The following is a 70019-nucleotide window of genomic DNA, read 5'->3' as shown; positions in this document are numbered from 1 at the left end:
TGCTGTTGCGCTTCGTGCGTCTGCGCAGCATGAACAACAACCAGGTGAAGCGCAGGTCCAGGGTCACGCGGTCCGTCACCATCGTGGTCCTGTCGTTCTTCGTGTGCTGGATGCCGAACCACGCCATCACCTTCTGGGGCGTGCTGGTAAAGTTCAACGTGGTCAACTGGGACAAGACCTTCTACATGGTGCATACGTACGTGCACCCGGTGACCGTGTGCCTCGCGCACACCAACAGCTGCCTGAACCCGGTGCTGTACTGCCTCATGCGCCGGGAGTTCCGGAAGAAAATGAAGGACCTCTTCTGGAGGATCTCCTCTCCCTCGGGGCCGAGCACGTGCCACCTGCGGCCGTTCTCGGGGACGGTAAGGGCGGAGCCGGATGACACGCAGGTGGCCATCCCGCTGAACAACGTGGAGACGGAGAACTGCCGCCTGTCGGTGCTCACGGACCAGTGCGCCACGGACGCGATGCGCAGGTGAAGAGATGGACGGACCGCGCCGAGCTGCAGAGGACGTGACGTGTTTTGCTCGACGGGCGGCTCGGGACTTTTGTGACTTTGCATCAAAGGGATTTATAAACGATCACAGTCTGAAGCTGTGGCGTGGACAGAGAGCGGGGCCGTGCGTAAATACGCGGCGGTGCGTAAAAGCGCACAGAACCATCTCTGTCCTGTGACGTGTTCCGGATCAGTTCTCTGTGCAGACTTGATGCTGGGGGTTGTCGGGTGAGGGTCATGCTGCTTCTGCTGCTTCACGCGTTCTTCTGTGGAGTGTTTTTGGCGCTCGTGGCTGCTGTGTGTTCTGTAACTACATGAATGTAAAAAATCTAAAGAAACCTTAAAAACATATTTCAGAATAAAAGTATTAGTGTTGGCATCAGTGTCGTTGCTGTTTGGTGACCGCGACGGGCAGGGGAGGGGTCCGGTCCACTGACTGCTTGCTCGCTCACATGACTCACAGGCGCGCGCTTGCGGTTCCTCTCTCTCCATCTCGGCAGTGTTCATGGAGAGGAACCAGGGAAACGTCGGAAACGCTGATAAATGACCGCGCTGTGGACTTTCTGTGACCCCGCATATGTTTTAGAGTGTGGATAGTTTCCTTTGCCGGTGGCGGCAGCAGTAATTAAAACCTGTGACAAGTAGAAGAATTTTCCGCGTTCATGTCTGGATCCATCAGCGCGCACAGCCTCTGCTCTCCACACGGAAAAGTACTCAGGATGTTTTCCTCTCAGAACCCACGGGAGCTGGGAGGTACTGGATCCTGAGTTTAGAAGCGTCAGATTTTCTGCTGAACCGGGGATCATGTTCTCTGTCCGTGTTTCCGCTCCGTCCGGTCCTAGAAGTCTTCGTTCGCTGTGAATGCGCGGAAGGTTTTGGACCTGAGCAGAAATCTTACTGAAGCGCATCTGTGACACATTAAAATCTGGAGCTTAATTTCAGGTAACATACACAGACGTGACATGAATTTAACTGTGCAGATCACAGCCAGCAGGGAAAGAGAAGATCCGGTCGTAAATATGGAAAATCAAATTCACATATACACATGAGTCTCAAATAAATGATTTTCATTATAATTGACCATAAAAATGAGGCGTGTGACCTAAAAAGTCCAAATGTGCTTGTTTACAATGTAACATTTGCTCGTGTTGGGCTCTTTGCTGTCTCGGCCCCTCTGCTCACTGAGATGATGCTCAGTGTTACTGACAACCTCAGCTGCCTCATTTAACCTGTTGTTAGTGAACTTCTCTTCCCGGAGAAGCAGTAAGCATGTGAAAGCTTCAGAATCAAGCGCGAGGTGTCTGCTTGGGATCATTGATGTTGCCGATCAAAACATGAGCGTTTCTAAAGCCGGGCTGAGTCTCACACTTTGTTTCAGGCATTTAACTCCCGATGTCTGAGCTCTAATACAGTGAAGCTCTCAGACTTTACTGCACACACACACACACACACTCACACACACACACACACACACACACACACCGCCTGGTTTCAGATGCGAGTCAAACCTGATATGGGGCTAACTGTGGATCTTTAGTTTAAACGTGTTTGAATGATCGCTCCTGGACTTTACCCACTCAGATGTGTTTCGGGTAGATTTCTGCTCATGTCCACACACACCTGTCCTTCAAAGGTGCTTTCTGTCACTTCCTTTAAAAGACGTTTAAAACCTTCCAGATGAACTAAAGCTGTGAACAGAACCCGAAGAAACGACTGCTGTGACTTTTGAGCTCATATCTCAGATTTGAACAGAGTTTCTCTTCAGAGCAGCGAGGTGAGCAGATCGATCCAAGTATCTATAGCACTAATACCAACGCTGGTATCAGATCAGTATTTTTTACTTTAACACTGCCCACTTGATGTTCATTTGATTTTAAATGAAAAATTATTACCAAGCCTGCGGTATGAAACACATCTGAAGCTTTCTAAAGGCCTGTTTTACTATGTGAACTCACACTGTGTTACGAATTTTCAGTTTCATGACGATCCAGCTCATAAATCATGACTCTGCCTTATAAAGGCAGCTGTAGGGAGAGCACTGAGCTACTGGGATCTGTCATACTGTGTGTCGCATCAAAGCCAGAATTTGCAGTAGCACACAGCCTGCAGGTTCCAACAGAGGAAATGTGTGAAATGTGGACGGGCGATGTGAAAATTGGGACACTGACAGGATTTCTGACGATGTCTGATTGTTCATTGTTTTGTGCTCTGAGAGCGATCTTGAGAGAAAGCTACTCTCATACTTTCTCTTTTAGTCCAGCAAACCTTCTGTTTTTTTCTTTCTTTCTCTTTTGTTCTTGTTCAAAGTACAGCTGACAGCTGTTTGGAGGTAAAGTCACAGATGTTCGTTCTTCACGTTCTGCTGACACAGTAACTGAAGCTCTTCTCAAACAGGAACCGTGACAAGTATGTCTGTGGTTTTATACGTCCTCAGCTATAAACTGAGATCAGAACACTCAGAGAGACTCAGTAGTGGGATGAAATTCATTCATTGGGACGAACAAAGAAGACCCGATGAAGCAAGCGGTCCACCACAAAGATCCAAAGCATGGAGGAGGTTTTAAAAAAGGAACACATGCATTAAATGTATTCCTACAGATAGAAGCTGGGGTGGTGTCATAATTTAAAGAAGAAAAACTCGTGCTTAAACTTCTCAGCATATTGAAACATTGCCGTCTGAGCCGCCTCCACCTGCTCTGATTTCAGGCCCGTCTCCCAGGAGGCCGGCACGTAGTGTCGCGCCGATCTGTGTTAAATATTCTTCATTTTAACATCCGAAAATGTGGATTTTTATCCAAACTGTTGGCCTTACTGAGCGGGCTCTGCTAATCATTAACAGTGGTGGTTAAACAGTGAGTAGTTTGGGTGCTGAGATCATTAAAGAAGTCGTGACTGAAGGTGATAAATTTTGCCTTTACTTGAACTCCTCCTCTGACACGGACAATTTATTTTGCCAGGAACATTTGAATCTCAAGAACAAAATGTTCTTTTGCAAGTGTCCTGACGACAATTGGCAGAGCTCCATTAGGTTAGTGATTACATAAACTAACCAGTGAGATAAATAATCTGGATGCTTTCTCATTCTGGGTCTGGTCTCGGTGGTCTCAGGCTTCACCTGTGGACAGTTCTCTGATTCCAGCCAGAAGGAGCTTTGAACTTTGAACGAACGTCTCAAAGATGATCATGAGCTTTAGTGACAGCTCGAAGAAATAAGTCTCAGAGCTGAAGAAGGTAACTTCCCACAGTTTTCTGACGGATGGAGATCAGCGTGGAGTGAGAGTAGCTTTGTAGATAAGAACACAGCAGTCTTTGCAGCCTTCAGGGTGTTAAGGTTTACGATGATCCAGCATAATGAAGACACACATGCACACAAATAACATTGCCTCAGAAGAAAGGCAGGACCTGATTCTACAGTAAAAACCAGTCTCAGCTTCGGTTCATTCATTACTTTCTGAATGTGAGTTGTAAGATCGACGGGCTCATTGATGTAGGTGTGCTGAGATGTCATAGGTTAGTAGTTTTCAAATATTTTGTATCCAAGGTCAAAAGTTTAATTATATCTGCAGAAAACTGACTTTTGTCCTCTGAACAGTTGTAAATTCTGATCATCTCATCAGACGAAGGCACGTTTGGTGCAACTTTAGCTGATTGTATTTTAACGAGTAATTTGAGTCTCACGATTGTCAGTCGTCGTCGTCCTTGCTATCAATCAGACCCTTTCATGTGTACTAACACAGCGCTTCTGTAGCACTTTTGCATAGTCCAGCTGATATAAAGCAAAGAGTGAAACAATGTGGAAGTGCCTTAAACCTGCATTCGTTCTAACGGCCAGCAGGGGGCGACTCCTTTGGTTTGCAAAATCTACCATTTAAAAAGGCTGTCAGCTCACTTTATCTTTGACGCCAGTAAACACGTCTCTGAGTCGTTTGAAGTCTTGCTGAATGCAATATTTAGTTCATTGTGTAAGTTTTGGTGATTATTAAAGACCAGGACGACCCAGGTACATTGTCATTGGCTAATGACTTGTCAATCACAAGGAGCTGGTGGCTACACCCATCTTTGAATGGATTTAAAATGACCACTTGTGTCTATGATTCTTAGCGGTCCTAGGATGGATCCCTGGGGTACGCCCAGCTGAAAGTTCTTTCTTCTGCCTGATAAATCATTTTCATTCTGAAAACCCTGTAAACAACTGTTTGCTTTAATATTGTATGATGTACTGTGTTGAAAGCCTTGGACAGATCAATAAAAGGGCTGCACAACGTTTGTTGTTGTCTCTGACATCTGTAAAAACTCGCAGACTGCTGCGGTCCTTCTGTTTCTCCGTGAATCCTGAGTGGAAATGAGTTAAAATGTCATTAAATTGATGGAAACTTCTGCAGTTCTTCGTTAACGTGGTTAACGAAGAACTGCGTCAGCGGGTGTTTGATTTCTGCACCTCATTAATGCTGATGATTATAAACAAATAAACCACATAAACAAACAAACAAGCAATTAAAAAATAAACAGACGGGGAAAAAGCTGTTTAGGTGTGGGCGAAGATCAGCACAGCAGCGGTTGAGCCATCGAGCTGGACTTTGCTCGTCGGTTTGAGCTGCGAAGGCGACTTCATCAATGTTTCATCACATGAAGCTGCAAAAGGCCAAAAGCAAGGGAGCGAGTGGTGTGTGAAAGCACAGCTGCACATTATCAGAGGCGATGAAAACACAGAGTGCAGCGCTGTGAGTTTAATGAGGTCGGCCTGTGGAGCTATCTGTGTTTGGATTGAACGCAGAGGCGAGCAGGACGTGTCAGCGCGAGTTACGCTCAGTTTACTACATTCGTTTTTCCGCCTGGTGTCATGAAACGTTTGAAGGAAAGCACAGCGAGTTATTTTAGGTCATTGCAAAACATTACTGGTGATGTTACGTAACAGCCTCGCCTCACCTGTGACCTTCCTACGCATACTTCATCCCATAATAGCAAACAGCAGACAAACACTGATCTCTCTCTCGCAAAGAGGTCATCAGAGGTCACACACCGCCCTGTGAGGCCTTAAATTTCAGCAGCAGTTATGGAAACGGCACATTAATCAGCATTTCTCCGGCAATCTGTCCCTCACTGAGTCAATTCAGATAAACTGCTCTCCATCCAGTCACTGATTTGACTGTAACCCTGAGACAAAGGTGGGTTTGTCCCATCATCAGCATTAACGAGGTGCAGACATCAAACACCCGCTGACGTCATGAGCTGACATCATTCAGCTCAATCTTGGAAAAAAAAGAGCACGTGAACAGCTGATGATAACGCAGCCAAGCGCTCGCTTCACAGGATGGATGCTAACACGGAAAACGTAAACAGGATGCCATCAAAGCAGAAAGGTGGAGGAACAGGTGGAGTCACTCTGAGGTGTCCGTGACTAAAGAGCTGAGAAGATTAGAGGACAAGAACAGAGAGACATGAGAAAAGCACTTTAATCGTGATTCACGATCTCACTTATTCCAGATGACTGAACATTCGTCTCTTTCTTGTGTTTGTGATGCCTGTGTGTAGTCGTCTCCACCTATTACCTCAAACAAAAGGCTCTTCATCTGTTGTTTGTGCGAAATGCAGGGAATCCAGACAGTTTTCACAGACCGTGATGCTCAGAAATGAGCTTTGGTGCATCCTGTTTCCACCGATCATCTGTCGGATGTTTCTAAATCTGGCTGATTGGACAGATTTAGGAAGCCACAGGCTTGTCTGTATAAGGTGCCATAGCTGCATGTTGGAGCACAAACCAGGCCATGAAGTCCAAGGAGCTGTCTGTAGACCGCCGACACAGGATTGTATCGAGCACAGATTTGGGGACGAGTACAGAAAAGGTCCCAGTGAGCACAGCGGCCTCCGTCATCCAGAATGGGGATAAGGGATAAGGGCTTTAGTCAGGGAGGTGAGCAAGAACCCAATGGCCACTCTGACCGAGCTCCAGCATCGCTCCTTAGAAAGAGGAGAACCTTCTTGAAGAACAATCATTTCTGCAGTACTCCACCAATCAGGCCTGTCTGGTAGGGTGGTCAGATGGAAGTCACTCCTCAGTAAAAAAAACGCATGACACCCCACCTGGAGCTTACCAAGAGGCACCTGAAGGACTCTCGGAGCACGAGAAACAAAATTCTGGTGTGACGAGACTGAGATTGAATGCCGAGCATCGTGTCTGAAGGAAACCAGGCAGAGCTCATCACGGCACCAACAGGGAAGCACGGTGGTGGCAGCATCAAGCTGCGGAGATGTTTTTCTGCAGCAAGAACGAAGAGACTCGTCAGGGTCAAAGGAAAGATGAACACAGTAATCTGCAGAGATGTGCTTTCACCGTTCACCTGACTTTACCTGAGTAAACTAAAGAAACTCTTAAATACTCTGGAGACAATTTCCTGCATTATCAGGTGACGCATTTGCACAGGCGAGCAGCCTAAAGTAGCGTGATAACTGTCACGGCTGAGTAGCAGGTGTGTTTGTGGTAAGGACCCGAGGGTGATGAGGGAAGTGGAAACACCTGGGAAACACAGCTGACACAAATGCACCTGAACGCCGCAGGGGAAGTACAACTAAACACACTGAACATGGACACACAAGACTTTCAAAATAAAACAGGAAATATAATGGAACGTAGACATGCTGTCCCTTCCGGGCGATCGTGGCTCAAGAGTTGGGAGTTCGCCTTGTAATCAGATGGTTGCTGGTTCGAGCCCCGGCTCGGACAGTCTCGGTCATTGTGTCCTTGGGCACGACACTTCACCAGTTGCCTACTGGTGGTGGTCAGAGGGCCCAGTGGCGCCAGTGTCCGGCAGCCTCGCCTCGGTCAGTGCGCCCCAGGGTGGCTGTGGCTACAATGTAGCTGCCATCACCAGTGTGTGAATGTGTGTGTGACTGGTTGTGTAAAGCGCTTTACAAATACAGACCATTTACATGACGACACATGACAGACTGCACAGGGAAAGACTCGTAAATCAGGAGACAAAGAAGAAACAGAAACTAGACTAAAGCTCAACTAAACTCTAACCTTACATGAGTAAGCTTCAGTACTTTCCACGTTACCCTGTGACTGCTGCTGCTCGCTCGTCTCTGTCATAATCCTACAGACTTTCTAAACAACTTGTTTGTTCTTGATGTAAATCCTCATAAATGATGGATTGGTATTTCTAAATAAAGTATAAAAATGTCGTAAAATCTCGGTGTCGGTAATAAAGTGCAGATGATGAAACAGATATTTGAATGTTTGTTTTATGGTTGAGACGTGCAGCGCTAGGATGTCAGCTGATTGACTTACTGTGCTGTTACATAATGATGGTGATGACGTTTGTGCAGCGAGCTCCAGGACGTTACTGTTTCTATTTTTCTACGTGAGCTCCGCCCACCCCGCCCAAAGTCGTTCGCTATCTTCACCCCAACACATGTCACATTTCCCTCGAGCCGTTGGGCAAACTGAATCCCGCCCCCTCTCGGCGACCTCAGCGATCCAAACCCTCCACGGGGCGTCTCAATGCTTTTTTATATTCACAACACGGCGCGAGGAGAAGCTCTTTCATCAGAGTGATTCACAAACACCAGCGCTTCGTTAACGCCGCGCTGATGCATGAAGCTCGCGCTCTCATCCATCTCCATCTGCTGAGCTTCAGCTCATCCCTCACTGCAAAGTGCTTTCAGCTGCTGGAGCCTAATCACTTCTAAAGCACCAAATGATTATTAAAACACCATGTTTCATTTCTTTGTAGCCCAGAGCAACGTCTCAGCCTTCACCAGTCATTGATGCTGCACGTCGGGTTGATGTGGTGGCTTTCCAGCTAAAGCACTTCCAGACAGACAGAAGAAGTTTTTTGAAGGAAAATGATGAAGGCGTGGGTGAAGAGGAGGCGGAGAAGGACTTCACAAAGTCAGGGTGCTGAATCAGAGACTGTGAGAGCTTCTAGCATGTTCATCGTGACAGATTCACTCCCTCTCGCCACTTTCTCGTCAAACTGAAAAATAAACGCATTGTTTTAACGATGTTATAAAAACAGGGGGAAATATCCACAAATCTGTCGCGCTGTGGCATAAAACCAGGCTTAAACAGCAGCACGCCGATTGGCTCTCCCTCTCATTGATGTGTATGTTGAGTAATATCCTCACTTACATTTTGTTGTGCTTCCCAGAGACACGTCTGTCAGTCGGCCATAAAGAAGATGTTTAGAGGCTCGTGCACGTTGTTATGTTCATATTTTGCTGCACAGACGGGTTTGTGTGGAAGAAATCCAACGTGGTCGGACACAGAGCAAGGACAACCGCCGTGTGAGCAGAGGAGGATTATTAAAAGACTCAAAGAAAATAACAAGCGAATGACGAAGGAGGTGATGCTGCGAAGGCAGGTGGGAGCAGCTCTGCATCCAGCAGCGACGCAGCACAACACCTGTCTGCAGGTGTTAGCCTGCAGCTAACAGCCAACAGTGACCCACGATGACTGTGTGACGGGCGTCTGTGTGGCGACAGGATGTAGATGCAAACACAAGTAACTCAACACGGAAACAAAATGACAAACAGGAACGGGAAAAGCAAATGCTGGAAAACATGGAAGAAGGGAACATTTAAACTTTATTAGCTTAAATGAACAGAAAACTGAGGTGATTGTGTTTGGTCCCTGTGACCACTGCAACTTTGGCCCTTTAGAAATGTATTTTCTTTAAAAAGCCTTTGTGAGGAACATAGGAGTGATCTCTGGCTCTAACGTTTGATAAACAGATTAACGCTGTAACCAAGTCCAGTTTCTTTCATCTTTGGCTACTTGCAAAGTGAAACCATGTTTCAGAGACTCTGAGAGAGCTGTTCATGCCTCGACTGCTGTCTTTACTCTGGTGTCAGCCTGCCATCAGTTAGCCATCTGCAGCTGGTCCAAAATGCTGCAGCACAGTTACTAACTGGTACACGCAAGCAAGAACACATATCTCCCACACTGGCATCATTACACTGGCTGCCAGTTAGTTTTTGATTTGATTTTAAGATTTAATTATTTGTTTTTAAGGCGTTGCACGGGTTAGCACCCTCATACCTTTCTGATGTTTTGAATTGGTACACTCCTGCAACATCGCTCAGGTCTGCGGGTCAAAGCTGTCCTGAGGTCCAGATTAAAGCACAGAGACCAGGTCTTTGCTGGGACTGATCCTAAACTGTGGAACAAACTGCTCCTTCACATCAGGCACTTTCAAAACCCGTCTGAAAACCTGCTTTTACTCCTTGGGTTGAAAACAAAATGAGTTTGTACGACTTTTATTTGTCTTACTTCTCACTGACATCTTCTCATTTTATTCTCCTTTTCCTACTTTGATCAGCAGAGAATAATTCATCATAATCCAGACCCGTGACATCACCTCTCACATCACGAGACAGCGCATTAATATTTTGTTTTTCTGATCACTGATATGTATTGATAAAGTATTATAAAATAAATGGATGAATAACTTAATAATCATATGAAAATGAGAGATCTGGAGGTAATTTGATTGACACATGCAGATTATATTATGTTTACAAGACAGGAGGGAGGAGAGGAGGAGCAGAGGTGAGCATTTCACATCCATCGATCGTCTTCAGCCCGGGCAGGTGGCCAGTCCCACAGGAGCTGAAGCTCTGAGAGCAGAAAAGGTCAAACACGCAACCGAATATTGGAAACATGCAGTCTCACATATGACTAATGCAAAAACACAAAGGTCTGAATTTTCCTCAGATTCATCATTCTGGTCAAAAACAGCCGAAAGACGCCTGATTTCACATGCAAATGATGAAAACATCAGCTCAGCGGCTGATCCATAAATCAGTGGGAGAAGATTTATTATTATGCATCGTACTGCTTTCAGGCCGGAGAGCAAACTGTGCACGACACTGTGAGAGTCCAGCGCTGATGTAAAGCCCGGCGCAGACGCCGCACGCCTAATGTTCCTGCTTCAGCACCGGCGTTTTAATGCCCTCAGAGCGCATTAACCCTCAGCTTCATCAGCACGTCAGCAGCGCTGAGTCCTGCTGCTGAGGCCGCCAAAGCTGCTGCAGGCCGATGATGGATGAACAGTCTGAGGTCAGGAACGCATCACGGCACCGGCACGCTGAGACCAATCAGAATCACCGAGCCGGAGAGTCTTCCTTCAGCCGCGTCATCAGCCTCCTGCGTCTGTAGTGAAACACTCTGTGTGTCGTTCGGATAAACCACATGTGCGCTGGTCAGATCTCGGTGACCAGCACACATGGATGATCTACGAATACTCCTGTGGTCAAAAACACGCTGGCTGCTGAGGCTCATGTATTTGAATGTATTTCCTACAACAGGCTTGTGTCAGAGAAGAGGGAAAGCTAGTGTCAACCTCAGTTTGAAGTCGTGGTGACGATCACAGATCTAAACCCATCGGATGGAGAAATCTGGACATTTATGAAACAAGTAAAAGTAAAGAAGCCCTTCAGGGCCGAGATCTGCGTGGATTTCATATCTCCAGACGTGATTTATGTGAAGGGACGATGTAGAGACGGAGCTGTCAGCGCTCTGCATGTTTGGGGAAACATTTCAGGTTTAGGAGGACGACTCGAAGCTGAGGACGAGGCGGGAGCAGAAGGGGGACGATAAGTGAAACACACAAACCTCTGACTGTGAGGCTCCACCTTCACCTCCACCACACATGGACAGCCCACAGCACGCCGACCACCAACCACAGGAGGTTGCCTGATTGTTGGGGTTTCTCAGTATCACTGCAGGGTCTTTACCTTACACATAAAGCACGTGGAGGCGACTGCTGCTGTGACGTGGTGCTATAAGAATAAAGCCAACCAGAGGAGACAGGAGGAAGTGAAGTTCTCCACTTCGCTGAACAATGAGGAGGTGAGGGAGGTGAGGGATAGCTCCGAGGGGCGCTGCTCTTGTGGCGACCTGCAGCAGGTGTTTACTGGCGTTTTCTTTTGAACTTTGTTCTCTGTTCTTAACCGTGGTTTTAACTTTTAGTGAACGAATTGTTTCCTTGACTCGTTTCTTATAAGTTCTTTGCCGAGATGGAGATCTCTTACACCTTATTTTTATTGTTGTTGGCGATATTCACCGGAGTCGTTCACTCTCACTGACAACTTACACATGCGAGGAACTACTTACAGTGGTGCTGTTTGTCTATGTATGACTCTTCTAATGCTCGGACAGATGTGATTCTTGGTGAGGATTTATTTACGCGGTCAAAGACTAATTTTGGAAAACCCCGCCGCTTGAGAAAACGCAGAAAGAAAGGCGGCGTGCGTCAGCGTGTAAGAAAACTTCGGAGGAAGAATCGTGTCTCTGCTTTCTATGATTCTGGCCAACATCCAGTCTCTTAGGAACAAAACGGATGAATTACAAGGAAATGTGCTTCATCTACAGGAATACAGGGAGGCTTGTCTGATGGCGCTTACCGAGATGTGGCTGACCGATAAGGACAGTGACACTTCACTGCGAATCAGCGGCTTTGGGACCCCTGTCAGATCGGAACTGTGGAGTAACACGCAAATCTCACGGAGGAGGGGTTTGTTTGTATATCAACCAGGGCTGATGTAAAAACTTTACTGTGCGGGAGCGGTTGTGTCTTCCTGACATCGAGCTCCTTTCAGTATCTGTCAGGCCGTTTTACTTACCGAGGGAATTCACTCAAATTTTTGTCACTGTTGTTTACATTCATCCGACGCCATTTTTAAAGGTACACAATCTGCAGACTCTCTATTAAATTTTATTCTTGGTGATTTTAACAATTGTAATCTTAAGAAATCACTGAACAATTTCTTTCATTAAGTCACTTGTCCTACAAGGAATAACAAAACGCTGGATTTGTGTTATGGACCAATTAAGGCGGCATATAAGTCTGTGGCCGGACCTGCGCTAGGTTCTTCGGATCACAATGTTATTCACCTCCTCCCTGCCTACAGATCTGTGGTTAGGAGGGAGAAGGCCTGTGTGAAGCAGACTAATGTCTGGACAAAAGACAGTTGTGTTGCCCTTCAGGGGTGTTTTGATTGCACTGATCGGTCCTTGTTTCAAGAGAGCACATCACTGATGTGGTGTGTGGCTACATCTCTTTTTGCAAAGACTCTGTGATTCCAGTCAGAGAATCTAAGACTTTCTCCAATAACAAACCGTGGCTCTCTAAAGATATTAAGGATCTGATTCTTAAAAGGAAATTTGCTTTTAACGAGGGAGACGTTCCCACTGTGAGACTATTGAGGAAGGAGGTGAGGGCTGCAATAAAGATCGCCAAGATGAGGTACAGAAATAAGATTGAGGCAGAACTCAGCAGTAACAACCTCCAAAGAGCTTGGCTTGGTATGAAAACAATGGCAGGGCTACACACGAAAGGTAAAAGTAGCATTACCTTAGAGGGGTTTACCTCTGACAAACATCTGGCATCAGTCTTAACAGTTTTTACCTTCGTTTCGAGAACTTTGACTGTTCTAGGCAGACCAGCACACTGAGGGAAAAGACTATCACTCCCCCATCTATTTGTATTGATGAGAGGGGGGTAGCTAATCTTTTTAGACACACCAAAAGCAAGAGTCCTGGACCTGACAACGTCTGTGGACTTGTGCAGATCAGCTGAGTGGGATTTCTCACCGTATCTTCTCACTTTCTTTAGAGCTACAGACGGTACCTAAGATTTGGAAACATGCTGTCATTGTTGCTGTTGCTGAGGGCAGTTCACTCCTGCATCTTGTATAAGCATCTTGAGGCCCCCCACACCCACGCAAGATTATTATTTGCTGACTTTTCATCAGCATTCAATACAATTCAACCCCTCTTACTTGCTGACAGGGTTTACAATCAACTAGTGTGTTCGGCTGGGTGACAGACTTTCAGACTAATAGGTCACAATGCGTGAGGGTGAATCATGTATTTTCTGATGTGCTCTCCTCTGCTGGATCAGCCCAGCGTGCTGCCTCTCTGCCCTTCTGTTCGTTCTGTACACGAGTGAGTGTCACAGCAACTTCACGAACAGACACATCCTGAAGAATAAGAATCGTTTGGGACTTCTGGTAAAAACTGCTAGCAAAAGTTCAGGGCGCTGGCAAGATGGACTTTTGGCAATCGACAATAAATGTGCTTAGAAAGGCTCGTTCCATTATTAATCGAACCATCCACTTCACAGTGAGTTTGAGTTGTTGCCAAGGTTATTATCGTTAACGAAAACTAACGAAATAACGAAAACTAGAAGTGAAAAAACATTTTCGTTAACGGAAATAAAAATAAAAACAAAAAAAGGAAAACTAACTAAAATTAACTGAATTTATAGCAAAAATGTGTTTAGTTTTGATTGATGTGTGCGTGTCATACAATAGTCGAGGGTGAAAATGAAGTTTAGCTTCCAGATTTTTTCTTGCTGTGTCTCATTATGCCAGCAGGTGGCAGCACATTAGTCGAGTCGTCTGTGTCGCTGCTCCGTCCACACGCAGAATCATGTCAGGAAAAGTCGGGAGAAAGCGCCAGAGTCCAATTTGGGATTACTTTGAATATGACTGTGTTTTGGATAAAGCAAGTGTCTTGTAGTGGAAAGAGACAAATTATGAGGGACATTTCTAAAGGGAAAAAAATCCCACAAACCTTAAAGTGCACTTGAAAAGCTCACGCAAGAAGGCTAACCTAGCTTACCTTTAGAAGGTAAGGGAGCACACTCAACCCTCATCCCCAGAAAACAGAAGCTAACCCCAGGCAAGGCAGCGTGATGCATCCCGAGACAACAGGACGGGGACATCTACATAACTGTGTGAGTCAGTTGCCTTCAAAAGGTTTATCAATTCACTTGAACCAAAATTATGAACACCCGGTGCTGCAAGAGTTAATAGTCTCATTGGGGCCAAGATATACATTTTATAGTTGCCTGGTATCAATGGTTGTTCTAATTTATTTATTTATTTATTTATCTAAAGAACCCACAGGTGGGAATGTGAGTTGTCTGTCTCTGCGTGTTAGCCCTGCGACAGACAGACGACCTGTCCAGGGTGCAGGGTATGGTAGCTGGAATAGCAACATACCCAAGGATGAGCAGAAGAGCATGACTGATATGATGAAACTGGGATTTTGTTGCACTTAATTATTGCAAACACAACTAAAACTATAACTGAAACTAATCAAAACTAAACTGAAACTAAGGATTTTCAAAAAAATAAAAACTAAACTAAACTAGCAAACAATTGGTAAAAACTAATTAAAACTGATATAAAATTGAAAATCTGAAGTCAAAACTAAATAAAAATAAAAACCAATGAAAGTTGCAAAACTATTAAAACCCTGGTTGTTGCCTTCCGGCCGCCGTTGTAGAGTACCTCTAAGGAAGAATAAAAGACTCCAGGTTTCTTTTATCCCCACTGCATCCTGTCACCTTAATGGCAAACAAGCGTCCTTGGACTTTCTATCACTATTATTGTCATTATTATTTAATATTATTGTTCTGTTTACTTTTATCCTGCTGCTAAACTAATTTACCCTTGTGGGACAATAAAGAATTTGAATTGAATTGAATTAAATTGAATTGGGAGGTGAGGGAGGTGAAGAGGTGAGGGAGGTGAAGAGGTGAGGGAGGGGCACTTTATCAGGAGGATTTGCTGCTTCTGGAGCAACAGAGCAGAAGATGCGATCCCCCGACTTACCTGACAGACACTTTTCAGCGCACTGACGCCGCCTGTGCCTCGTGCAAACATGCTGACAGTAACACACACAGTGAGGTTTTTGTGCAGATATTTGGAAATAGCTGCGTCACGCTGACGTCACTGGATGAAAGGCTCCGTATTGCGTTCTTCTTTGCATGTAATCTTGCAGATGAATGTAATGTGCGAGTTGTCTGTTGTTACACCGTGTTCGGACTGTTCTGTGACCACGGCAGATACAGAGCTGAGAATATTCATGAAGACAAGCTGGTGAAAGCCTGCAGACTGCTGCTGTGTGACCTCGCTGCAGAGTTAAAGGTTGTGTGAATTTATTTCACATTCTTACTTTGAATGATTTCTTTGACGTTTTCTCTTTCCAGGGTGGAATGATTGTACAGTATACATCTTTAATGAAAAACAAGAAGTGTGTATAAGAAATTGAATTGATTTCTCTGCTGGTCAAACGCAAACAGGCTCAAATATTCACAAACACTCACTTTCATCTTTAATAAATGGAGCTGAAGGTTCTACGGTGTCTGTTAACTTCTCGTAGGTGATCGTGGTTGACACTTTAAATTAAAAGCATTTGTTTGACAGCACTCGTCGGAAGGACTCGGATCTTCTCTGAGGTTCTTGGAGTCGTTCTAAGAAGATGAACTGCGCATTTCCACAAGTTGTGAAGGTCTGTGAATCATTTCTGAACAAGTTATTCAGATGTGCCACTTTATGAAAGGAAGAAGACCCAAACTGTCACACCGTCACAGTGTCGCTTCCACAGTGAAGCCAGTCTCACATCTCCATGGACTGACTGAGAAAGAAGCTCCTGCTCCAAAATCAACGAGCTCACGTGGACGAGCCAAAAGTTTGATGGTCGGACGAGACAAAGATGGAGCTGATTGGAGGAGCAAAGGTGAAGCTTTCAACCCTGAGAACACTGCAGCTGTGACGCATGGCGGTGGCAGCATCACGCTCTGGGCCGTGGTTCCGGAGTGATGAACGAGGACGGACTCCAAAATCTTCAATTACACCTCAGATCAGCAGCTGGACACAGGCGGGTGTTCCAGCAGGACAATGACCCCAAACACACATCAGAGCTGGTTTTGGATAAAGCAGCTTAGCATTAAGCTTCTGGAAGGTCTTTTCAAAAGTTTCTGGACTACACTTAAAGTCGGGTCGGTACCAGGAAACCAACTCATCTAAATGAACCCTGAAAAAGAAATCATTAAAAAAATGACATTCATGGCCACGATGAGTGACCACAGCTGTGTGCACCATGTGCTGCTGCAGTGTGACAGCTGTGCAGCTGGTGCACATCAGCAAAAATAAATGGAACTCAGTCCGAGACCAAAATAACTGAAAGTGCTGGGAAACACAGTTTTGTTCATGCATCACTCGATGCCTGTGCTGAGGGAGCAATTTCATCATTCATCAGAAAACCAAGACGTGTTTTCTTCACACTGAAACTGCGTCTCGACTCTCGCCGTGTTTGCCGAGTTCTCTGTGCAGCTGTGCAGCGGACTCTTCCAATAACATATCAGAAACCTGATGACCAGCTGCTCCTCTGGGCCTGGCTCCAGTGTGGGACCCTGATCCACAGACTAGTGTCACCTTTCGTGCGAGCTATGCTTAGGCTAGCCCCTCACCCAGGACTGATTTGGCTTTGTAGACCCAACCAGGGGCAAACGGCCCCAACAGCAAAGCTCCTGGGAAGACTCGGGCACAAACACCTGGAGCAGGTGGATGGAAGACGGACATCTGGGCAGATCTGCTGGGAAAAGTTTGTCTAATTAACTACAGTAATTTACTTAAGGACCACAAGCAAGAGAAGCCATACTGTCCCTCACCTCCATAAATAAAACTGAATTTAATCCATTCACACAAATGAAACATGTTCTCACAGCTTTGGCTTTTCAGCTCGACTCAACTGTGATTTTAAAATCCACTCGATTCTACAAACCTGCGCCCTCCGGTGACTGCAGCATGAGCCGAGGTTCGTCACACGATAGGGAGAAATGCAGCGCAGAGAGCGGCCGAGCGCCTGCACCGACTCTGCGTGGGTGAACTGTCTGATAATCAGTATTAATGATGGCAGAGACAGCAGGCCGGTGAGGCCTCGAGGTGACCGTTAGTGCTGAAAGTTATTCAGCCCCGCTGCAGACAATTTGTGGGTCAGAGTGAATAACAGCAGGCGTGCAGCACGATGCAGATCCAGCACTTCTGCAGACAGAAGAGTGGAAAGGAAAGTCGAGCGCCGTCATCCAAACATGCGTCACAAACCGGCTCCAAAGGACTCTGACAGAGCAATGCTTTTAAACCTGTGTCCTCCTCCAGCGATTATATAACGCTGTAAGAAATGTCACTGTGAATTACTAGAGGACGGTTACGCAGGTTTGTCTCGACTGCAGCCAAACCTGCCTGATGGGTTTTCCATACATAAAACTCTGCTAACAGGAAATGACAGGACGGTTTAGTGTGGAATATTCTCCTGAGGAAGAGGATTGAAGCAGTGTTTGTGGTGCAGATGTGGCGCTCGTGGAGAAAGGAAGGATCCTTGCAAAGAGCACCGAGTCTGGGACTATGTCACAGCTGAATTAGCCTTTGATTACCGAGCACCAACCTCCAGGGTGCAGAAGTAAAGCAGCAAAAGCTGCACTTTCTCTGGTGTTTGAGTTTCACTGCTTTTTTCACAGAAATCTTTCTTTGTCGGGATTTAAATCCCGAAGGACTTCCTGTTCACAAACACACTGATGTGGGAAAAAACAAGCAACAATGTGCCGAAACCTGCCGTCTGTCTGAGGTCACCGTACGACAAAACAGTTTAAATACTGTTTGGTTTATGTTGGAATACTTTCTTATCACGTCTTTATCTTTATGCCGTGTTCTTCTTATTACCATCTCGCTCAGTCCCTCACTCAGCACCTGACGTCCAATCAGCCTGCAGCCAGTCATACCTGCCCCGGCTTCTGCTCCACTTCGACCAAATAACCAATTAAAGGATCTGTTTGTCTGATTGTAACCCACTTCCTGCAGCCCTCGACCTCCTTAACACCGATCCTCAGTAATCTGCCTCGCTCATCCGTCTGCATCAGCCTGCTGGCATCTGGCAGCCAGACGACTCAGCTCAGCTACACCCTGCTCTCTGATCCAAATCGGTTTCTTCTGCCTGGCTCTGATATTCCCTGATTTCTCCCTCTGAGTTTCTTGTCTTTTTCGGCTCGTTGTGCCTGTAAAAGAACTTTATAGTGTCAAAAATATGAGTCAAGACCAATAAGCAGTTATAACATCAGGCAAGTTCACTTTGTGTGCTGGAGTTACAGAAATACTCAAACAGGCAGCCCGAGTAACACCAGCCGCTACAAACACACCTCGGTGACCCCTGCACAGACGTCCTCTCTGTCAGCTGTTTCCAGGACCTCACATTCTCACATTCAGAGCCGACTTCACGTCCCTGTTAGAGATGTTCCTCTGACTATTAAACTCTGGCTGAATCGATGCTGATTAACTGATAAAGTCTTTACAATAAAACAAAATCAGGGGCAGTCCAGGATAGAGACATCGAATGGAATAACTTCCTCTGAGCAGAATAATCTCCCAGCTTGACTCCATTTAGTTTTTCTTTTTAAAAATAAATACACGAAAAGATGAAACGGTTTTCTGTTTCGTGCATCATCATCCTCTTCATTTGATGCTGACATGAGAAATGATCACAGCTGATGTTTATCTTCTCTCTTTGATGTTGACCTATTAAACGTCTCGATATCTTTACAAAATATTAATCAAAGTCCCTCTGCTCATCAGTACTTCTCCTGACAGCCTGTTTGCAGCTTCTTGACTTTTCTGCACAAGTGTCACCTGATCACTCACTTTTACATAATCCAGCAGCAGCCGTGCTGCTCTGGTTCAGGTCTGGAGCTCTTCCTGAGTTATTCTCAGACTGAAATTTGGGGTTTGGTGGCATCTCTGCGTCGGCCAGCCTCTCCTGACAGGTGAAGGCTGCTGACATCAGCTGGTTTTTTGTTTCATTTATATTTATTTTTAGAGTGGATACAGTGACGGGTGAAGTGAATGCACCGATTATCTCTGCATCGTGGCTCCTGTTTGCAGGTGTCAGGGAGCAAGAACCTCAAAGCTGATGTTAGACGGCGGCGTCCAGATTCCCGGGTCTCAGTCCAATCGTGCATGTGTGAGACGTGCTGGACAAAAACCTCACAGCTCACAGGAGGTGAAGCATCTGTCGGTGCAGATACCACAGCACACCCTCAGCGTCCACGCCTCGACAGATCGGATCACCAAAGTGTCATCGTTTATTTTCCAGTCGTCTTGGTTTTTTTCTCCCAGGTCCTCGTGGAAAATGTGGAACACACCATCTGTAAGTTTGACGGTATCAGTCTGGCAGCGGACTCACTCTCTTTTTGTCCCCAACGAATCAACTCTTTGTTTGTTCCAATTATAAACTATTTTGAGTTTTTTTTGTTTTTTTAAACTTGTAGTTACAAAAAAATTATAATAAATTGGGAAAATTGATAAAAGTGAAATGAAATGAGTTAATGGGGATAGTCAGAGGTGTCAGTTTTTTTAGAGATGATGATGATGGTGATGGTCTCTACGATGAGACACTTGGCTGCCAGTTCATGTGAAGTTAAAGTAAAGCTTGAAGTATAGCAACAATAATCAAAGGAGGCAGCATGTTCTGAACAAAAGGTTTTATTTTTACTGTGTGTTGTACGTCAGATGGTCCCTTTGTTTTCTTTCTCTTCTAATAAAAATAAGGCGGCTGCTCTTCCAGCTGCAAATATTCCTTCTCACCAGTCAAGCCTTTTATTTGTCACATGCAAAGTTTGCAGCTGCAGTGAAAGACGGACCTGCCTCCAAACGTCTGACTTTATCTACACTCTGACTACGTGGAGACGCTTGAGCAGGTTGTTTTCGACAGCAGCGAGGATGTCAGTTGTGACGTCAGTGCTTTGTGTGGCAGCGCGTCGCCACTTTAGCGAACTGCTCGCAGTGGACCCGCCCATCTGCTCCGACACCCGCCTCCTGCAGCAGCTCGTCCACTGAAAACACAGACACAGCTGTCAATCACAGTTAACTCATTTGTTCCAGATGTAATAGAAACCTGTAGAAAGTGTGTATCCATTCTTCTCCCTGTCAGCAGCTCCAGTTTTGGAAAAGCAAACCAATCATCAGCCTTTGTCTGTGATTAGAAGGAAATTCTGATATTTAGTTTTATATTCTGTTTCAGGGCCATAAGCGTGTGCATTCATGTCACATGAATGAAGCATATTTATTCTGATCATTCAGGTTGTCCTGAATAAAATGATGTAAATTAGATGCCAATTTCTTTAAATAAAGTTCTCATTAAAACCCTTTACAGAGAATTTCACAGGTCCCACATGACGGCGGGTGACAGGGTATCAGTATAAACTCAGCCTCCTACAACATTTCCAAGAACCTCGCCACCATGCTAGCTCCCCACCAACTCTACCAACAAGGTCCAGAAACTTGCACTGGATCCAGATGAAACCATTGTGTCCTCTGATGTGGTCTCAGTCTTGTATCCCTACAACCGAGGCAGCAGAGACTGTCAGGAAACAACTGCAGGCAGAAAACAGAACCAGCTTCACCTCCACACATGTACAACGAGGGTTTTTACAGACACAAACATGGATGTGCCATGGGCTCCCTGGTGTGTCCAACCTTTAAAATGGTAAATGGCTGTATTTGTATAGCGCTTTACTAGTCCCTAAGGACCCCAAAGCTCTTTACACAACCAGTCATCCACACATTCACACACTGGTGATGGCAGCTACGTTGTAGCCACAGCCACCCTGGGGCGCACTGACAGAGGCGAGGCTGCCGGACACTGGCGCCACCGGGCCCTCTGACCACCACCAGTAGGCAACAGGTGAAGTGTCTTGCCCAAGGACACAACGACCGAGACTGTCCGAGCCGGGGCTCGAACCGGCAACCTTCCGATTACAAGACGAACTCTCAACTCTTGAGCCACAATCGCCCATCGTTTACATGCAGGAAGGGACAGCACCTAGCCGATGATACCGATACATGGACGACACCTGGGTCAAAATCAAAACCCAAGAAGTGGATAGAAACATCAAGTACACCAGGGAAGACACAAAGATAACAGTGCCATGAACACTGAGGACAATGGAAACCTCAACACTGAAGTTTACCGGAAGCCCACACACACGGACCAGTACCTCCTCTCTGACTCCCATCACCCTCTGGAACACAGACTTGGAGTAACAGGACCCAACAACACCAGGCAGAACATGTTCCCTCTAAGCCTGAAGGGAGAAAGAAGGAACGCACACGTAAAGGAAGCATGTGTAACATGTGGTTCTCGTCAAATCAGCAAAGATGCAGAAAAAAGAAGATCAGACACCAGTTATGGAGGATGAGAAGGACAAACAGAACAACACTTCATCCCTGATGTAGCAGGTTTATCAGAGAAACTCAGGAGAGTCTCGACATCCCAGTGCACTTCAGACCACGCTACACACTCAGACACAAACTAAACAGCGTAGTGTAGCAGTGCAGTGAGGAGTGCTCAGACACTGGAGACACCAAACAGCCTCTCGATAAAGCTGTGGCATTTATGAAGAAGTCTTCACAAACTAAAGGACGTCCTGTTTCCTTCTTTTTTCCAGCTCCAGGACCTGAATGACTGTGAACCTACATGGATGTAAAGACATGAAGAGTGGCTCGAGATTTTTGCAAAGTGCTACACAACATGTTTGACATTGAGTAATAGATCCTATCATTGAGTTTTCATAGAAAGTCATATCTGTTCATAAATGTTGCCTTACAGCCTGTGTTGGGGGTTTTGGCATCGCAGATGAAACTGATAACAGCCGAGTGCTTGAACACCACCACAGGAGAAACTGAAGCTGCTACGTTATGCAGCAAAAATATGGATTAATGTAATATTCTGTTAAAAAAGTAACAGCACAGCCAGGCATCAGAAATGCTGAAGTTCTCCAAATTCATCAGTTACAAAAAGTATTTGAAGGCTTTCTATGATGTCTTTTTCTTCCCTCGGTGGGATTTTGGGGCTCTTGGTGTTTCATAACCTCCATCTCTTCTTTCTGAGCCATTCCTTGGTGTATTTGTTAGCGTGCTGAGCATCATTATTACTTTCAAACTTGGACTTTTGTTTTAACTTTCGGACAGATAGCCTCACGCTAGCTTCAAGCACTCTTTGATATGAAAGAGCATTTCTTCCATCGGGCTCCACAGTTGTTTTTGGATTTTAGCGCCTTTAGTCTGCGCTAAAAACATCGATGGTCTGTGTCAGCCAAACAAGTCTATCTTTAATTAGTCGTGCAGAGCGCTTTCTTCCAAAGAGGCGGCTCTTTGAAAGCACAGTGTGCTCAGTGCAAAATAGTTTTGCAGTAATATTCTTCTAAATGAGGACAGGCTTCATTTGTTTCTTTTTATTTGAAGTATCACAAAACATGCTCTCCTCAGTCGGGTCAATGGTCCTGGACGACTCATGACTGTTCTTACAGTGGACTCATCCATTTCTAATAATTGGGAGCATTTTTAAATCTCTTTCCAGCTTCTCAACCTTCTCTTTAGAGCCTCAGAGAGCTACTTAGATCAAGACATGATGACATAAAATACTTTAATTACCAATAAGACCGACATGTTTCATGAGCTTTTTGACTGAACTTAAACTAAACCAGCCATTTCTGTAGTTTTTATATTAAACGTTTCAATAACTATTAGCATTTTTTTTAATTAAATTGCATTTTAGCGTTGCACTTTTTTGACCCGTCAGTGACTTGGTGGATGTTTTGATCAAACATGGCAGTTCTACTAACAGGCCAATCCTTTAAACAGAGATGCAGCCAGTTTGTTTCAGTAATGATGAAAGCAACAGAAAGAAAGAAGGATGGATTAGTGTAAGGTGTTCCCTCTCTCTGGAAACGACACAATCATTCGGATGGATTAGACACGTCCTCGGGGCAATGACGTGTTCTGATATGAGCTCCTTAAACGACCTTTTATCAACAGTTAAAGTGGAGAATGGGAACCAGTCAGACGAGTGCAAACCAAAACCCTGCAGGATGTGGAGAAGAACACAAAATATTATGAACCTCCTTATTGCGGCTCCTCCAACCAACGGCCGCGGCAGGCTAAACATGAGGACACAGATGACGCGCAACAGGAAACACATGAGATGCACTTCTGTACTGTTTGCTCCTTTTATTCCACATGGTAGTGTCCACTATACAAATCAGCACATGGGATCAAACTATTAAACAAATGCACAGACTGCACAAACAAAATAACTGCAACTCACAAAAAATCCCCCCAATTACTACACCAAACTACAACATCGGCCTATGGCATAAATTAGTGCATAAACCATACATCAAGTTACAGTCAAAATGCATCAAGCTGACTCAAGCTCCAGTCAACAGAAGGTTTCCCCTCATGCTCACCCTACTTTTCTGCTCATCAACATCAGGTGCGGTGAACAGGTGAGTGCAACCACATTTACCACCTAACACACCCATGAGTCACGCCCCACGCCCGTGCACCAGTACAGTGATTGCATTTAAACCAACTCACTTAATCAAAAAAGGAACAACTCATATGGCTCCTACACTCCTCGTGTTCATTCCACATGCATAACAGCACGCATTGTTCTTGCTATGTGAGGCTTCAGGTATTAAAGTCTACAGAAACAATCTCGCTCAGCCATCTGTGGGCAACAAAGAAGCAAAATGCTGAGTTGTTGGTTTGTGATGCTGCAGAGCTCTGTTTTCACTGTAACCATCTTCTGTGTAGAAATGGATTAAAAGTCTGAAATGCTGAAAACTGCAGAGCTCAATGAGCAGTAACTTTGCTGCCTGTAACAACACCGTGCACGAGGATTCACTTCCACTTGTCAAAAGCATGTCTTTGTCCTGTCTTCCTTATCTCACAGCAGATGGCCCCGCCCCTCCCTGAGCCTGGTTCTGTTGGGGGTTTCTTCCTGTTAAAAGGGAGGTTTTTCCTTCCCACTGTCGCCAAAGTGCTGCTCATAGGGGCGTCATTGTTGGGTTTTTCTCTCTATGTATTATTGTAGGGTCGACCTTACAATATAAAGCACATTGAGGCGACTGGATTAACCCTCTCAGGCTCAAATTAAGTTTTTGTTGCTAATGCACAAGAGAATACCTGCAGTGGTACTTCTGAGTAAAAAAAAACTATGTATGTGGGGTAATCAGGTTGTTAGTTTTTAACTGTTGCAAATCTGCAACGCCTGCCTCGAGAGGGTTAAATGTGAGTGGTTTTAGGAGACACTCACCCTCTTTGTCTGTCAGTTTCTCTCCCAGCCCGGTGAGTTTGGCTCGCAGCTCAGAGGCCAGGATGAAGCCTTTCTGCTCCTTGTCGGCCATCCTCATGGCCTCCAAAATCTCCTGCTCTGGCGCCTCCTGCTGGAGCTGCCGGTGCATGATGCTCAGGAAGGTGGAGAAGTCCAGCTCTCCTTCCCGGCCTGTGAGCAGAAAGAAAACAGAGATCTGCTTTTACTGGCACAAAGAAATGAGGCCACTGCAGGAGAAGGGAAGGGCGGGGGAGAGAGTACCACACAGTGTATATGAAATGAGCAAACATTAAAGCAATAAAAGCAAATGTAAAGAGTGTGGCTGTGAGGTAGCTGCTGACGATATGCAGTTAATTAACCAGAACACACACAGCTTCCTCCAGGCTGATCTCAGTGTGTATGAGAGAAACAAGGAAAAACAAATATCACCTCCTTTATGGAAACAGACACAAATATCAAAACTACAGCAAATTTAAAATTACTCCTCAAACTTTCGCAGCTTTCCAGGAAACCTAAGGTGTCTGTTCAGGGGCGCTGACATGGAAACAGGAGCTTCGTTCAGGCTTGCTGTCTTCTTACAACAATGACTGAATAACTTTTTCTTGATCTCAGGATATTAAAATCTTTATCTTCAGGTAAATCCATTAATCTGTCCACATTGGATTATTTATCTCAGCCCCTTCTGTCAAACATGATGGAAATATCAGCCCAATCTTGCATATCAGGGTCTCATTCCTCTGCCACGTCCTCCACCCGACCCAGCTGAGAGACCTGATCTCAGGGATCTGCCCCGGGGTCTCCAGTCTTTGGAAAATAAGGTGAACATTATCCAAACAGTAACACTCTCCTCCAGGACCTCCACAGCCTCTCGTGAGCATACGGGGGAAAGTGGAGGCCGAGAGAATCGATCATCTGCGTCTCCGACAACTTTTCACATGTTTTTGACTCCGTTGGTGCGGTGAGGAAGATGAAGGCAACACAGGGGACAAAGCAAGCAGGTCAGGTTTGATAAACACAAATGGAGCCATTAAGATCACATGAGGTGATAAATGCTTGGTTTGCTCACTGAAATAGCTGCGCTGCTCGTGGGCTGCGTGAGCTGAACTGTTTCATTTCAGCACTTTCCCTGATTTGAGTTATTACTGCGTCACCTCAGAAATCAGAAATAAGGAGTCGGACGGATGATTTCGGGAATACTCTACCCATGTTGTGGCTCAGGAGGTGGCGCTGGACCTCGGAGGGGGTGGGGCTCGACCCCAGGCATCGCATCACTGTTATCAGCTCCTTGGCTTCGATCTTGCCTTTCCGCTGGCGGTCGTACAGCGAGAAACACTCCTTAAACTCTGCGGACACATGAACACATTACACACATGTGCAGGAGTCCACATTGTTGCTTTGTCATGTGGACAGAGCGGGATCAGTGATGTCAGCAGGCCTCAGCCTGAGTGCGTCACCTGCTGGGAGAAGGTGGATGATGCTAACAAGGTGCAAAGGAAACTAAAGAGCAACTTCAGCCTTCACTCCTGAGACAAACGTGTTAAACTTCACTCACAGCTCCTCCAGAGGCAGCGAGACCGATCGGACACGCGTGCACGTCCCATCTGCTGCAAATGAGCCTCAAAGGCGCCTTTATCTTTCTGTACCAAGGTTACATCTGTTCACATACTACAGTGGCTTGCAAAAGTATTCGGCCCCCTTGAACTTTCCCACATTTTGTCACATTACAGCCACAAACATGAATCAATGTTATTGGAATTCCAGGTGAAAGACCAACACAAAGTGGTGCACACGTGAGAAGTGGAACGAAAATCATACATGATTCCAAACATTTGTTGCAAATAAATAACTGCAAAGTGGGGTGTGCGTAATTATTCAGCCCCTTTGGTCTGAGTGCAGTCAGTTGCCCATAGACGTCGCCTGATGAGTGCTAATAACTAAAGAGAGTGCACCTGTGTGTAATCTAATGTCAGTACAAATACAGCTGCTCTGTGACGGCCTCAGAGGTTGTCTAAGAGAATATTGGGAGCAACAACACCATGGAGTCCAAAGAACACAGCAGACAGGTCAGGGATAAAGTTATTGAGAAATTTAAAGCAGGCTTAGGCTACAAAAAGATTTCCCAAGCCTTGAACATCCCACGGAGCACTGTTCAAGCCATCATTCAGAAATGGAAGGAGTATGGCACAACTGTAAACCTACCAAGACAAGGCCGTCCACCTAAACTCACAGGCCGAACAAGGAGAGCGCTGATCAGAAATGCAGCCAAGAGGCCCATGGTGACTCTGGACGAGCTGCAGAGATCTACAGCTCAGGTGGGGGAATCTGTCCATAGGACGACTATTAGTCGTGCACTGCACAAAGTTGGCCTTTATGGAAGAGCGGCAAGAAGAAAGCCATTGTTAACAGAAAACCATAAGAAGTCCCGTTTGCAGTTTGCCACAAGCCATGTGGGGGACACAGCAAACATGTGGAAGAAGCTGCTCTGGTCAGATGAGACCAAAATGCAAAACGCTATGTGTGGAGGAAAACTAACACTGCACATCACTCTGAACCATCCCCACTGTCAGATATGGTGGTGGCAGCATCGTGCTCTGGGGGGGCTTCTCTTCAGCAGGGACAGGGAAGCTGGTCAGAGTTGATGGGAAGATGGATGGAGCCAAATACAGGACAGTCTTGGAAGAAAACCTCTTGGAGTCTGCAAAAGACTTGAGACTGGGGCGGAGCTTCACCTTCCAGCAGGACAACGACCCTGAACATAAAGCCAGGGCAACAATGGGATGGTTTAAAACAAAACATATCCATGTGTTAGAACGGCCCAGTCAAAGTCCAGATCTAAATCCAATCGAGACTCTGTGGCAAGATCTGAAAGCTGCTGTTCACAAACGCTGTCCATCTGATCTGACTGAGCTGGAGCTGTTTCAAAGAAGAATGGGCAAAGATTTCAGTCTGTAGATGTGCAAAGCTGGTAGAGACAGACCCTAAAAGACTGGCAGCTGGAACTGCAGCAAAAGCTGGTTCTACAAAGTATTGACTCAGGGGGCTGAATAATTACGCACACCCCACTTTGCAGTTATTTATTTGTAAAAAATGTTTGGAATCATGTATGATTTTTGTTCCACTTCTCACGTGTGCACCACTTTGTGTTGGTCTTTCACCTGGAATTCCAATAACATTGATTCATGTTTGTGGCTGTAATGTGACAAAATGTGGGAAAGTTCAAGGGGGCCGAATACTTTTGCAAGCCACTGTACATACTATGTAATACACAGCCGTGCTTCACAGGACTCTGCATTCACTCCAGCTGAAGAACCTGTTTTAGCACCAATAACGTGCAGTGATGTCTTTATCTGCCTCATCACTGTGGAGGAGTTTTAGTTGCGTCGCCTCATTGAGGTTTGCAACATTCGTTCATGCACAGCTCTCTGAGCTCTGCAGCAGCTCCATTCTTTCCTTCTTCAGTCGTTCTGTTGCAGATCTGCTGCTGTGCTGGGATCTTTGTCCTGTTGATGACCTGGTTTGGTCCAAGCTTCAGCTGTGGGACACACGGACTGACTCTACAGAGGAGCTCATGGTTCACTCAGATCATCGTCCCTCCTCCACCGTGCTGACGGCTTTATGAGGTCTTTGGTTTCTTCAAGCTGCTGAAGTCTTGTTCTTTGTTTACATGCAGCTTTGATTCAATTCAATTTTATTCATATAGTGCCAACAACAGTCACCTCAAGGCGAAGATCAAGATGAAGAACAACGTCACAGTGATGTGTTGTATCGGAGTTATTTCTTGTTAAATCATATTTCTCATTCAGTTCAGTTTAATTTATACAAATCACAACAACAGTCGCCTCAAGGAACTTTATACTGTAAGGTCGACCCTACAATAACACATACAGAGAAAAACCCAACAATCATATGACCCCCTATGAGCAAGCACTTTGGCGACAGTGGGAAGGAAAAACTCCCTTTTAACAGGAAGAAACCTCCAGCAGAACCAGGCTCAGGGAGGGGCGGGGCCATCTGCTGTGATTGGTTGGGGTGAGAGAAGGAAGACAGGATAAAGACATGCTGTGGAAGAGAGACAGAGGTTAATAACAGATATGATTCAATGCAGAGAGGTCTGTTAACACATAGTGAGTGAAGAAGAAACACCCAGTGCATCATGGGAATCCCCGGCAGCCTACGTCTATTGCAGCATAACTAAGGGAGGATTCAGGGTCACCTGGTCCAGCCCTAACTATATGCTTTAGCAAAAAGGAAAGTTTGAAGCCTAATCTTGAAAGTAGAGATAGTGTCTGTCTCCTGAATCCAAACTGAAGCTGGTTCCACAGAAGAGGGGCCTGAAAACTGAAGGCTCTGCCTCCCATTCTACTTTTAAATACTCTAGGAACAACAAGTAGGCCTGCAGAGCGAGAGCGAAGTGCTCTAATAGGGTGATATGGTACTACAAGGTCATTAAGATAAGATGGGGCCTGATTATTTAAGACCTTGTATGTGTGGAGCAGGATTTTAGGCTTTGAAAAACTAAAACGTGCTGCCTTATTCTTTTTAGAGAGACGAGTCTTGTTTGTTCAGTCTGTTTCCAGCTGCACCGTCACAGATTTTAACCTTTAACCTGCTAACTGAGGTCTGCAGAGTCTGAGATGGAGCTCTTGGGACTTTTGGTGTTTCACAGGCTGGATGCACATCGAGAACACATCCTGTGACCTCAGCTGAGATATTTCCAGTCCACTCTTCCATCCTGTCAAACTGTTTGACACTTAAAGACATTTTAATGATTTTAACAACTCAAACAAGAAAAGCCACTTCTTCCCTTTCCATTGTTGTGTTTGGAACATCAGGGAAATCTCACGATCTTCATCTTTTAATGACTCATCCCAGCTGATTTCGACTGTCATCCACGCAGACACTAAGTTTGCTGAAAACACTAAACTGAGCCGTGGGGAATAAACGAGTGTAAAATAAGCGAATAAAAGCTGCATCTGTGCGTGTTCGCCTGTGTCAGAATAAACTTGTGTCTCGTGGGAAGCCCTGACGGCAGTTTAACAGACTGGAAGATGAGAAACCACCAAACACAAGCAGACTGAAAATCAGTGTTTGGATGCGATAGCTCCTCATTAGCAAACACTGCGCTCGGACCCTCGCTGTCTGATCGCGTTAGCGGGTCAGGGAGGTCAGCTGAACTGGAACAAGCGCTGCTTTGTGCCGCAGCGGCCACACAAGACTCTTCTGTCTGATTAAAGTCCTGCTGCCTGTGGCTGAAATAATAACCTGTCCTTCCTGCTGCACAGAGACCATCACGGTCAACGCTTCGTCATCTGAATGCATCAGTTTAAGTTCCAGCAGTAAGCAGCTGTGTCAGGACAGCAAGGGCACACGTGACAGCATCTTACCGTTAATCTGATCCTGAGTCAGGAACTTTGCCTGGAATGAAAGCAGGAACAGCATTAACAGAAATCTGGACGACAGCGAGAAGCTTCAGCGGGGACGTTATCTCACCATTGTGTCTGCTGTTGTGACGAAGCAGCCGGCTGTCAGCGCTCAGGAAAACTGATCCACGCTCTGAAAGATGAGGAATGTAACGGGAGCGGACGGCGGATGCAGGCTGGGACAGCCAGGCTCATCCCTCTGCTGCTGAGGTGTCGCGTTTATGTTTGAAAGCATATATATTTAATATCACACATGCTGCACATACGAGCAGCTGAAAGCCTCCTACACACTCTGTTCACCTCTGACCCACGTGACCAGGGTCAGAGGTGAACAGTCAACACTGGAGGACTCCTGAACGCCTAAAAACTGCTGCAAAACAAACAATTATTTAAAACAAAATTCAGTTTTCATTAGAAGGAGCAGATACTCTCGGAGAGTCGATGGACAGGAGCAGAAAAGGATTAAAGGTTAATATTATTTCTAGAGCTACACACATTTTGTTATCTTAAATCTGTAAAATGCTGTTTAGTTGGAAACCTGTGAATTCTTCTGTCTAAAGACAGACTCAGTGAATCGCTCACTGTAGGTTATTTAAAAGTAGAATGGGAGGCAGAGCCTTCAGTTTTCAGGCCCCTCTTCTGTGGAACCAGCTTCCAGTTTGGATTCAGGAGACAGACACTATCTCTACTTTTAAGATCAGGCTTCAAACTTTCCTTTTTGCTAAAGCATATAGTTAGGGCTGGACCAGGTGACCCTGAATCCTCCCTTAGTTATGCTGCAATAGACGTAGGCTGCCGGAGGATTCCCATGATGCATTGAGTGTTTCTTCTTCAGTCACTATGTGTTAACAGACCTCTCTGCACTGAATCATACCTGTTATTAACCTCTGTCTCTCTTCCACAGCATGTCTTTATCCTGTCTTCCTTCTCTCACCCCAACCAATCACAGCAGATGGCCCCGCCCCTCCCTGAGCCTGGTTCTGCTGGAGGTTTCTTCCTGTTAAAAGGGAGTTTTTCCTTCCCGCTGTCGCCAAAGCGCTGCTCATAGGGGGTCATATGATTGTTGGGTTTTTCTCTGTATGTGTTATTGTAGGGTCGACCTTACAGTATAAAGCTCCTTGAGGCGACTGTTGTTGTGATTTGTATAAATAAAACTTTACTGAATGAGAAATATGATTTAACAAGAAATAACTCCGATACAACACATCACTGTGACGTTGTTCTTCGTCTTTATCGGAGCTCTTATCGCGGTGTGCTCGTATAAACCATACTCTGAGCCTGAAGCCTCTCTCTACATGAACTGAGGTTGTATTAGAGCACGCTGCTGAATTGAATACATTTTGAGGATGTTTTTGAGGCATAACTCCTCCAAATTAAATTAAAAAGAAGGTTAAATTAAAAGATCTGAGAACTGAGACTTTGGGTATTCGGATACATTTACTTGGTTCAGTTTTATTCACATATATATCCACACATATTTAAACAAATATTTGATTTTATATATTTCAGCTGCATTTTTCATGTTTCTTAGGGAAAATCATTGAGCGTGAGCTGAGGAGAATGAATATTTTTGGTGGTTTGTGAGCTGCTTTCAGTTGTTGTATCTCAGTAATAAACAGGTGGAAAAGTGTGGATGCTGTGAGGCTGTATTTCTAATATCCAGTGAAAACCATAAACAGTTTCATCATGGCGTTCCTGTGATTCTGCGACAGATCCTCATTCTTCTCCTTCTAACTCCGTCATATGTGGCTCATCTGGTGGAGGTGGAGCGTGTAGACGGTGCAGGGCCGTGGGATGTAGATCAGTCCGGGGACTGTCGTCCTCAGGATGCTGTCGTTCCACAGACAGGCCACCCACATCGCCACCAGGATCAGAGCTGCAGAGAAACTATCAGCACAGAGTCAAACAAAGGACGTCTTACGTAGGAGTTTGCAGGAAGGCAGCAACCACTCAACAAGCAGTTGGGAAATGCTCATTTTCCCCAGCGTGTCACCAAACAGTCGCCTGTGTGAGCGGAGCTTTGGGCCCACTGATGGAGAAGAAAAGGGTGGAGGACAGTGAAAACGAGCAGTCTGCGTTAATGATGTGAGATGTTGTTTTAACTATTATTGATCCTGAGAGTCTGAATGAGTCAGTGTATTACCAACTTAACCTTGAACCTTTAATGTTGGGCGACTAAAAACCTGAAAACATAATTATTTATGTTTCCCAGTTTGCTCATTCGCTGCGTTAAATCTTTTTTTTACCTGTAGAACATGAAAAGCCCGTCACTGTTGAGAAACAAGCCCCGCCTCCTCTGATGCATCACTGTAGTGGTCATGGCGAAGAAGGTGAAGGTGAAGAGGATGAAGGTCTGTCCTTCTGTGATTAAATACCTGTCGCCAGGGACAAAGAGAAGCATAACCAATCAGCTCAGTGGCTCCATCAGGTGGCCGGTGGGTGAAGTCGCCCTGCAAACGTCCACTGGTGTAAGCAGACCAAGCCGCTTCAGGGATCATTTCAGGGGAGGAGCCAGTCGGTTCGTTTTGAAGCCGTTTTTCTGGTAGCTGAGTGTGAGGAAACTTCCTGCCATGTTAAAAATGTGTTTTCCACTCAGTTTGAGTGTAATTCTAACTGACCGCAGTGCGACATAAGTGCACATCGGGCAGTTTTCCACCGTGAGTGTTTCAGTAGGGTGACTGTATTTTGATTTTCAAAAAAATAGGACACTTGGACCAGTCATGAAGAACTTTAATAACACTGTTTCATATTTAAACTATGCTTTCTCTGTACGGTTAATGAATGGTGACATAAAAAAGGTCATATAGGCTTTTACAAGTCAACAAGTGCAAAAAAAAGAGGACGGTTGGTCACCGTAGTTACAGTGAATCACAATCGTTTGAAACTTCCTGCATCCGCCGGCAACCTTTTGCTATCCAGCTGCAGAACGCACTTTGTCTCTGTCACACTCAGAGGTCTGAGGCTTTCACTATTTGTGTGTCAGAAAAATGATGAATTTTAGGTTTGTGTGTGAAAACAGCCATTCACCTGTTTGATGCGTTTATGTTGAAGGGAGCAGTGAACTGAAAAAGTTGCTTTCATTTAACAGCAGAGAACGAGCAACGGTTTAAAAACTGCAACCAGCAGAAGCACAAAGTAAAACACTCGTTTGGTATTTAAAGGTCTGAGTCGACCTTCACTCGCTTCTTGAATTCTGTCCTCACTGCAAAAACCAGGAAGTCAGCAACACCTGAGAAGCAGCTAATCAATTATTACTAACAGCTGGAGGTGATCACACACACACACAGCCTCAGGTGGTCGGGTATTGTTCTTCAACTATTTACAGGTGAGTTCAGCTGTTACCTGGTGGGAGGACAGCAGCAGATTAAAGCAAAACTTTCAAATGTCAGAAATTCAACATAATGAAGATTTAACTTATAAGAGTTGTAATTACTCTGATTACTGATATTTACTATTTCTTTATTAAAACTCAAAATATCCACGATTATATCTGTGACTTCAGCTGTGACCTGTGATTAAAACAAATATTTAAAAAATGATAATATTATTTTATCACTTAGCTGCAGTCCAACTCGGCCACCACAGAGGTCATTTTTGTCCATAAAGAAGCAAATATGGCGTCTTAAACTAAAAATAAAAACATGCTTTTATTTTATACTCACGCACTAGTCAAAATTCATTCTGTATATTTTTCATGTCCACGCGTCTAAACTGTATGTGTGTGCCGCTGTGATTGTATACTGGGAGAATATTTCATGCTCTGTAACTTCAAAGCTTCTCCGTTGTGTTCGTTGTTTCTGCTGCTGTCATCCCTGCTGGGAGCCACCTGACCCCTGAGCTCTGTAGATTTTCTTAATTATGAATGAATTTAATTTTGTTCTGCCTGGCTGGCTGTGTGAGTGAGTGTCTCAAAAATATGGAAATGTCCTGGAGTAAAGTCGAGAATGAGCCTCTGCACGTCTGACTCTCACACTGTACACAAACCTCTCACTGCAGACTAAATGCAGATTTATGTACCTGCTGCTGGACTTTTTTAATTACTACTTTCAGCCAACACAGGTTTCACTTGGTGCCTCCACCTGTTAGCTACTTTGGGTTTAAATCGAAAACTCTGTGGTTAATGTTCCTCTGAGATGAAAATAACAGCTTACTTGATGCTCAGTCATCCAGGTAAGGAAATCCCAGAAAGCCCACTGAAGACGCTACGTCCAGTTTTCAGTGGGAGAAACGGTCCGTCACTCATCCAGGTGACCTCTTGGTGTTGAAACATGTACCTGCAGACTCTGCAGTCTATTCACACCTACAGGCCAGTGGCCACGCCTTCAATGATGAGGATGTAACATCCTGGACAGGGAGGAACGCTGGTTTGAGGGCGGAGTCAAGGAGGCCATTTATGTGAAAAGGGAAAGACCATCTCTGAATGGAGGAGGGGCCTAAGGGTACATCTGTCACCATCTTACAATGTTGGCCTTTGATCGGTGGTCAAGACAGTTTGCACATTATTGATAATAAGCCCATCGTTCCTTCAGTGGGCTGGTTTCAGTCATTATGCAAATGTCCTGTTTCTAAGGTTGGAAAGCTGCAGTCAGCTGAGACTGAAGACGTCACCTGGATGATGACGAAGCGTTGATGAAAACATCCAGACGATGAGGTGTTTTCGATGTCTTGGCTCTCACAGGGCAGACGGACGCATTTCATCAAAACTGGCGATTATTATTCCAAGTTGTTCTTTTTCTCTAAAACTCTGGATTAACGTTGCTGCACATCTGTAAGCTGCTTTGCAACCCACCTCCAGCCCTTCACATGCTGTTTATGAGCTAAATTAGTATCAGTAAAACCTAAAAGTAAGTTTTGTTCTTCCCTCAGATATTTGCAGGGACTGAATTTTAAGCACGGACAGAGCATGTGCAGAGGATGTTGTAGTAAAGCAGACTGACCAGTAGTAGGCAGCGTTTGGAGCGAGTAGCATCCACGCTGACGGTGGCATCCTCTCCTCCTGCTCCCTGCGACTGAAACAACCATTGAAGAAGAGCACGAGGACGAGGAAGAAAGGGACGTACCTAAGGAGGAAAACGATCCTCGTTACAAGAATAAATGTCAAACATCGACATCGCCTGCTCTTTTGTTTAAAAATCGCTTTTCCTTTGAATTTAAAGCTGCATTTGTTTTTGTCTGTTTTGCAACATTTTTCTGTACTTGTGCTTAATTATAATTATACATTTTTGTCCGCATGTGGAGTCATTGCTTAACACAACACAGCAGCTTTTTCTCTTCTTACCACATCGTGTGACCAACAGTGTCATCATAGTGAAACAGCAGCTCAAAGATGTCGACCTGAAAAACACAAAAACTTTATGAACACGAATCTTTACAATTTTATTCATTTATTTGTTTTATTTCTCAAATAGCAGATGATGCATCAGTCATTCAACTGTTTCCCCAAGTTCAGATTCACATGTGTGTCCTCGGGTCTGCGGCGCTGTTCGTCCATCTGGAAGGTTTTGGTGTGAGCTGTCAGATTTCTGCTGCCTTCTGTATGAAGATCAGTGGAGGTTTCTTACATTCTACTTTCTCTGAACCACACTTCACTCACCAGCTTAGACTGAAGGATCAGAATCAATGTGTCAGAAACAGACCTGGAGTCCTTTAAATTCTCAGTGTTGTTGTGCATTCAGTTCAGATTGTAATGGGGACGAGCTGAACTCTGTATCAGGAGAACAAGTGTTCAGCTTCAGTTTCACTAAATCTGACTCACACCGAGGGAGGAGGAGGAGGAGGAGCGGTTCTTACAGAAGGATCTCAGCTCAAGGACCCCCTCCTGAGCTCAGATGTATATTTTGCCACCGTTCACGGTCCGGGGTCCTCTCACTGTTTGTTATTCGGTCTTTCGAGTGCAGCACCTACCAGGGACGAAGGTTTGAGGTTCCTCATTATTGGATTCTCTCTAACAGGCAGGTGCAGCTGGTAACCAATCAGCAGCAGGCGTCTCGTGATGGAGTCTGCCACCAAGTGAAGGGTGGTTCCCATGGAAACGGCGATGATGCCAAGGCGGACGGCGAGGCCCGGGAGCATCCAGGGGCTGCGTTCAAGCATCTGAGACGGAGCGAAGTCAATTAAAACTCAGAAAATCGACACCAAAGGAGTTCGTCGTGTGGGATAGCCTGAGGCGCGTCACAGTTACTTTGAGAAGTATGAGCGGAGCCGTGACGTTGTACAGGAAGTGGAGATAGTCTGCAACCCCAGGATGCTGCAGAGGGAGCCAATCGGCAGGGAGGACGAGCTGCCAAAAACAAGACACTTCATGGTTAGGTTTTCCCAACATTATTCCACTAATGCTTTATTATTATAATAATTATTATTATTATTCCAATGCAGATGACCGAGGTGGCGTCTTAATGAAAATATATCGACGACTGAAAGCGATCACGTTTCAGCAGCAGAACAAAACAGACGCTGAATGTCCTGTTAGGCTCCCTCTGGGTGAAAATAGAAAGTCCCGAGATTAAGCGCTAGTCATCGTTTTGTTACCATGACGACGGGACGGCCAACATCCAGGATCCAGTTCTGGAAGGTGAAGCTGAGCCAGAGGTCTAGGTGGAAGCGAGGCCTCGGCAGAACCGCCTCCACCTGCGTGGAACCGGCCGAGCGGCTGCAGGACACAGAGACGAGCGGAGGAACATAAACGCACCGTTAACACAGAAAAAACATAGAAGCAGCTGAAACGGGAAGACGGGAAAATGGGAGCTCGGTGATTGCAAAAGGTGAAAAATGTCTCCAGCCTTCACAGGTTACGGACGTCAGGAGGCCTGAAACAACAGCGCAGAGCCTGTTTGAAGGGAGGCTGCAGTGGACTCTGACTCTCAGACTTATACGAGCTTATACTGACTAGTTTAAGAGAATGGGTCATATGAATGAAAAGAGCTTGTCTTCCATTGAAGTTAAATTGATATTCAGACCTGTCTGAAATCTCACAGAGCCCTCGTCTGTGCGCAGACGCTGGATTGATCTCAGGAGCTGAGTTATGGATGTGGAGCGGGCTCCTGAGGTAAACTGGTCCTCGATGAGGGCCCAGAGGGCCACACAGAAGAAATCAAGTGCCCTGACCCTGGAGCCAGGACTGGGGAGGAGGGGCCACCTTTCTCTGGGCCAGGGGTGTCAAACAGAAGGTCTGGGGGCCAAAAGTGGCCCAGCAAAGACCCAAATCTGGTCAAATGAACAGCTCTGGATGTGTTAAAGCAGACGTAAGTGTTGGTTTTAAACATTTTTTTATAAGTTTTACAGAAACAGACAATCAACTAACAGAAGTTCCTGTTTTTTCACAATCGAAGAAGTTTATTAGTTTCATCATGAGGCACAGTTAAAAATGTAGTTAATTTCTTACACGTTTTAGAGTTGTGCTGATAGATATTTCTTTCATTTACTACAGCAGCGTTTCTTTATCATGAGGTGTTTTCAGGAAAGTCGGACTAACAGGAGGCCCTGAGCTGAATCTGGAATACTTTTATGCCCTGAGGAGAACTCAAGGACATGGACGAATAGATGGATGGAAGGATGGATGGCACAGTTTAGAGGTTAAAATTTTCCATTTAATCTCATGAATAAATTAGTAAATAAATAAATTAGATGTTTCTGTAGAGACGTCTGCAGATGTCTTTTAATCATTGGTCCAAAGCTGTGACATTAATTAAAGGTGAATAACTGATTATGGGTGGGAATTATGAGAAATTGAACTGCACAAACCTGCACATGAAAGCTGCTGCACGCAGAGCTGGGTTCTCTCTCTTCCTCGTGGACGTCTTCGTGTCTGTCTGTAAAGTCATATTCTCTGCGTTATTGTCCTTTTCATTCCCACCGAGGTGTCAGTCCCACAGCGAGCACCGGTGCTCCAGAAACGGTTTCTCTTCATCTGAAATAAATCAAAGCAAATGATTTCACCAGCACAAACACAGAGCTTCTACAGGAAGTCCATCCAGCAGGTTAATCTGTCAGCAGATTAGCATTAATCTGCACAAACCCCCCTCCCAGTTTTTATTAGATTAATCTGGTTTAGATAAGCTGATCTCAGAGCTTATGGTCCTGGAGTTCAGTGTAAAGAGATAAAAACCTCAAAAACATGTTTTCATTTTACTGAAAAGGAAAAAATGAACCTGCAGCATCTGACTGAGCAGAGCTCAGACTGAGCTTGCTCTGCTGAAAGTCAGCACTTTGTAGTTTGAACTACTTTCAGGTGACATCAGGACAGTACAGCTATAGCTCATCTTTTCACCTGCTGAGTGAAAGTAAAAAACCCAAACTTTGAAACCACATAATCACAACTACATTTTTTTAAGCAGTCAAACAATCTCAAAATGAATCTGCCTTAAATGCAGCATAAAATCAGGGAATGTACAGAACATAACACATTAATGGCCTCTCAAGAAAAACACCACACTCACACTTTAATAAGTGTTAGAGAAAAAAACTGTATGGCAATTAATAAGAAAGAAATTGAAAGCTCACAGAAAAGAAGTTGATTAATGGAACAAAAAAATAATAATAATAATAATAAAAAAAAAATTATAGGCAATTTAAAAAACAAACTGCCAAATATATGAAATATTTAGAAAAGTTTCAAAATAATCTGAAGCTTGGGAAATTAATGGCAAAAAATATCTATATATTTAATTTTTAATTTTTTATCTTAATTTAAAATTCAAGTTAAAGTCATTATTTTATACTAAACCAATTCAAATGGATATCTCGTGATTATCCTGACGGTTTTTGTTTTGATGAGCAGATGCAGTAATTGACCCGGACCAGAGGGTGGCGCTGCAGTGCGGGCCCTCTCGCGGTGAACAGCAGAAGAAGAAGCGGGAACAGAAGTTGCTGGAGAACGTTCCTGTCGGAGGTGTTTTAAAGCGGAAACTTCCGTGAACGCTGAAATCAGCTGTTTGTTTCTGAGTGTTTGACGCTGCGGGACGACGTTTTTATTTTCAGCAACAACAGGAGGTGTCATTTATCTGACCTTTGACCTCAGATACGCTTTGGACGCCGCTCGCTGACGTTAGCAGTTAGCCGTCGGAGCTAACCGGTCCACTCGCTCTGCTGCTGCCCGGAGACGCACACCCTGAGTCCAGTGCTTATAGTCAAACCAGCCGGGACCTCTGAACGTTTCCTCCGGGGCTGTAGGTAGGACAGAGCCGTTTCATGTCACCCCCGGGGCCGGTGTGGACTCTTTAATGGGAGGCGGGTCGCTCCGGGGGAGTGGACGCTGTCAGTTTGGAAGAACGCGGAGCTCCTGGCTTCCTCTCGGGCTCTCATGGAGTCTCTGGCCGGGTATGTGTACAAGGCTGCCAGCGAGGGCCGAGTCCTGACCCTGGCCGCGCTGCTGCTGAACCACTCCGAGGCGGAGACGCAGTTCCTGCTGAGCTACGTGACCCACCTGAGCGGCCAGAGGTCCACCCCGCTGATCATCGCGGCGCGGAACGGCCACGACAAGGTGGTCCGGCTCCTCCTGGACCACTACAAGGTGGACACCGAGCAGACCGGCACGGTTCGGTTTGACGGGTACGAGCTCACCCGAGGCTACCTGCGCTCCACAGCCAGGTTTATTACTCAGATATCACCAGTTTCATGAAGTCAGGCAGGACAGAGGTCACGCAAAACTCAAAGTATTTGTTAAAAGAAGAACCGAGTTTACAGAAATTCGTCTGATGTAGTTTGACTGGTCCTCACCTGCTAACCTGCTGCACCAGCTTATGTCCACAGCAGCTTTCATATAGTGCCCTAAATAAGTGTCAATCAAACTAATCTTGGGAAATGAATAAACTTAACAGAAGTTAACAGAAACACAACTGGTGCATTTCTGAAAAAAGGGTCAGAGGTTAAAAATGGAAAAAGTCTGACATGATGATGAAGAACTAATAAGACATTTTTGTTGGAAACAGTTTTAGAGGATGTTTAAAAAGGACAATTATTACATTTTACAGCTGTCAGCTGCTGTTAGTCCTCATTAGTGAAACTGTGTTTGAAATGGATCTGTCGTTGTTGGAGGAGGAGGAGAGAAGGATGATGAAGGCGTACATGTGTGAAAGTCATAGTATGGTCTGACAGCGGTTTGTGGTGTTTGGGGATAAGTCGTACTCTGTGCGGGCGTCTCTGATCACATACATAAAATGTGATCAGGTGAAAAGACGATTTCCATCTCGGCCACTGTATTCCACTTCCACACGCTGCGAACCATATATACCGTATATTTTAATGGATTAATTCTAAGTTGATGCGAAGACATCAAGAGGATATATATGGATACCATAATCTGGTTTCTATCAAATACACTAAAAAAATGAGGTACTGTATGTTTACTGTTATATAAGCGATCTGTTTCACTGCAGCGAGGTCTGCCTGTAAACGTGCTGTTAAATGTTCTTCAGTGCTTTACGTGATGAGGCTGAAGGCTCGATTAGATAATCAGAGCACCTTTGAAGTGATAAGAGAATCCGGATCACGGGGAAAGATCAGGTTTCTGTTTCATTTTAAAAGCATTGAAACCAAAAGCTTCGTTCAGCGGCTCTTTACCTCAGCAGAAGGTGTTTGCATTTTAAATTATTCCTCGTTTAATGAGCAGTTTGTCAGGAAACAGATGAGCAGCCTGAGGGGTCGACGTGCTGCAGGTCTGCTGCCGCGATCCAAACGTGACGGTTCAGAGTCTCCGTGGAACGGCACAAAGACCGCGGCGTTTTATCTCTGAGGTTCAAACATCTCGTGGAGGTCGACAGATGTATTGAAAGCATGTCTGTGTCCTCTGGTCCTCAGTCATCAACGTCACAGTCAGTCCCACTGTGTGCTCTCTGCAGTAAAGGAAGAGGGCGTGCTTGATTCATAACACCAGACAAAAGAGAGCTTGAATTTTACTGAGATTGTTCTGTTGTCATGAGTTTTGGTAAACTGACACTGAGACCTGCTCTACGTAAACGGCTTTCATTTAGAAAACACTGAATGGGTTCTGAATCCTGAAAAGTACAATCCAACCAACAGTTGAATCTGTTTTTATTGTTCTTGTAGTCGTTACTATCGTTGTTTGAATCGTGACCATTTAACCGGAGGATGATGACACGTTAACGTTTGTTGTCTCTGGCCTGCAGCTACGTCATCGACGGAGCCACGGCGCTGTGGTGTGCAGCCGGCGCAGGACACTTCGAGGTGGTGCGTCTTCTGGTGAGTCACCACGCCAACGTCAACCACACCACCATCACAAACTCCACCCCCCTGCGAGCCGCGTGCTTCGACGGGCGTCTGGACATCGTTCGCTACCTGGTGGAGCACAACGCCGACATCAGCATCACCAACAAGTTCAACAACACCTGTCTGATGATTGCCGCCTACAAAGGCCACACGGAGGTGGTGAAGTTCCTGTTGGAGAAGGGGGCGGACCCCAACGCCAAGGCCCACTGCGGGGCCACCGCGCTGCACTTTGCGGCTGAGGCAGGACATCTGGACATTGTCAAAGAGCTGATGCAATGCCAGGCGTCCATGGTGGTGAACGGGCACGGCATGACGCCGCTGAAAGTGGCGGCGGAGAGCTGCAAGGCTGACGTGGTGGAGCTGCTGCTGGCGCACGCCGACTGCGACCCTCACAGCCGCATCGAGGCCCTGGAGCTGCTGGGCGCCTCGTTCGCCAACGACAGGGAGAACTACGACATACAGAGGACGTACCACTACCTCCACGCGGCCATGATGGAGCGCTACCGCGATCCAGACAACATCATCACCAAGGAACTGTTCCCGGCCGTCGAGGCTTACGGAGGGCGCCGCGAGTGTCAAACGCTGCAGGACCTGGAGGCCATCAGGGTGGACCGCGACGCCCTGCACATGGAGGGACTGATGATCCGAGAGCGGATCCTGGGCTCGGACAATATCGACGTGTCGCATCCGATAATCTACCGTGGCGCCGTCTACGCTGACAACATGGAGTTTGAACAGTGCATCAAGCTGTGGCTGCACGCCCTCCGCCTGCGGCAGAAAGGAAACCGCAACACGCACAAGGACCTGCTGCGCTTTGCCCAGGTGTTCTCGCAGATGGTCCACCTGAAGGAGCACGTGTCAGCCGCTGCTGTCGAGCAGGTGCTGAGTTGCAGCGTTCTGGAGATTCAGCGCAGCATGGTTCGCGTGGAGGCCGCCGCTGAATCCGAGCTGCCACAGGCCATGGAGAATTACGAGTCCAACGTCTTCACCTTCCTCTACCTGGCGTGTATCTCCACTAAAACCACCTGCAGCGACGCGCAGCGCGCCGCCATCAACAAGCACATCTACGACCTGATCCAGCTAGATCCGCGGTCACGCGAGGGCGCCTCGCTGCTCCACCTCGCCATCAGCTCCACCACGCCGGTGGATGACTTCCACACCAACGATGTGTGCAGCTTCCCCAACGCGCAGGTCACCAAGCTGCTGATCGACTGCGGCGCGCAGGTCAATGCCATCGACAACGAGGGCAACACGCCGCTGCACGTCATCGTCCAGTACAACCGGCCCATCAGCGACTTCCTCACGCTGCACGCCATCATCATCAACCTAGTGGAGGCCGGCGCGCACACGGATATGACCAACAAGCAGAACAAGACGCCGCTGGACAAGAGCACGACGGGCGTGTCCGAGATCCTGCTGAAGACGCAGATGAAGATGAGCCTCAAGTGCCTGGCGGCGCGCGCCGTCCGGCAGCACCAGATCACGTATCGCAACCAGATCCCCAAAACGCTCGAAGAGTTCGTGGAGTTCCACTGACGCCGGACGATTTTTAAAAACGTTTTTCTAACAGTTCACACGGTGCTGAGGTTGACAGTTCAGATCGTTTTTTGAGCATTTTTATATTAAAAAAAATCTTTTTTTCTTTTCGGCGGCACCAGGCAGCTTCCTGTTTTGCCTTACCTCTCTGCCAGGAAGCTGCCGCCACGTCGCCGCGATTGTGTAAGAAGAAATGATCGGAACGAAGGAACGAGTGCCTGAAGAGACGCCGCCGGACGACCGAGCTCAACCACCAATCAGCCGCCGCGCAGAGGATTATTTTTTTAATTGGAGAGAAGTTTTTATCGGGGTTGTTCCTGACTGTGGCGGGTCAAGGCTGAATTCAGACGTCTGCTTCATCACGTTTGAGTTAAACTTTTTCTTCTGGCTCTAAAGAAACTGTGCGGACACTCCTGCTCTGAATCCTTCCACGCCCTTTTATTTATAGTTGTGGGTATTTATTTGGGCAGCGTTCAGCCTTTTTCTCATCAGCTGTGTCGGGTTTTGTTTTTGTTGTTTTTTTAATGAGATTTCTGATAAAATAACTGCAAATGAGCTGCTTTGACTTTCTCTCACTGTCTGAGAAATTCTAAAAAGAAACAGCATAAAAAAAGTCAAAGTTTAGTGTTAGAAAGAAAACAGCCGACCTTTACACGGAGTTTCATCAGATTTGTCTGAATGCAGATTTTGTGTCCCAATAAAGTTAAAGGTTTTTTTAGTCAATGGATAAGTACGTGCCAAAAAGCCTCCGCCGAGGGTCAAACTGAGTCTTGAAGCCCAGATTCAGTTGAAGTGTTCAAACCGACGTCTCTCCTGCTGTTGTAGAAATCATCAGGAGTTGCACTTTGATGCCATAACGTGACAAAGTTTTATTTTATTCTAACTTTTGACACCAGGATGTGAAAAGTGAGCCAACAAAAGGCTCGTCAGTCGGTCTCTTACAGTTTAGATAACGAGCACATCTCGAACTCGCCATGATGGATGTTTCTCCACGCTGACTCTTGGGAAGCTGCGAGCGTTTCGGGGGCGGAGGACTCGACTGCCGGCGGCCTTCCGACTGACACGTGGGGAGCTGGTGCGGCGTCGCCTGGGCGTTAATGACCATATCTGCGTCACCCTTGCGCACTCGCAGACTTGAAAATTGACCGAGGCGTTGGGGATCTGCAGAACCGCCCGTGGCATTTACTGTAATGTTTTGGCGTTTGTTGATAGCCTCTCGTGTTGCTGAACGCCCCGCTGCAAGAATCAAAGATTTTAAAACTTAATCTGAAACCAAACAAGGAAAAGAAACCAGTTTTGAGTGCAGGTTTCAGATTTCTGCATCGTAGGCGTCACCTCACCGGGATCAGCAGTGCCTTTAAGTAAAACGTCCGGATAATCCCGACTCGCAGCCAGTCTGATGGGCCGTTTCTGGCTTTAAGTTTTAATATGAGCGTCGTTAAAGTGAGTAGTTGAGAAATAAATGGTAATCTTACTCGGTGCTATCGTTTAGCGGTGTGAGACTGGAGTCGGCGGATTAATTTTCCAGATCTGGAGCAGGATCCTCCAGGAGGGACGTTAGAGGATGAAGGTTTTGATCGATGCTCTGCGGGCGTTTTTTGCATTCCTGCTGGATGTTGAATATCGACGCCGCCGCGTTTTATTTATCTGGGAGCAGGTCCGACTCTTCTCACATCCCTCCCGTACTGAAGCTGCCTGTCACTTTATAAACACCTTTAACCCAAACGTCACGTTCGTTAGCATTTGTGCTCAGGTCGTTGAGCTTTAGATGCTCGCTAAGGCCCAGCCTGTTTGGTCCAAAGTGAGGATGAGACGTTTGAGAGCAAAGCTGTGGATGCTCCAGCAGAGGCCCGCTCTTATTTTCCACACAGGTGCCAAATCTCACCTGCTCTCATGTTTATTGCAATAATTCGATGTTCAAATGTAGACCTGAGGTGGGAATGGTGTGAGATTTAGAAAAGTTTCCTGGTCCGAGCGCCTCCTGTGTTTAACATCAGACTTTATTGTAACACTTGGGAGGACGGCCAAGCGTTCGGGTTGTTTTACTCTGTTTGGGAGCGCTCGCACCTCAATTGACCGTTAAACATCAGGTTTAACAAGCCGATCATGGTGGAAACTTTCTCGAGGCTCTTCTTGGTCCACCGTTTGGCGTCCTGTAATCAGGTGTTGGAGAGCGTTTGCTCTCCTAATAAAACTCCAGCTTTTATTACCCATGTGCTCACAGGGCATTAGTCTGTGCCATCCACAGAGCTCGTTCTGTTTAATTCATTTTTAATTTTTTAAAACTATCATTGCAGGAGTGTTTGTGTCCTGGTGGGACCTTTTTTTTCATTAAAAGCAGGTTTCTGTGGCTGAGATGAAGCCAAAGATGCTCAGTGTGCCAGGAAAACTTAAGAGATGTCAGCTGATGGGTACTTCCTGCGGGGTGAATGCTGTTAAATTAAAGTCTTCTGTCTGAGCTCAGCTGCTGTGTCCTGTTGTTGATTTCCTTTCCATCTTTGAAATAGTTTGAGAAAAAAAACCTGCCAAAATTCAGATGAGTAAAGTGTCCGGGTTCAGGACTGCGGGGTTTCCGGCAACCACCTCAGCGTGAGGAGGAAGAGCGGCTGAACTCCGAGCTCTTCAGCCTGTCTGAGGAGGAGCCTTGTGTCTGCGATGGCCGCCTTATTTCTGCCACTGGGCGGGGAAAATGCAAACCACGAGTAAGGTAAATTTCTGAAAAAAGTAATTGGAAACGATTCTGCAATCATTCAAACGTCGGATGTTTCAAACTTTCAAGCTGCTTCTTTATAAGATTTCCAAATGTTTAAGTCAGAACTTCATTGCACATCGACGTGCGGGAGAACGTGACACAATCCCAAATTTCAAGGATCAGAACCTCCAGATGTGTGGGTGTGTTTTGTGAAAACGTATAAAAAACTGATCCTGGAGTCGAAGCTTTGGTCCGTGTTTCAGGACTCAGTCGAGCACCGAGAGGCGGGACCACACCTGAGGATGCAGACCGACCTGGAGCGGCAGCCAGCGGTGTGTCGGGCGTCACACGTGACTGTTTTACTAGTTTTATATTCAGTAGCGGCGTGCGTTTGAGCTACGAGTAAGAAAATGCAGTGATCTGATTGGTCAGATCTGAAAAACTGAGCTTGGAAAAAAAAATAAATAACTGCCATAAATGTGTCTGGTCAAGTTACACGTCCCTGTAAAGGCTGTTACTTTTCAAAGTTTGAGTTGGGCGTCTCAAAATTTCAATTTTCGTCTAAATAAGTCGAAATTTGAGATTCTGAATTTAGAATTTCAATTTATCTCAAAGTGACAAGAACACAGATGGATGGGTACAGCAAACAGAATAATAACAAAATATTTACTCAAACTTTTGAGATTTATCCAGAAAATTTAAAGAAAATTTTGAATGATCTCAGATCTTTGGATTATCTCAACATTTCAGGTTATTAAAGAGTCCAAATTTCAGACAAAGAAGGTAAACGTGAGCGAACAGAAGGACACGACTTTTATAGTTCTCGTCTTTATTCTGACATTAACTCAACAGGCAGAGCGGAAACCGCTTCGTATGAGACGGTAACGCCTCGTTCGTCATACATGTGAATATTTACACAAGTTCAAGTTTGACTTTTAAACAAAAGTGCATCAGCTACAATATATAAGAATTAATAGGATATATTTACAATTTAAGAAGATGAAATCAGACGAATGTTAGGTAGTTTTCTTTCTGCCCCGTCAGCCTCCGTTTAAATATTTACTCCATCGCTCTCCGTTGTCACAAGGCCTCCGTCACACCTGTGAAGTTCTCACATGAAAGGCCGACGTCGGCGACGCTGAAGAATCCTAAACCTTCGATGTTTCTAATGCTGACTCCGTCTTTTATATACAATCTGTGGGTAGCTTCAATCGCACATCGCGTGGACGAAGAGGCGGATTTAAGGTGAGGGTCGCAGTCCCTGAGTGACGGGTGGAGGCACGTGATGCATTCAGGTGACCCATGTGAGGTCGTCAGATTTTCTCAGTGTCTTTCAGGTTAAATTTCATCGGGAACATTAATTTAAGACTTTGCAGGCCGGCGAGGAACGATGCGGCGGTGATGTCAGCCACGTTATAGCTCCTGTGCCGTCTTCCCATTGGCCACAGGCTGCTCCTCTTCCTCCTTTCTTCTCCGTCTGTTAAAGAAGCCGAGCTGAAGAGAAAACAAGGATTTACGGTTTGTGACTGACAGTAGAGTCGTTTGATCCAGACGTCCACTGTAGAGCAGAGCTCAGAACAGAGGAGTACTCTGATGATGTTCGAGGCTCCGTGTGTGTTTTTACCTTCCACAGAGCGAGGACCAGTAAGGCCAGCAGCAGCAAACCTCCCAGTGAGCTTCCCACTATGATCCAGATGGGGATGGAGTGATCCTCCTCCTTCCTCAGGTCCAGAATGATCTGCAGTTACAGCACAAAACACCGGAGTGTGTGTGAAACCAGTGTTTGACAGATTTCTGTTTTTATGTCAGGCGGTCTAATAAAGTCCTTAAACACTGAGTATAATTTAACATAGAAATATGGAGTCAAACTTAAATAATGTTGATGACTGAAAATGACGAGTTCGGGTGTTTCTGAGGTTTTCTTCCCTTTTCCACCATTTTTAAATGTAAACTCAGAGACACGATCGTTGCTTCATGTGTAACAAAGAAAGAAATGTTTGAAGAAATGCAAAAATTAAACAAGATACAATAAAGAAAATACATTTGAAAAAATATGCAGAAATAAATAAAAGTAAAATCGCCAAATTAATAAAAATAGGAAATTAAAGAGACGTACATTATTGGAGAAATGACACAGGACGTAAATAGAGGAACCAATTAAAAGGAAATAATATCAGAAATAAGGTTTTATCTTCATATAGATTCCGACATAATTAAGGACTAGTTTCTTTTTATATTTTATTCGTTGCATTTTGGCACCTTTGGTCCTCCGTACTCCACGTGGTTCATTAATTGTTAAATATTTTTGCAGAAATGTGTTTTTAATGTGAAGCAAAAGGGTGTAATAGTTCCTGACAGCAGGTGGCAGCGCAGCTCTGATTGTGAGTCTGAAGCGCTGATGATCAGGTGATTTAAAACGTTGGCGTGAACGTTGTGGTCAGCTGATAGAAGGCCACTGGGTTCAGTCACAAAGAGTTGGGAGTTTAAACCTGTTTATCCCAGAGTGACCTCTGTCCTCCAATGGGAGAGCGATGCTGATGGTCTCACCTGTCTGACAGGTCGGTCCTCCTGGAGGAAAACGGGACTAGACGCTTCCAGCTGGATGGAGGCGGTGGTCAGCAGCTCCAGAGACCTGAACTTCACCTGAAAGAGTTAAACAGGTAGTGAGCGCCACCTGTGCTTTCTCCTACGGCTAATCTGAGTTTCACTAAACTGAGCCTGTTTCTGGTTAGTCGGGAATTTGATGGACTTCCTGTTTGTCTCGCTTTATGAAAACGGCAGATGAGAAGAACTCACGGCGAGCAGAGCAGCGAGCTGAAGGCTTCCTGTGAGCGTCACCTTCACCTCTCGGGAGGGCGGGAGGTTCAGTTGGCACCGCACCTCCATGTTCGCGCTGTTACTGTGGTTCTGCGTGCACACACACACACACTCACTCTGTGAAACACTGTTGTTTAACTCCACTGTTATCCTGACTAACAGGCTCCTTCAGCCTTACCAGCTGTGACAGGTGAGTCAGATCCTCAGGTGTGACAGGACTGCTCATTCTAACGTGAGGCAGCGTGCAGTGGGATCCCGCTGCCTGCTGGGAGGAAGAGGAGGACTCCGTTATAATGGTAACCTCTAGCTTTAATTGCTGCTTCGCCAATCTGGGCCAAAACATTAAAAAAAGCAGCTGAGCACAGTAATTTCAGAAACACGGCGACAGGACAGAAAAAGAGAAACCCCTCCGTTTGCAGTAGATAAATATGTGACAGGCAGGTGGCGCTGCTGTCACTCACGCTCCTCACAGTTTAGTGAATAAGTGATGCCTGTACAGTGAAAGCTGAGGGCTTTACAGCAACAAAGGCGGGAGTTTCATTTGAAATCGATTTAATCCTTCATTAAGGGTAAAACCTGAAAGTACGGGGAAGGCTCATTCAAGCGAGCCATCTGTTTCTGCAGCGTCGGTGAACAGAGATAACCACAGCACAAAGATTTCCAACGTCACCTGTTCGATGCTGACGTCCGTAATGTTCAGCAGCTGGTTTCCTCTCATGGTCACAGCCCAGACATCAGCCCTGAACAGGACGCCCTGCACCGAGAACAGGCCCAGGTTCTGGATCTGCACACACGAGAGAACCGCAACAGAACGTCTTTATGAGAGCTGACGTTCTGCAAACATGCACACAGTTTGTTTCACTCACGTAATAGGAGAGGTTGAAGGTGTGAGAGCTGCTGTCTGATTGGTGCCAGGACGAAGAGGAGGAGGAGTCAGCTCTGATTACAAAACGAGGAGGGTAGGGATCTCTGTCCAGAGAAGGAAGAAAGCAGACACACGTGAACTCTTCTGAATGCGCACATGCAACTTTTTAAACTTTCAAATCACAAAAAGCTCAAAAGCTTCAGCCACCTGGTGAAGAGGAGCTCGGTTTGGTATTTCAGGGGGAGGAAGATGTCATTGGTGTTGTCGTCCGGGTAACCCTCGTCCCCCTCACTGAGTAACACACAGATAAGCACGCTTAAAAGGACGAAAGCTTGAAAGTTCAACGGTAACACTTTACAATACAGCCCACGGCGAAGGGCATAATTAATCTGTGATTACAAATAATTCAAAGTATTTTATTTATATTTACCTACAAATACTCAACCAAACACTCCAGGCTGAGTTACCACCAAAATAAATGAAAGGTTTAAACTTTGTCCAAGATGAGCAGGAGAGAATCGCGCTCGTCCCACCACGTGTCCATAAATTATGACATACACCTGGCTCCATCTGACCAATCAGATGCATCCAGGTGTTTCTTTGGTCGCACCAATCATCGAGCCTTCGCCATCACAGTCAAACCTCCCACAGGAAGCGATTCTTTTATTTGGAGCAAACTTCCTCTTTCCTCCTTCAAACAAAACATTTAGAAACCAAACCAGTATGGACTGGGTTTCTTAAAATCAAGTTTTTATCGTCTTTTTTACTGTTTCCATCTTTAAATCATATCATCTGTTTTCTTGTTATTTCTTCTGCTTCATGAAGCTGAACAGCGATACCTGAGTCCCTGGATCTGGATTCATCTGTGAGTAATCACCAAAACACCATCACACACGCTCAGGTAGGAATTCACCTGGTCTCCTGTCGAAGTTTCTAATGTTCTCCTGTCTCGCAGCCATAAATGATCCTTCTGGAAATTCCTGGATCCAGATCCAGATGTTAATCGACTCCAAAAGTTAATCACTTCGCTACCTCTGGGAACACTTTCATGCAAATCCATCCATAACTTTTAGTCTAATCCTGCAGCAGTCAGGACAGAAAACTCACATAACCTCATCCTTTCCTCTTTAATAAACACGGCGCAGATTCCCAGCTGATGTTTTATGAAACTGGATCAGGGATTAAATAATTATTTGTCATTGACCACGAAGAACTAGCTAGTTACTTACATCTCTGTGCTACGGTTAAAATACGACCTAATCAGAATAGTATTAATATAATAAAATATTATATAAAATATCATATAATAAATGTTACAATAAATAAGATAAAGACTCATTACAATAACAAGTCAGTTAAAAATATACTGCTCAAACATTTCTCCTGCTATATTTAGGTTGTCAGTTTTCTGTGTCTGCCCGTCCTCATCAGGTTCAGATGTACACTCTTCATCTCACTTGTTCCCGATGAGCTTATTCCGTCAACAACTGCTTCCCTGCAGCTTTGCAGTGATTCCCAGTGTTCCACATGCTTCTCATTTGGTTCGCACATTCCTACTCAGGACCCTGATAATCATATTTTAGGCTGCTTTCACCTGCTGCTGCTGTCAGCCTCTCTGCAACCCACCTCCACTCCAGCTGTCTCATGTCATATCTATTCTTCCAACCCGTTCTCACTCCCAAAGCGTAACATTTTACGCTAGGTGACAAATCGTCACCATATTACGTTTTCGGCTACCCACCACGTTCCTAAATGACGACCTCGGAAAAAAGAGGAAATGTGAGAACCGTCTGGACTGAACCTACACATGTTCGCTCTTTTTCTTCAAATCGCTTAGAAACACGCTATTTAACATCATTAAAGTCCTGGTTAAGATCAGGAATAAGGTTATGGTCAGGGCTAGGGATAAGGTTAGGTTTAGGGCTGGAATACAGGGCTGGAACGTCTATTACCGCGGGAGCGTCATTGCACTGGATTCCAGCCATAACCCGCTGCGTACCATAAGAACGCCGAAGGTCTCCTTTCGCGTTCCCCAGGAACGCCGCGGGACGTGACAAAACGTCGACATGTTACGCCTCGGGAGTGAGAACGCTCTGATTCTTCATGATGTTCTCCCCAGCAGACGTCAAGGAGGTCCCAGAACACAGCGGTACCACTAAGTTTACCTCTCTGAGGTCAAACAGCTCATCCTACCCCAATCACCCTGATCCTACCCCGATCGCCCCGATCCTACCCCGATCACCCTGATCCAAACCCGATAACCCTGATCCTACCCCGATCGCCCTGATCCAAACCCGATAACCCTGATCCTACCCCGATCACCCTGATCCTACCCCGATCGCCCCGATCCTACCCCAATCGCCCCGATCCTACCCCGATCGCCCCGATCCTACCCCAATCGCCCCGATCCTACCCTGTGAATCACAGGATGGAGCTTTTGTTCTCCTTAATATTGTTGTATGAAATCTCGTCAGTCAGAGGACAGAAAATAATAATCCTGACTTACTTCTGTGACATCACATTACACATGTTCAGTTGTCTTACCTGGTAGTTACCATGACGACATGTACGTAATCCAGGAAGATGTAGCGGCTGAACTCAAACTCCACATTGAAAGTTACCTGGACAGGAAAGGAGCAGGTGCAAATTCATCCTCTCAGGATCAAAAGCATTTAATCGTCTCCTTCTCCTGGCCTAACATCCTTAATTAGAACATTTTAGTCAGAACGTTAAATGTCTGCTCCATCACATCATCGTGTGAAGCTTCTTTGCTTTCTGTTTTTTATTTATTTTATTTTCCACTGCAGCCTGTCGTCGTCTGCGGCTGAACCCGTTTTCCCTCCGGCTGTGTTCTCCCCCCAACCAGCAGCCGGAGCCTTTTTAAGAGGAAGCTGGAAATAATCTCCAGCACAGTCTTATTCACACAGCAGCCCTGAGGGGCCTCACAGTGAGGGGTGGGGATCACGGTCATGTTTACAGGGACACTCATTAAGGTAATGAAGGATTTTAGTCAGCAGCTATCATTGGCAGCATATTTCTGCCCGGTTTAATCACTGTTATTAGTCTGGCTGTATAACAGCGGTATGATGAGCTAATAACCTGTTTATCTGTGATGTTCAAACCTGCCCACATATTTAGGAGGAAGAAGCTCCATCACCCTAAACAAAGGGCTGTTGTATCAGGGCAACAATAATAACCAATGAGGAAACTGCAGGTGGGCGATCCTTTTTTCATCCCAAAATCATCATTTGCATGACAATAGCGCTGCCCTACCTGAGACAGCGACTTCATGAATGGCGCGCTGATGTTGCAGATCCTCTGGGTCGCCAGTCTGTCCTCAGAGGAGCACTCAATCTGGATATCTGATTGGTCCTGAGGGAAGAGGCGGCATAACATGAATCCAGCATGCACTTTGACCTTTTTAGGATGAGGAAAGAAAGTTTGAGTACCTTCACTAAGAGGCTGGAGAAGATCAGGTTGGAGGAGGTGGAGATGTGGATGGCAGCTCCGTATGCATTCTCTCCCTGGTTCTCCAGTCGGGCGAACACCACCATCCTCCTTCGCTCAGACTCCACGACAAACGGCTGCTTCTCAGGCGCCCCCTGGTGGCTGCAGATGGAGCTGGCAGCCCGTCTGTTCGACCTGCAGAACTGCCTACAGGTGAAGCAAAGAAATAATTACCAGTCTCTTAATAATTTACACGGATACACGTGAGGGATTAGTTTAGTGGAGACCGGGTTACTCACTGAGCACTCATCAGGTCCGTGTGACTATGGAGGATGAGGTCAGGAACGCAGGTGTCTTCCTGCTCACATCCGTTCCAGAAGTGAAGCTACAGAGAAAAAAAAGATGATTAACGCATTTATCCATTTGTTGGAGGACGTAAGCACTGAAGGGAGAATTCTGAGATACTTCCAGTACAGACGACACACATACAGTGGTGTGCAAAAGTATTCGCCCCCTTGAACTTTTCCACATTTTGTCACATTACAGCCACAAACATGAATCAATGTTATTGGAAATCCACGTGAAAGGCCAACACAAAGTGGTGCACACGTGAGAAGTGGAACGAAAATCAGACATGATTCCAAACATTTTTTACAACAATACTCGTATCGATATTGAACCGTTCGATACAGTGCTTTCGGTTCGGTACGCATATGTATTGAACAATACAACATTTTAATTTATTTTATCAACTTTCCTTCTGACGATGCTGTCTGTGTTGAGCGCTCAGTGGATCTGCGCTCGACAGTGCAGCCTAGGCGGAGTAGTCGAACGCAGATTCACTGAGCGCAGGGCAAGCTAGCGAGACAGAAGCTAAGCTCGTTGCAACATGGCAAATTGAACCTCCCCCACCCTCATTCAGATCTGGCGTTTGGAACTATTTTGGTTTTCATGTGACGTATGACCCTGAAGGTAAGCGCGTCATGGACTAAAGTAAAACAGTATGTTGGATGTGCCACGCAGTGCTCAATTACATGGGTGGGAACTAGTGTGTTAGCGCAGTTAGCTCGTTAACGTGTTGGCCGTCTAGCCCCACGCACGGGGCGATCCACGGTAGCTCGTTAACGGAGATTTGCCGTGTTGTGGCGTTAACGTCATTTCAGATTAACGCTGACAGCACTAGTGGGAACACAACGAATATGACTGCACATTTACTCCGACATCATCCTAGTGCAAAGACAAGTGGAAGCAGACAAAAACAACAAGCACACATGCTACAAACTTTACCCGAGTCATTTAGACAATTTAGACGTTTTGTGGTAAGCTTTTCTTTGGCTGTCACTTCTTCACCCTGACCTGTCTTATTTGGCTCAGCAGAACTAAAATATATATCCTGCTGCTTTTACACACACACACATAAGCTCAGCGATTCTCTGCGCGATCAACCTCTCACATGTTTAAGCTGCGGGAGATTTCACTTGTCATGTTTGCATAGTAAGCTAACGATTAATAAGACGATGTCAGAGGAATTGGTGCACAAATTATCATCACTCACAGATCAGTGCTGTCGCTCTCTATACACAGTTCGCACGATTGCAAAGTGAAAGCAAAAAACAAGCGCAAATTCAAACGCGATTTCAATATGTCACATATTGACAGTGGCTCACCGATGCCAATGACATAATTACCCAGCTACATTTCTGAAAGAATGCAAAAGCATTGACATATATTTTTCCTTCCTACAATAGCCCGACGGGCAGGGAAGAGAGATTTTGGTAGCCCGACGTCGGGCTAGCGATATTGCAAGCCCTGTATCTGATTGAGGAATCACTCATCTTTGGAAAAGAGAGTTTATTACAGAGAAATGGCTCTTTCCAAAATAAAAGCTATACTATCCGCTTCTTCTGGGCTATATTCTCAGCAGCATAAGGAGAATCATGTGCTAACAGCTGTCTAAATGACTCGGCTAAAGTTAGTAGCATGCTTGTTGTTTTTGTCTTTGCACTAGGATGATGTTGGCGTAAATGTGCAGTCATATTCGTTGTGTTCCCACTAGTGCTTTCAGGTTAATCTCGTTGAAATGACGTTAACGCCACAACACGGCAAATCTCCGTTAACGAGCTACCGCCGATCGCCCCGTGCATGGGGCTAGACAGCCAACACGTTAACGAGCTAACTGCGCTAACACGCTAGTTCCCACCCATGTAATTGAGCATTGCGTGGCACATCCAACATACTGTTTTACTTTAGTCCATGACGCGCTTACCTTCAGGGTCATACGTCACATGAAAACCAAAATAATTCCAAACGCCAGATCTGAATGAGAGTGGGGGAGGTCCATGTTGCAAGGAGAGCTTAACTTCTGTCTCGCTAGCTTGCCCTGCGCTCTTCCTTCTGACTATGCTGTCTGTGTTGAGCGCTCAGTGGATCTGCGCTCGACAGTGCAGCCTAGGCGGAGTAGTCGAACGCAGATTCACTGAGCGCTCAACACAGACAGCATCGTCAGAAGGAAAGTTGATAAAATAAATTACAAATGTTGTATTGTTCGATACATATGCGTACCGAACCGAAAGCACTGTATCGAACGGTTCAATATCGATACGAATATCGTTGCACCCCTAATATATATATATATATATATATAAAACAGATATCTAGCAATTCTAAGTGTACCCCGCCCTCCAGGGAAGAGCCTGATTAGTTGCCCAACGTCCCTGAACTGGCTCCTCTTGACATGAAGTTGGAGCCAACTTCGAGCTCCGTCAGGATGTCTGAACTCTTCACCTTTCAGAGGAAACTCAGAGGAGCTGACCTCATACTTCAGGCTGTTACCCAGATCGTGACCACAAGGGCGGGTTAGAGATTGACCAGTAAATCCAAAGCTTTCAGATTATCATCTTCCCATCAGAAAAATACATCTCAGAGAAGCTGACTCTGGTCTGCTCTGAACAACAACTTATTTCTTACCTTTTTTCACTTTATAAAAAGTGTTCTGTGCAAAAAATATTTCTCTGCTCTGAAGCTAATCAGGCAGTTCAAACCCGTGTTCGAAGCTCTCACCTCGGTTCTTTGGGTGCTCTGCCAGTCCGGGTCCAACACCGGCCCCTCGTCTGGGTTCTGCAATCCCGTCTCCAGGACGACAACTATGGGACGCCCGTAATCTGTCGTCTCCTGTTTGTCGTTTTACATTTGCGTGTTTAAGGACTCACACATAATGGGAATCATTTGACCGTGATTGTGCCCGGGCTGTTTCTGACCTGGACGGAGAAGCCAAGGCGTTTGCATATCTGACTTCCTGTCTGCAGAAACAAACTTCGCGGCTGCTGTCGATCCGATTCGTCCAGCACTGCCCGGGGAGGGAAACGCCTCTCATCCAACAGCAGACTGTACCAGACCGCTGAAGAGGAGGAGGAGAAGGAAAATGTGAGCTCAAACAGAGGCTTAATGTGGCACAATGAGACTGTAAATACAAAGAGAGCAGACTTTTACAGGTCCTTCAGAGGATATGAAAGGAAGTGATGTCATCTTTTGTAGTCCGAACTGCTCCATTTATGCTTCCAAAAATGTTTTAGGAGCATTTCTAGAAATAAATTAGAAACAAGTCCACCGACTATTGTTTCACAACATAATCAAGTACCAGCTTTACAGCTTCCTGTAAAGAGGGAACTGTACACTGTAATATTCATTCAGCAGTTGCCTCAAAGGTACTTTATATGAAAGTAAAGAACCTACAGTGTTAGGGAGAAAACCACAACAGTCAGATGCTTATCAATGGTCACCACTTACCAACACTGGGGAGGGAGAACTCAAGATTAGGGAGGGGCAGAAGAGAACACATAGTGACCATGAAAAATAAAAGAAATTGTGTAATATAAACACGTTGGGAGGGACAAGAGGGGGTCACCTGGTCCAGCCCTAACTATATGCTTTAGCAAAAAGGAAAGTTTGAAGCCTAATCTTGAAAGTAGAGATAGTGTCTGTCTCCTGAATCCAAACTGGAAGCTGGTTCCACAGAAGAGGGGCCTGAAAACTGAAGGCTCTGCCTCCCATTCTACTTTTAAATACTCTAGGAACAACAAGTAGGCCTGCAGAGCGAGAGCGAAGTGCTCTAATAGGGTGATATGGTACTACAAGGTCATTAAGATAAGATGGGGCCTGATTATTTAAGACCTTGTATGTGAGGAGCAGGATTTTGAATTCTGGATTTAACAGGAAGCCAAAACAGCAGAAATCTGCTCTCTCTTTCTAGTCCCTGTCAGGACTCTTGCTGCAGCATTTTGGATTAGCTGAAGGCTTTTCAGGGAGTTTTTAGGACTTCCTGATAATAATGAATTACAGTCGTCCAGCCTGGAAGTAATAAATGCATGAACTAGTTTTTCAGCGTCACTCTGAGACAGGATATTTCTAATTTTAACATTTTTGCACAAATGGAAGAAAGCAGTCTTACATATTTGTTTAATATGTGCGTTGAAGGACATGTCCTGGTCAAAAATGACTCCAAGGTTCCTCACAGCGTTACTGGAGGCCAAGGTAATGCCCATCCAGAGGAAGAATCTGGATCCTGCAAACTAGCAGGTAGCTGCCTCTCCCTGATCCCGGGTCTGATTCAGGTTCTTCATTAAGTCATCAAAACAATACCTGTGAAGGTTGAACTCAGATGTGGTTGTATTACTGAAGTTTCAGTGCTGTGCTGATGTTTGTTTTTATGTCCGGGACTCGTCGTGCTTTCAGGCTAAACTAAAGCAGATCCTAATAAATAAATATGTTGACAATGCAGCTGGTGTCAGTCCGTCATCTGGACCTTCGTGAGCTTTCACAAACTCGTTGCTGGTGTGTGTTCTTCCGTGTGCAGCTAATGTCTGAAACTGCATGCAGCCAAACTGTTCTTCAGTCTGAGAGCCTTTAGAAACTTTCATAATAGCAACGCACGCGTAAAATACAACAACTACTTCTTAGTGCTTGATCTACAGTAATGAAGTGACGCATTTCCTGCGTCCTTATTAGTTGCTGGATGCATCAGCTTACAGTGTAACAGCAGAGCTCGTGTTCATCTGTTTAACAACTGAGTTTGATTTATGAGAGCGCGGAGAGCCGAGCTAAGCTGCTGCTCAGCTGGTGTCAGAAACGCCACGTCCACACTGACAAAAAACGGGTCGATATTTAGTCCAATCAAACAGAGGTTCAGCCTGTGGATCTGTTGAGCCACGCTCCTGTTCGTGTTTCTGTAAACGTCCAATCCAGGCTGGACGCTTAGGGAGGCGGGTGGGCAATAAGGAGCTCGAGGAGAGGGAGACGTGAAGAAGGTCTGAGGTGACGGAGAGAGAAGCAGCGACACAGTTAAACAGCTGGCTGGCGTTAGCATGTTAGGGAGGTTTCCATGCAGCCGGCCCAAACATCTGGAGCTGGTTACACACAGAGACACGACAACAGCGCGGGCCTCTGCGACCACGACAAGCTTCCCTCCACACAGACAGAAAACAGCTGCGTCCACTCAGCTGCAACACTGCACAGCTGTTAGCAGAAGAAGAAGAATTCATATTTCTCTTCTTTTCCTTGAAAATAGAAGCTGGGAGCTGAATGACACGTGAACTCGGCCGGTTCAGAGAGAGACTGGATGAGCTATTCCAGGATGATCTCATACTGTGACATCACAACAGCAGATTAGCTGCTACCTTTTTCCCTCGGACACAAATTTGCCTTTTGTTAGCGGCCGACCTCATTTCCAGGAAAGTGTGAATGCTGCCAGATGTAAAAACAGAAGGAAGCGATTTGTAACTCATAACAAACACTAAAGACAGAATCACGCCAACCTCCCATTCAAAGTCATCTTCTCCTTCACCCCTGGACCTCGTCCAGCTTTGCTGCTAGGCTCAGGTCTCTAGGCACAAGTCCTAGGATGTAGGATGTACTGCGTTTCCTCTGGGCCAGGTTCCAGAGATAAGATGATGCACCATAGTTACCTCCGGTGAGGGAACTAGCGGTGTCGAGGTGTAGAGCGGGGTCATGTCAACAATCCATCCACTGAGATCTTCAAGGTCGCCTTCACGATTTGTCAGTGGAAAGTTAACAAAAATCCTCAGAACTTAGAAACTATAATTATTGCAACTGTGCTGTGTCTTGTCAACATATAGAAAGTACCATTGCACTTGAAATATGTCACATTTGACCTCTGACCTCTCCTTCAATCAGAGGGTCAAAGTGATAATAATGTTTCTGGATCTTTGAACTCTATGTGTGGATCCAGTTTTTTGATTTGATTCAAAAGCTCATTTGAGATTGATTTAAATGGCATTTCTGAGGAAAACGTGCCTGAACCTGAGGCAGGACCTTTCAGTGTGGTGATCAAATCCCACGCAGGTGAATAAGCGGACATGTTTGTGTACTCCTACCAACATCTTTCCTGGTCTTCGTCCTGGTCTTTGTCCTGAAGTCCAGACTCAGACAGACGATCACGGACATGCAGGTGACCTCCTTCCCTCCTCGCTGGCAGTCCTTGTTAAAGATGTTGACCTTCTCGGGTTCAAAGGTTAGTTTAGCCTGAATCTGCACCACACCACGAGACCTGCAGGGATGAAGCATGCTTATTATGAGTGTTTGTGCGTATCAGAGTTCCAAACTGTGGAGAGTCAGGTACCGCATAACTCGGTTTTACTGGATGTACTTAAACTAGGGTTTGGTTTCACAAAGACTCCTCAGTGAGTGCAATGCCCTCCAATCTGATAGGAAGAGTCTATCTGTCTATAGTTTCCTATGGACCACATTGATCCCTCATAGGTGGTGGTGACTCATCGTGAGTCTGGTTGCTATAACTTTGCAACAACCTCATACAGGCTCAATCTGAGGGTCTGAGGAAAAAACACCTATTGGGAGGTGACTTGTCAAACACAAGTTAGCCACGCCCTAAATTGTCCCCTGCTTTCTGACCCTTGTTTAATGAACAGACATCATGTTTTGTTGAAGATGCTTTGAACACAGTCATTAAAGCTTAAACTCATCACAAGTGTTTAGGTCAGTATTTAAGTGAGCTGGAGGCTCATTTTCTCATAAACTTCTACAGCCAGACTTCAGAGGAGTCGCCCCCTGCTGGCCTTTAGAAAGAACGCAGATTTGATTCGTTTTTCCAGCCTTACAGGATCAAATCATCTGTCAGTTTATGAATGAGGCTCTGACCAGACAATGACAGCAGCTCCCAGCGCTCCCACTGCGAGGTCGACAAGTCCGTCTGCATTGATGTCCAAGACGCCATGAAGGCTTTGGCCAAAATACTGAAGACCTGCAGAAAAACCAGCTGCAGACAGACGCTGGAGAAGCAAAACGAGAGAAGATTAAAACTCTCTGGGCTCTCTGATGCTGCATTATCTCTTCCAGCTAAGGTCCCTTAGCATCCGGACTGGTTACCTGTCTGTACTGAAGCTGGATGGTTTTGTCTTTGCCATGGAAGACGTAGACTGCCCCCTGGTGGTCATCCTCCAGTGGTGCTCCCACAACAAGCTCTTTGAACCCGTCTCCATTCATGTCAGGTACCTGAGCCAACGCTGAGCCCAGACGGGAGTTTTGGGAGTGGTCAGACACTTCCAGCACCCCCTGCAGGACAAACGACGTCTGGACAGAAACAAAACATTCTTTGGTTCAGGTTTTGTTCTTTATTAATCAAGGTTTCATTTGAAAAAGTAATTTCAATCCAGTCGTGGACAGATTACCGAACAGGCCTAACAGCACACAGCTGGGGCATGAACAAGGCTTTGTTTGAAGTCATAGTTCACATTAGTTGTTGGAAGGTCAGTCCAACAAACAATCACAAAGAGACAGATAATTCTGCAACTCTTTTTCACCGTTTTAAAACAAGTGAAAAACATTCAAAACGACACAGAAACCAATCAGGAGGAGAGAGAAACTCAAAATAATCACGAAAACCAGCAAACTGACCACCAGTTGAACCTCTGTGGCTCTCAGTCATCCAGGTCATGCTAGTTTTAAGAGCTTGAAAAAGAAGACAGCTGGACTCCTTTAGGTTTGAGCCTAAAGAAGTCTGCCTTCCTTCTTTTTTGAGAACCTGAAGACATAAAACTAGATAAAGCTCAGTCAGTGGGGGTTGAGGTACTTTTACCAATCTGTGCACAGGACCTTTTGTCTCATAATTTGTCCATGACTCTTGTGTGGGGTTATCATCTTGTGACAACTTCTTCTGCTATAATGACAGTTACAGAGAAATTGGTTGCTCCTTTGTAGCAGTACGTGGTTTTTATACCTGCGGTGTAACAGAGTAGATGTAAACCTTGCCTCTCTCCCAGCCATGGCTGTAGTACATGGGTGCTGCCACCAGGAGGACATCAGTCTGTCCGTCACTGTCAATGTCCATCGATAGCAACTCACTGCCAAAGTATGACCCAATCTAGACAAAAACACAAATAAACCATAGAAACGAAACAAGATATTACACCAAGGAACAGATACCTGAATGTCCACCAGGTTTGATTCATTCAAATATGGTCACAGTGGTTTCTAATGATTAAAACACACCTGCTCTCCCAGCAGTGCATGCCAGATGGTCAGGTCTCCACTGTTCTTCAGGGTGAATATGATCACCTTTCCAGTGTGGTTGAATCTTGGAGCTCCAGCTACATAAAGCTGAGAGCCGCGGGATGAAATGAGTGAACCCACCGAGTACCCTGAAAGAAGATGAAAAACTGATTCGTTTGACTTGCACACGTTGACCGTTCCATTTTGTTAGACCTATTTCCTCTGATTCTTCCAAGGTAAGAAAGCTTAAAGTAGACCGACTCTGCATTTTCTCATTTCCTGTCATATGTTTCCTGTTCCAAAGGGGGATGTTCCCATTAAACCTGACTAAAGTTTCTAGTAATGTGACCAGAATGGGCCAAACACACACTTCAGACTGCTCTAAACAGTCAGTTTATCATGTTTTATTTCTACTACTGAATCTGTATGACATCATAGAGGGCATAGCCTTAGAGTGATCTCATGTATCGCAGCTATACAACCCCTGTGCTCACCATTCCTTCTGAAGACCCACAGACCAGGACAATTAGTTTACTGAGTCCAGGACTACAGGCTGGTATATCACATATCATGTTGTACACTTTATATCAATATTACCCAGATAGGCTGCATGGTTCTTCAGCTCCTCTGGAAACTCATCCTGGTAGGATGATTTCGGTGGAACAACTTTCCCGTGTTTGCTTTCTTTCAGCACGGCACCATTCCAGTCATAGGCGCCCACCGCTCCGAGAAGGACACCATCCTAAAGGAGAACATGGATTTAAAGGGAAGGCACTGCTAAACCACCCACTATGTTTGAGGACTCCCAGAGGCGACCCTAGAAACTCTAGGTACCCACTCTAACCCTGACTGTATGTCCAGATATTAAAGTTGTTACTGAGTCATCGGACAGCAATGAATGACCAAACCTTTGGGAAAAGCACACAGAGTCCCATCTGCGAGGTCTGAGTTGGCCCTGACTGATTTTGGCACTGCAAAGTCCCCATTAAAGGACCTTTAGTCACTCATGACCAGAGATTACAGTAACGCGTTACATGTAACGCGTTACTGTAATCCGATTACTTTTTTCACGTAACGAGTAAAGTAAGGGATTACTATTGCAAAAACGGTAATTAGATTACTGTTACTTTCCCGTAGGAACGCTGCGTTACTGCGTTTCTAAAACCGTGATTTTTTTGCGAGAATGTCTCATGACAGTGACGTAAGCGAGTGCGACGTTCGTGACAACAGCTGTGTGCAGATCAACAATGGATCATATATCGAGTGCAGAGAGAGTATGAGCGTGCAGCGTTTAAAGCGTGGAAGTACTGACCTTACTTTGAGTTTGATTCCATAAAAAGTGACAAAAACATTAGCGTCCGCTGTGCGTGGGAAGAAAACTTCTTTTTACAGCAAAAAACCCCTAAACTTCCGAGCAAGCACCGAGTAGCTACGACGTAATGGGAAAGTCACAGAGAAACTCGCGGATTCTTCCACTGACCGCGGCACACCTGCACCAGGGTAAACCTCCGCCTGCCCCACTCCTGCTTTACAGGTGAAAATAGAGCAACAGGACCGCTGAGTCTTTGACTTTATTTATTTTCTGCTGTGTTTTACTTGCATCTATTTGAAAGACTGAGTGTAAACACAAAAAATATTTTATTTTATGTGCTGGAATGTGCAGAAAATAGGTTTAAATGTTAAACTAATTTCTTCCAGTCAGAGAATGTTGCATATAATTTTATTTTTGCTTGATGCATAAAGTTAAAAGATTAAAACTAACAAAACAAGTTTTAAAAAGAGACTTTTCCATCTGATTACATTTTGTATGATGGATTATGTAGAAAAAGTAGAATTGGGCTGAAAGATCTTTCACTTTATCACCTCTTCAGGTTGTAAATCGTGTTTTTAAAAAGTAACTAAGTAATTAATTACTTTTGAAAATAAGTAACCAGTAAAGTAACGGGATTACTTTTTGGGGAAAGTAATCAGTAATTAGTTACTGATTACTTTTTTCAAGTAACTTGACCAGCACTGCTTGTGACTCCATTTGAGTACTGTACTTGAGTACTTTTGATAGGACAGTAACATCATCAGGTGGCTGGTGAAACGCCTGGGTTAGTTAGGTTGTATTTTAGCCACGTTACAGTTTTTTACAGCCGCTAGGACACATTTCACAATACTTAGGTCACTTTTGCAAAACTCTTCACACAATCCTCCTAACTGACCGTCAGCTTGGCAAAGCAGTTCATTTCACATTCAAAATGCACTACAACTACCAAAACACTTCATTCAGGTCTCAAATAAACTCATTCTTCCAGAACACTAGCAAAGGTTGACAGCCGACAAACACACTGTGTCACCCACAAAACAATGACCTAAAAAACACTAACAACATGTAGCATTACACAGTGTTTCCTTGTGTAAAACAAGGATACATCTCTGTTTATAATTTCAATATATGTTACTGGAATGAATCAGACATCATGCAGAATTCGTCAATATTTGTTTCTGTATTTTTATTGTTTTTGCACTAAGTAATCCCAAAATACAAGAATTTGTATACACACCATCCACTGATGCACATACAATAGTAATGCTAATCTACTCGGTCTTCTCCATTTGGCCACAGGTTCTCATCCACATCACATCTTATGTCATCTAGGGCAACACACCTAGGAAAGAATCTTCTGGCTGCCAGAATTGAAGGAGTTGAAAAATTGAAGGAGTAACACCTGTGTAGATGTTCATCTACAATGAGAATCAGCTGTTGCTGGTTAAACTGCATTTTTAGATTGGAAATATGTTTCAATAAAATATTGCTGTTGGATTTTGCTGTCTTTTTAAGTTTTGCATTGTGTTATTGTTTTGGCCATAAGTTTAACAGTTTTGAAAACAGTATGTAAGCACATGCAAAATGTCCTGTACGTACAAAGATTTTTGGCAGTTGTTGTGTCTGAGTGAGAAGATAATTCATGAAATTTGAGAGATGTAGTCATTGAATGCATTTTGTGCCAAAACAATGATAACTGGTCCTCAGTTTAGCCCACATAGACTTCTGTTGTGCTCACTGTGTGAGGAGTTTTGCAAACGTGACCTAAGTATTGAGAAATGTGTCCTAGCGTCTGTAAAGAACTGTAAACAACTGTTATTTGAAAAGAAAACTCTGGGAAATGTCGCTTTCTAAATGAAACCTTGCAGTTTTATATGATTTCCATCTTGAGAAAAACTGGATAGAAAGACCATCTAAGGGCGTGTATGAGGACGTAGGCCCTAAACAGTTCACAAGTGACAAGATGTTACACAGGGAATACCAGTATAATCAGTTTCATTCTCTCAGCACCAGTTTGGCTCAGTCTGGTTCTTAATGACAAACTTATTGAGCTCTGAGCTGCAAACCTGAAGACCGCACGATGAAAAAAACCTGCTGGCAATGTTGGAACTGAAATGGTTTCTGAATCGTCCTTAAACTCAGTTGAACTGTCTCAACACACGTGTGAGCAGCCAGGCCGTCGTAAAGTCCAGATATGAAGGTTTTTAAATCTTTGAGTCATCGTCTCTCTGGGCCAGAAAGTCGAGGACGGCAGTGAGTGACCAAATTTTTGGCGGTGCCAGCGCCACAAAGTGTCCCGCCTGCAGGACCTGAGCTGCTGAGCCCTGCATGAGTAAACCTGCAGGAAGGAGCTGAGGATGGTTTTCCTGCAGGCAGAGATGATGCTATGATGCCTGTTTTCCTCATCAGTCTGCCTCATTTTACCTTTTTAATCCCAAACCTTAAGAGCAGAAACACTTTGCATATTTGTCTGTGTGCAGTCAGTGTGTGTGTGTGTGTGTGTGTGTGTGTGCAGATTTGCATCCATTCTCCAATGAGTTCATGCCTGCAGTTTACGTTCAGGAAAACCATCTGCTCTCTGTTACACACACACAGTTTCCACCTCACATTTTCACTCCCTGACGCTGGGATATGATTTTCCCTGGATGAGAAACAACAGAAATATTTCTCGAAGCTTCTCATCCTGCAGCTTTAGATATTTGTCAGGACCAGAACCAGGCTGGTGATGGATGTTCGAGGACGATACCGATACCAGCATTTAAGTTTTTGTTGGCAAAACCGCCGCTCTGCTCCTGTCTTCTTTCTGGGTTCAGCTTTAGTGAAGAAAACTTGAGGAAATTGAATAATTGATACTTTGCCAAGTCCCTTTTTATGCAGAAAAAGTAGATGAAGATGTTTTTCAGCAGTAATTTAATGGAAGTTATTATTTTTTCTGTCCAGAGTGGACAGGTCTTTGAAATCTAATCCTAAAATGGAAAATCCACAGATCTTCTTTTCCATTTTACTTCACAAATTCTTGTATCGCTTTATCCAAGTTAAACTTCTATCACTTAAAAAGTAATACTTGTCCTTTGATTTTCTCAGTCAATAAAAACCATGTGCCGTCCAAATATCCCATCACTAAGTCGTTTGTTACTTAAATGACATTTTTGATGTTTTTCATTTCTTTTAAAACATGAACTCGTCCTCTAAAAGCTGTATTTACTCTGTTATCTGTCTACTGTTAGCATTTGTTTGATGATGTGAAACACATCAGTGTGACAAATATGTACCTGCACCTGTTTCTGCACTCAGTGCTCTGCGTGTTGAATTTAACAGACTGGGTCAACAGGAAAACCATTTTCCTTTCATAGACAGATTTGTGGAAAGCGCTTCATTTATCACACATCACTACCACTGTGTAAGAATGCAGCTGTGAGTCACTCACTTTGACTAAATGTGAGGAGAAACCGGCCTGAGCCATCTGCAGACCGAACCCTCGACCCTGGCTGCTGGTTCCTGCAAACCGGACAAACAACAAAGATGACTTAACTTTTCCCTCCAGTCCTCCTGTTACACTTTAAAGAACATCATTAGATAATACTTTTCAGAGTTAATTGTGAAATGCTCGTTAGTACGATGGATTCCGCTTTTCTGTGAATACTACAGTTTAACAGGATAAATGTTAGCTGACCTTCCAGAGAGAAAATCCTCTCTCCCAGGGCGTCCACAATGTCCTTCAGCGCAGATTCATCTGTCACGTTGAAGAAGTGCATCTCATCGGGGTCACTGGCAATAAACTTGATTTCCTTTAGAAAGGCTTCGGGGTTGATTCCCCGGCGGTTGTAATAACCCAGAACCTGCAGGAGATGCAGAGGAAACAGGATGTTAGTCAGAGCTTCGTAAGTCCAGAGACAACCAATAGAAACAGAGCTCGATGGGTGGGGGTGGGGGGTCTGGGGCTAAGACTCACAGCGATGGCATACATGGTGATGTTGTCTCTCTCGCTGTCTGTGACGGCCTGCACCAGGTGAGGACTGTCATGTGATTCACCATCTGTAATCACAATCATCACCTTCTGAGCTCCCGGCCGGCCGCCGCGCTGGAATGCCTCGGATCTGCACAGGAACATCGGATGAAGTTCAGAAGATTCAAAGCTCTGAACGCTTGTTTTGGCTAATCTTAGCTAGCTGCTTAATGTACCTGCTGGTGTAGCTTGGTTGCTAACATTATCTCTATCTAAGTCCTCTGTGAAGGCATTTTGTTAGTTTTCATCCAGAGCTTGCTTTGGACTTTTCTTGGTAGTCTTCTCAGAGAGACTCAAACATCTTTTGGAAATCCTTGGCCTTTAGCTACGAGGCCAAGAAAAAGAAACAGGAGCTACAGCCTCCAGGAGCTGATGGGGAAAGAAAAACTTGCTTTGGCTGAAAAATGCCAGAGATGCTTCATCTGTGGGTTCATGTTTGAGAACTTTTATACTCTGCCATATGGAAGTAATTAATGTTCTGACTGGTTTAATTTTGGTAGGTTTAGTAAATTATACACTAACACAGCGGTCCCCAACCCCCGGGCCTCGGACCGGTACCGGTCCGTGAGTCGTTTGGTACCGGGCCGCGAGAGTTGAGGCTCAGGTGTGAAATGTCTGGTTTTCAGGGTTTTTATCGGTTTTCAGCGTTATTTTGTTATCGTTTTTATCGTTAACTCGGTTTTCCTGGGTCTTTTCACGTGTGTTATGAATAAATCTTCTTTTTTTTTGGTACCGGTACTGGTTTGATTTTGTTGTATTTATCCGCGACACCTTAAAGGCCGGTCCGTGAAAATAATGTCGGGCATAAACCGGTCCGTGGCGCAAAAAAGGTTGGAGACCGCTGCACTAGGAAACTTTGGTTCAATCCATTTTCCCAACATGAGTAAATGACTGAAACTCTCAGGGTTGCTCAGAGTAGGTGGGTAATGGTATCAGACCAATAACTATTTAAGGGTAAGTTGGTGTGGGCCCAGCCCATTTTTGTTTGGGGTCATAATTTGGTGTCGTACCGGGCCACGTTGATTCCCAATGCCGTCCTCGTTTCCTCACCACCTCTTTGGTCGATGCGCCTGGCAGCGTCCACTACGTCCTCCACCGTCTGATACTCATCCAGTGTGAACTCGTGGACAACCGAAGAGCCGTACTGAATGACTCCCACCTGCAGCCAAAACACAGCTCTGTCCACATGAACAATAAACCACTCATGCAGCACCTGTCACCTTCAAACTATGAACAGATGAACTCTCAGATCTAAGATCAGTGGTAACCCAACATTTTGGAGAAGGTCAAAATTGACTTTTTGGGGGGAAAATGTGAATAGTTTTGGTGTTCCCTGTTCCTGGACTGGAAAAACTTGGCATGACAATATAATTAAAACAAGAATTGCATATTCTGAGTGTGTGGGGTTTAGAGCGGTCACTGATGATGACTCAGACCTCAGAGGGTTAAAGGCACTACAGTCTTTGTGTGCAGATAGGGCAGGACGCTCACTTTATCTGGTTCTGATCAAGAGATAAACTAACCTGTGTCTGACCTGGTCCGATGTAGAACTTGTGCAGGATGTTTATGAGGAAGTCTTGAACTTCATACCAGGGGTAGATGGAGTTGGAACCATCCAGAACAATCACAATGTCCATGAACGTCTCACACCCTACAAGATTGTAAAGGAAAATTAGAAACTGGATGGACAGATGGACGGATAGGTGGATGGAAGTGTGCTGATTACTCTGCAGGGCAGGTGCGATGGTGTTGGACAGCTTGAAGTTTCGGCCGACTCTGGAGCAGATCCCAGTGCTGTACAGGGAACTTCCACATTCGTGAGACCAGAGCGGACCGCAGGTCTGAGGCAGCACAAGAGGAAGGAAGAAAATCAAAGCTTAATGACTTGGTGTGACGTGCAGAAACACATGAAATAAAACAAAACCTGTGACAACAGCAGAAGCTCTGCACGGTGTTTGTGCTGTTGGTGCTTTTTAGTGGCTCAGGAGGTAGAGCGGGTTGTCTACTAATCAGAAGGTTATGGGTTCGATCCTCAGCTCCTCTAGCCTGCATGTTAAAGTTTCCTTGACTGTAAATGTTAGGTGAAAAGCACTTTAGGGAAAGGTTGACTAAGCTTTGGAGTAAGAGAGTACTAAGTACTCAAAGTTCTATGTAAATATGAGTCGTTTACCATTTTTTGACCATTTGTAATACAAGTATGTTGTAAAATCTATAAGTGCTGAGCAGTTAAAACAATGGTGACTGTTTGTTTTCACTTCCCTCTGCTCTGTTCTTAAAGGCCTCTACCTTAGCTTTGATTCTGGCGGTGACTTTATCGTGATGAACTCTTTCGGTGGGACTCACCACAAAGCTGCTGTCTTTGGGGTTGGAGGTCAGCGTCATTCCCAGCCTCATCTTGTCCTTCCTCTCAGACACGTTGTTCAGAGTGAGTCTCCCTGATCACAGCCAGAGCAGATGCTTTGTGATTTTAAGTTGAATGTTTTAGTGTGTTTTCCTGTGAAAGTCCTGAATCTTCCTTCCTGTAGCAGTTCCTGCTGTCTGAAACATCTAACGGAAGCATTCCTACATGCAGCAGCATTTCCACTTTAAAGGGCCGACACAGCAGTGAGCCTGAGGTGGCAACAAACCGACATGAAACCTGAGGCCAAGGTGATGACACCATGGTGAAAATGTCTTCACCATGAGGTCCACGACCTTCCCCCTGCAGGTTTCACTCTGACCTCTGTGACAGTTTACACACCTGAGAGCACCTGATCATCAATATTCATGCACTGCTGCTCACCCAGGTTGAGTCGGCTGCAGTTTGCAGAGTTCTTGCTGTCCAGCGGGCATCGGTACACATCGCCAGTCTGCTTCTTCCCCGTGGACTCAAAGGGAGCTCCAACCAGCAACCTGCAACCACGCACACAGTTTGAATCACAAACTTTATTTATAATGCAAAAGTCACGAATTCTAGAAAAAGAGGGACTCGTCTTCGAGGCTCGAACGCCGTATCGGACTGGTTTTATATGGTTAGATATCCAAAGCCGAGCTGTTGGACTGCTGCACGTACACGTTATAATACAGCTCACAAAGCTCATGACTTTTAAGTATTTGTGGGTAAATATAATGACCTTATAATTCTAAATAAAATATATTATTACACCCTTAGTTGCGAGCTGTATTATGTTACCAACTGAACTTAAGTGTGTGTAACCTGAAGCATTATGTCATTGTCTTTGTCCAGGCTCAAAGCAAAGAGGAGGGTTTGCTAGGATTAGCCCGAGCGTTCAGGAGCTGTGAAAGACAGAACAGGAGGTTTCTGCACCATCACTCACAGCCTCCACTCCACTCAGAGCTACAACAGCCTACAGTGTGTGTCTGATATGAAAACGTTATGTTTTGTGGTCTGTTAATCCTTGCATTGGAGTGCTCTTGGTTGGGTTTTGGCCCAGTATGAGCTGCTTTTAAATCACAGACCTTCTTGGTATTTTTCTCCACGTACAGAAACGTTTTCACTTCCCCTGCTCAGAGGTCAGTCCTCGTGGCAGCGGTCATGTTAGACACAGATCCTGCTGCCACAGTTACACTCAGCAGGCGGGTCATTAGTGTTAACCGGCGTAAACGCCACCACATGTGGCCTCAGTGGCGGTTCTGGGAAGAGGGCTGACTCACATACCAGAGAGCTGCTGCGGCAGAGCGCTAACCCTCAATCTGCTAAAGTGTCTCCTGTCCACCAAACGG

General features: G+C 45.3%; 5 protein-coding genes across 6 annotated transcripts in view; 2 read left to right on the top strand and 3 right to left on the bottom strand.

The window, feature by feature from the left end:
- rxfp3.3b (relaxin family peptide receptor 3.3b) overlaps positions 1-7155 on the top strand; it is a 7929-nt gene extending 774 nt beyond the window's left edge. Inside the window, exons 1-2 of the mRNA XM_040038767.1 lie at positions 1-1209; positions 1253-7155. The exon at positions 1-1209 is cut by the window's left edge and continues 774 nt beyond it. Of these exons, the coding sequence (XP_039894701.1) occupies positions 1-482 (482 nt within the window). The 3' untranslated portion in view covers positions 483-1209; positions 1253-7155. The remainder of the gene's footprint in view (positions 1210-1252) is intronic.
- A 12654-nt stretch (positions 7156-19809) lies between these two features.
- LOC120737839 (calmodulin-like protein 4) lies at positions 19810-25798 on the bottom strand. Its single transcript, XM_040038720.1, has 3 exons — positions 25661-25798; positions 24441-24629; positions 19810-20175 (listed from the first exon to the last, which is right to left on the bottom strand). The coding sequence occupies exons 1-3, from the start codon at positions 25725-25727 to the stop codon at positions 20078-20080; spliced, it is 354 nt and encodes a 117-aa protein (XP_039894654.1). The 5' UTR covers positions 25728-25798; the 3' UTR covers positions 19810-20077.
- Positions 25799-30978: 5180 nt separating this feature from the next.
- On the bottom strand, positions 30979-36309 carry cln6b (CLN6 transmembrane ER protein b). The gene is made up of 6 exons (XM_040038756.1): positions 36060-36309; positions 35783-35971; positions 35157-35212; positions 34816-34938; positions 32125-32253; positions 30979-31765 (listed from the first exon to the last, which is right to left on the bottom strand). Exons 1-6 carry the CDS (start codon positions 36198-36200, stop codon positions 31618-31620), a joined length of 786 nt encoding a protein of 261 aa, XP_039894690.1. The 5' UTR covers positions 36201-36309; the 3' UTR covers positions 30979-31617.
- A 2422-nt stretch (positions 36310-38731) lies between these two features.
- fem1b (fem-1 homolog b) lies at positions 38732-45100 on the top strand. Its single transcript, XM_040038755.1, has 2 exons — positions 38732-39424; positions 41002-45100. The coding sequence occupies exons 1-2, from the start codon at positions 39177-39179 to the stop codon at positions 42635-42637; spliced, it is 1884 nt and encodes a 627-aa protein (XP_039894689.1). The 5' UTR covers positions 38732-39176; the 3' UTR covers positions 42638-45100.
- A 1041-nt stretch (positions 45101-46141) lies between these two features.
- On the bottom strand, positions 46142-70013 carry LOC120737853 (integrin alpha-11-like). Of its 2 annotated transcripts, none has more exons than XM_040038753.1 (28): positions 69079-70013; positions 68640-68731; positions 68023-68137; positions 67820-67947; positions 67307-67455; positions 66243-66387; positions 65964-66129; positions 65718-65788; positions 61576-61720; positions 60979-61127; positions 60707-60850; positions 59857-60060; positions 59629-59759; positions 58848-59020; positions 55716-55855; positions 55519-55629; positions 52758-52843; positions 52461-52665; positions 52285-52383; positions 51556-51632; positions 49219-49302; positions 49013-49115; positions 48817-48930; positions 48325-48411; positions 48126-48236; positions 47877-47972; positions 46954-47067; positions 46142-46823 (listed from the first exon to the last, which is right to left on the bottom strand). In XM_040038753.1, the coding sequence occupies exons 1-28, from the start codon at positions 69374-69376 to the stop codon at positions 46743-46745; spliced, it is 3618 nt and encodes a 1205-aa protein (XP_039894687.1). In that variant the 5' UTR covers positions 69377-70013; the 3' UTR covers positions 46142-46742. The 2 variants fall into 2 exon arrangements, with proteins under 2 accessions (XP_039894687.1, XP_039894688.1); XM_040038754.1 differs by having other exon boundaries at positions 48325-48408; positions 69079-70012.
- Between the last annotated feature and the right edge of the window lie 6 nt (positions 70014-70019).

This window comes from Simochromis diagramma, unplaced genomic scaffold (assembly GCF_900408965.1).
Source record: "Simochromis diagramma unplaced genomic scaffold, fSimDia1.1 OVJJ01000366.1, whole genome shotgun sequence".
In the NCBI taxonomy this organism is placed as follows: domain Eukaryota; kingdom Metazoa; phylum Chordata; class Actinopteri; order Cichliformes; family Cichlidae; genus Simochromis; species Simochromis diagramma.
The sequence above is the reverse complement of the archived record's forward strand: the minus strand, read 5'-3'. Positions and strand labels throughout refer to the sequence as shown.

Excerpts from the sequence above, each read along its gene's own strand:
- LOC120737839 (XM_040038720.1), bottom strand. The coding sequence starts at position 25,727 with ATGCGATGCCTGGGGTCGAGCCCCACCCCCTCCGAGGTCCAGCGCCAC. Across the intron at positions 24,630-25,660 it reads CCTCCTGAGCCACAACATGG|GCCGGGAAGGAGAGCTGGAC; the intron begins GTAGAGTATTCC and ends TTCTGCTCACAG. Across the intron at positions 20,176-24,440 it reads GAAACTGACAGACAAAGAGG|TGGACGAGCTGCTGCAGGAG; the intron begins GTGAGTGTCTCC and ends CTGTGTTTTCAG.
- cln6b (XM_040038756.1), bottom strand. The coding sequence starts at position 36,200 with ATGTTGGGAAAACCTAACCATGAAGTGTCTTGTTTTTGGCAGCTCGTC. Across the intron at positions 35,972-36,059 it reads CTCCGCTCATACTTCTCAAA|ATGCTTGAACGCAGCCCCTG; the intron begins GTAACTGTGACG and ends GCTCCGTCTCAG. Across the intron at positions 31,766-32,124 it reads GGGCTTTTCATGTTCTACAG|TTTCTCTGCAGCTCTGATCC; the intron begins GTAAAAAAAAGA and ends CTGTGCTGATAG.
- fem1b (XM_040038755.1), top strand. The coding sequence starts at position 39,177 with ATGGAGTCTCTGGCCGGGTATGTGTACAAGGCTGCCAGCGAGGGCCGA. Across the intron at positions 39,425-41,001 it reads GGCACGGTTCGGTTTGACGG|CTACGTCATCGACGGAGCCA; the intron begins GTACGAGCTCAC and ends TCTGGCCTGCAG.
- LOC120737853 (XM_040038753.1), bottom strand. The coding sequence starts at position 69,376 with ATGAGCTTTGTGAGCTGTATTATAACGTGTACGTGCAGCAGTCCAACA. Across the intron at positions 51,633-52,284 it reads TCATGAAGTCGCTGTCTCAG|GTAACTTTCAATGTGGAGTT; the intron begins GTAGGGCAGCGC and ends TTTCCTGTCCAG. Across the intron at positions 48,237-48,324 it reads TGACTCACCTGTCACAGCTG|AACCACAGTAACAGCGCGAA; the intron begins GTAAGGCTGAAG and ends GTGTGCACGCAG.